Source organism: Coptis chinensis, chromosome 7 (genome assembly GCF_015680905.1).
Source record: "Coptis chinensis isolate HL-2020 chromosome 7, ASM1568090v1, whole genome shotgun sequence".
In the NCBI taxonomy this organism is placed as follows: Eukaryota; Viridiplantae; Streptophyta; class Magnoliopsida; order Ranunculales; family Ranunculaceae; genus Coptis; species Coptis chinensis.
The window spans coordinates 81,432,079-81,504,167 of record NC_141462.1 but is presented as its reverse complement, the minus strand read 5'-3'; the positions used below and the strand labels follow the sequence as shown (position 1 = coordinate 81,504,167).

The 72,089-nt window shown below is 36.3% G+C and overlaps 5 protein-coding genes and 2 long non-coding RNA genes across 19 annotated transcripts in view; 2 read left to right on the top strand and 5 right to left on the bottom strand.

Annotated features, from left to right (window-relative positions):
• Positions 1-2,247, bottom strand: part of LOC147489288 (vesicle-associated membrane protein 727-like) — a 4,011-nt gene extending 1,764 nt beyond the window's left edge. The window contains exons 1-5 of one of the 2 annotated variants that reach the window (XM_086570696.1): positions 2,119-2,138; positions 1,850-1,972; positions 1,471-1,744; positions 1,194-1,389; positions 983-1,103 (exon numbers count right to left, since the gene is read on the bottom strand). In XM_086570696.1, coding sequence (XP_086426822.1) covers positions 983-1,103; positions 1,194-1,389; positions 1,471-1,660 — 507 coding nt within the window. In that variant the 5' untranslated portion in view covers positions 1,661-1,744; positions 1,850-1,972; positions 2,119-2,138. Of the gene's footprint in view, positions 1-982; positions 1,104-1,193; positions 1,390-1,470; positions 1,745-1,849; positions 1,973-2,118 lie in introns of both variants that reach the window. The other variant, XM_086570695.1, reaches the window with a different exon arrangement.
• A 102-nt stretch (positions 2,248-2,349) lies between these two features.
• On the top strand, positions 2,350-3,236 carry LOC147489287 (uncharacterized). The gene is made up of 2 exons (XM_086570697.1): positions 2,350-2,816; positions 3,093-3,236. Exons 1-2 carry the CDS (start codon positions 2,466-2,468, stop codon positions 3,174-3,176), a joined length of 435 nt encoding a protein of 144 aa, XP_086426823.1. The 5' UTR covers positions 2,350-2,465; the 3' UTR covers positions 3,177-3,236.
• Positions 3,237-6,057: 2,821 nt separating this feature from the next.
• On the bottom strand, positions 6,058-11,722 carry LOC147489286 (AMMECR1 family). The gene is made up of 5 exons (XM_086571322.1): positions 11,346-11,722; positions 10,094-10,213; positions 9,087-9,201; positions 7,808-7,901; positions 6,058-6,526 (listed from the first exon to the last, which is right to left on the bottom strand). The coding sequence occupies exons 1-5, from the start codon at positions 11,447-11,449 to the stop codon at positions 6,324-6,326; spliced, it is 636 nt and encodes a 211-aa protein (XP_086427448.1). The 5' UTR covers positions 11,450-11,722; the 3' UTR covers positions 6,058-6,323.
• Positions 11,723-37,492: 25,770 nt separating this feature from the next.
• LOC147489285 (uncharacterized) lies at positions 37,493-44,948 on the bottom strand. 2 transcript variants are annotated; one of them, XM_086573359.1, is made up of 5 exons: positions 44,825-44,948; positions 44,583-44,714; positions 38,690-38,765; positions 38,376-38,580; positions 37,493-37,619 (listed from the first exon to the last, which is right to left on the bottom strand). In XM_086573359.1, the coding sequence occupies exons 1-4, from the start codon at positions 44,915-44,917 to the stop codon at positions 38,384-38,386; spliced, it is 498 nt and encodes a 165-aa protein (XP_086429485.1). In that variant the 5' UTR covers positions 44,918-44,948; the 3' UTR covers positions 37,493-37,619; positions 38,376-38,383. The 2 variants fall into 2 exon arrangements, with proteins under 2 accessions (XP_086429485.1, XP_086429486.1); XM_086573360.1 differs by having other exon boundaries at positions 38,376-38,554.
• A 2,425-nt stretch (positions 44,949-47,373) lies between these two features.
• Positions 47,374-57,630, top strand: LOC147489284 (uncharacterized). 11 transcript variants are annotated; one of them, XR_015200905.1, is made up of 4 exons: positions 47,577-47,679; positions 48,601-48,704; positions 52,423-52,526; positions 54,219-57,630. It is a non-coding gene; the product is annotated as an uncharacterized LOC147489284 (long non-coding RNA). The 11 variants fall into 11 exon arrangements; XR_015200904.1 differs by having other exon boundaries at positions 47,579-47,679; positions 48,455-48,704; XR_015200899.1 differs by having other exon boundaries at positions 47,593-47,679; positions 48,184-48,704.
• Positions 57,631-61,400: 3,770 nt separating this feature from the next.
• On the bottom strand, positions 61,401-64,811 carry LOC147489283 (uncharacterized). Its single transcript, XR_015202448.1, has 3 exons — positions 64,638-64,811; positions 63,601-63,684; positions 61,401-62,492 (listed from the first exon to the last, which is right to left on the bottom strand). It is a non-coding gene; the product is annotated as an uncharacterized LOC147489283 (long non-coding RNA).
• A 4,649-nt stretch (positions 64,812-69,460) lies between these two features.
• Positions 69,461-70,365, bottom strand: LOC147489282 (protein IQ-domain 26-like; the record flags this gene model as incomplete). The annotated part of the gene is made up of 3 exons (XM_086574606.1): positions 70,290-70,365; positions 69,884-69,999; positions 69,461-69,649 (listed from the first exon to the last, which is right to left on the bottom strand). Coding segments are annotated over exons 1-3 (381 nt in total), but the record flags the coding sequence as incomplete, so codon positions are not given.
• Between the last annotated feature and the right edge of the window lie 1,724 nt (positions 70,366-72,089).

Below are 72,089 nucleotides of genomic sequence, written 5' to 3'. Positions count from 1 at the left end.
AGGATACCATGTGAACAACCTTTTCGATATGGAAAATACATGCAGTAATATACTGAAAGTTTGAAACAAGTTCTATATTATGAAAATAAAACAGCAACAAAGAAGTCTCCAAGCACGGAAAAAGAGTAGACAGCAAGAGAATCCAAAAAAACCAAAAAAAGTTCAAATAAAAGGTAAGTAACATAGACAGTTCATGTTGTTAAAAAAATCCGTGCCGGACATACAAACACATAGACACTCGTGTCTGATACATGTTATGCATACAATTACAATATAGGGTTTCTTCTATACCCTAAAAGACTAAGAAAATAATCTATGAACATAGTTCCAACTCCATGGTATGCCACTTTCATAGTTATTTATTTGTAAGGAGGCACTTTGTAAGGTCTTGAACCCAAGAATTTCTTGTGTAACAACAGAATAGTAATAGTTTTGTCGGTGTATCCGTGTCACAGTGACTTTAAAAAAAGGTCAAGGAGGAAGTCAGTAACACTTTTTTTTTGTAAGTATACCCAATATGGGTAATCCTAATAGAGTAAGAATTTTGTCAGAAGCTCAAAGTGCACTCATAGTTCAGCACTCAAATGTATGCAAACAAAACAGGATAAAGAATATTGAGTTTTCTAAATTACTAGATCAGAACATCATTCTAACTAAGAAAATAAGACCAAGCCCTACTTAACATAGAGAATCAACTAAACAGAGAAATATCATCCAACAACCTAGTGTTGGCAAAGATCGCTGTCTCTTTTTATTATTCAATTAATTAAAACCGTTCAAGGAAAAGTTGCATGTCGTTGGGCATCACATTGTTAGGGAATAAAGTGCAAGTGACAAAAATGTACAAATGTTTAGGGGTATCATGTTTTTGTGCATGTGACCTAAACTGATGAAACAAAGAGATCAAAATGAAATGGACAGAAAAGCAAATTATCAGTAATAGAGGATAACGGAGATAAACATCAAGTATAAAATGACAGACCTTCTCAATGTTGTCCATCATTATGCCTTTAACCTCCGTTATTTGTGCCTTCAATTTGGATAGCTTACTCATCTCTTCTGGATGATTTGTGCAATATTCCATGTGTTCCTTAAGTTTAGGCCTGTCTCAGAAAATGAATTCTACAAGCTTTAAAGACTTGGATAGCCAATTCCAAGAAGTCGGAGAAAACTTCACAGAAAGTTACACCTACCCAAATTCCCTATCAAGATTGTATGCAATACTAAATCTGTCCTCAAATAAATCTTCATCTTCTTCGTCTGCGAGAGGGTGAGGACCCTCACTACCAATACTTGCCCCATAACGCTGCTTAAAATCATCTTTAACTCTATCAAGAAACACAAAAGGAACACTCCTCCCAACTGCTTCATCCACCACAACAAGAAAAACTGCAATACGAGGGAACTGTTTTAATTAATAACGACGTGGCTAAAAGATAAACCACAGTGAAGTCAAAATTTGGAGCCTACCAAACCCACTATCAATGAGAAAGTTGAATGTATGGCCATCACATGAGTAAGTGTACTTGTTGCTATTAGACGGCAGCTTCTGTAAGCATTGGACTGCAATAGTACTGAAATTCCCCGAAAATGATGTGTGCTCCGCCAACACAACATTCCCCCTCGCAACAAAACTGTATATTAAGCCTTTTTGGCTCATGGTTCAGCCTCTCAGATACCAATTCCAATAGAGATCCAAAAAGAAGATCAACACTTTCCTACTAGACTGCAACTTTACAGAAATCTGTATTTATTGAAGATGAAATTCATTCATAACTTGTAACCATGGTAATTCTAAGAGAAATACTAAAAATAAATACAATCGCATTCAGTCATAAACTACACAAACATGTATGACAACAGGTGCTCCCCAACAACTATTCGCAGGTGGAACAAAATATATACTAAAAGCATCTACTTCCTAATTTGTAGAAATGGCGAGAGCGTTTTGCTTTTCATACAGGGCCCACCCCTACAAAGGTAAAATAATACATAACTGGATCTCCACTTGCAAAAAAACTAGATTGATTTCAACTAATTTTGTCACATACCAGACTAACTAGTCTATCTAATTAAATAAATTTCAATAAAGCAAAAGAAAATTAAAAGTTTACAAACCTGAAAACCCCTACGAAGTACGAACAAATGTTTATTACTTCGTGGGGAAGGTTTTTATAACATTATAATTTTGCGTTTACTTTATTACGAAAATATCCAAAATATTCATCGATATTACGAAAACAACCTCGAGTACCCACACGACACGCGTCGATGTCGATGCTCAGGTGATACAATTTGTATTTACCTCGTATTTCTATTTCGAAAAAGGATATATACATATATACCGAAATAGAAGTTGTTTAGTTCTGATACAACTCAAATTATGATTCTTCGATTATTATAAATAAATACGTGATCATGTATATTTCCTTGCGAAATCAGAGTTTAGAAGATTGACATTAGTCATGCTGAACGAGAATGAAAAAAGTGTGTTGGAGAAGTGCGAGGCAATTAAAGCACAGCAACTAGCACAACTTAAGTTACAGCAGGAAAGATTTCAAGTTCATTCGCCACCACGACAACCAATAAATTTTAAAGTAGTGACAATGGAAGAACAACCAGAAGAAGCAGGGAAGAAGACGATGGATTTTGAATCTAGTATTGACTACGACAAGTTAACGTCGTTTGCGAGAAAAGATAACTCGTTTTTTACACCATGGAATGGGGATACTACTGAAGATAAGCCTGAAACAACAGATAATCCTTTGAAGAATCCTCCTTTGAAATCTAATCCCCATTCTTTCTTTGTTAATGAGGTACGTAACACATTAACACACTCTCCTAATTAGATATATGATTGACTTGCATGCATGCATGCATGCATATATGTTAGCAAGATAATTATTTTGTGTTGCAATAAGTTGAGCATGGTATAGACCAAAGACCATGGAGTACGTCACATTAAATCAGGGGGAAAAAAATTGATGATGACAAAATCGAATTAAAGGTGCATGTTAGCTAGCAGTAATGTACGTCTGCGAAAAAAAACAGAGCTGTATTTTCTAACTTTAAGTGAATTTGATATATTGTAGGTCTTGGACATGAAGCCACCCAAATATCCGAAGGCAATGACCGGATTTCAGGGCGACAGCAAGTTGGAGCATGCAAAGACTTGAGGATGGTAGACAAACCATATGATTAGGATTTTCAGCGGCCATTCTTGCTATTTATTGTTCTTTTTTATGTGATCGGTGCACAATGACACATTAATTTGTGGGAGCTACTGATAATTTCATTAGTAGTTTACACGTACTGTTTACAGAATTGTTAAAATTCGTAGTTGGATTCTATTGACCCTTGTTACAAGATCAAAATTTTGGGTTATTTTTCATGATTGATATCAAGAAGAAAAATATATATATAATTACCACTAACAATTCCTATATAAATATGTTGAATCATTGAACAATGGTTATCACACGATATTCCTCATCAATTCCACGATGTAACTTATTAGAATATGTTAGTATTAGTATATGTCCAATATGGAAAGTCTCATGTTTCTATAAGTGTGGACATCCATATCTAGTAGTTGCTATTATCATATTTTAGGTTAATTAGTATAACTATGTAACTCTGGATAGAGAACAAACTCTCTCTCTCAGACCCAAGAACTCTCTAATCCTAATCAATCTCTAGTCTTTTCTGTTCTTATTCTTGGTTTCTCTAATATATCAATGTTACAACTCTCCTAGCATCACCACTAACATAGAATTTAATTAACATGGTATCAGAGCGAGGTTCAGTGGTATGCTAGGAAATGAATCCCTCACCAAGAAACAAAATCAAGTTTATTTAAGTTTTTCAGTATAGTATTCAAGTCAAGTTTCAAGAAGAAGAAAGATTTCTCACAAGAAGAAGTTTTTATATCTCAATTCAAGTTTCAATTTTTTTCTTTGGCGAGTTTACTGTTCACGGTATTGTTCACCATCAAGACCACGCGGTATTATTCACCTGCATCGCTCACGGTACTATTCATCGCCATGTTAAAGTAAGTTTTAAAGATTCCGTTAGTGTTTAAAGTTTGTTTGAAGAATGTTAGGAGAGATCCCAAGTTTCTCAATATTGGTTTCTTAGTATTGTTTCACTTCTCGCAATCTATGTCTTCCTATTATAGTTATATCTCTTTGTCTTAGTATTGATAAGAGGGGTACAATCTCTCAGTATCCCGGAGTCTTTGGCCTTAATGAGACAAAAATTAAATTGCTAAAAACAATAGACGCTCATGCCTCCACACATAAGTTTTTCATAGATTTTTGAAGTATCAAGCCTTTGGAAGGTAGTTTGCACTCTCATCCGATTGGAGGGTATTATTGTTTGTATGCCATTATGGATGTTTGGGTTTCTAGCTTCCGCCATCGTTGGTATTGATGCCGCCTTCATCTCAAAAAAACTAAATTGTTTTTAGAACATGATCAAGTTGTTTGTTGGAAGTATTATAGGGGCACATGACCTCTATCTCACGAGGAATTATTTTTTCCATCTTCCACTTTCCTCGGTTATACAAATGATCATAAAAAGGCAAATCTATAACCCACCTTTCATCCTCTATAGTGAGTATTGTTTGATGCATGTTACATTTAGAATTTTTTTGTGAATTGGAGTATGAGGTATAGTTTTTGAAGTGGGCATTGGTTGGTTGTATAAGTTGGTATTTAGTTTTCTCATTTCAAGTTCAAGTTCGGAATAGACAAGCCTTTGTATGTTTCAAAAATAAACCGACTTGTATATTCCAACTCGAGAGGGGGAATAGGGAGATATGAAGACATTCAAGAGTATATGAAGGAAGGAGAATATGGAGACGATGAGGAAGAGTACTCATGTCTCTATAAACTAAATAACGAAATCTCCAAAAATCAAGCCTTGATTGAACTCTTCATGACAAGGCATATCCACTATTCATCTTCAAGATTCGTAATAATTAATGGCATCAAAGTCTCAACCGCATTATGTTTTCGTAGCAAATATATAAAGCCTCAACTACAAGTATGTTTCAGAGTACTCATAATAGTATTTTGTTAACATTAACAATGACATTGATAGTAGCGAAAAAGAAGAAAATCACATCAAGTCGTCGTTATTGTTTTCATTTTATATTATGAAATGAAAATCATAACAAAATAATGGAGTAAGTAGTAGCCAAAAATACTAAACCGGTGTTATGATTTCAAATTTAGATGTGGTACACCTTCAAGATTCAAAACTAGGTCATTGCCTACACCGAAAAGCGGTTTCACCTCGACGCCTCAACAATTGTTCGAAATTCTTCAACTAAAGACAGTTTATGCAAAAGGAGGAGCAATTATATTATCTTTTGTTTTTGTAATCCAAGTTATAATTTGCATAGTTTAATTGAAATGAATTAACTATAATTGAATTAACCTTAATGAATAACAAACGGGGGGAGTATTAGAATATGTTAATATTAGTATATGTCCAATATGGAAAGTCCCATATTTCTATAAGTGTGGACATCCATATCTAGTAGTTGCTATTATCATATTTTAGGTTAATTAGTATAAGTATGTAACCCTGGATAGATAACAAACTCTCTCTCTCAGACCCAAAAACTCTCTAACCCTAATCAATCTCTAGTCTTCTCTTTTTATTCTTGGTTTCTCTAATATATCAATGTTTCAACTCTCCTAACGCATCACCACTAACATAGAATTTAACATAACTATCTAAGTCCTTCAAGTTATTTTCCGGAATCAGTACAAAAACATGGTATATTACTTGGTCTTGGGCTTGGGGGCAATCATTGAAAGGAGAGCAAGTTCGAAACGATGTGGCCTTTAAAGGTAGGCCTTCTCTTCTGGGACATTAACCACGCCGCACGGCTATCTCCGTTGCGTTGCATACTTGCATGCTTAAATAGTTAAATCCTTCTTCTTATAGCCAAAAGCGATACTAATATGCACCTGACAGAAACAAAAAGCCATATTTCTAAACACAAAAAAAAACATTACGTAAAAAAATAAGAATAAGAAGAAGATGGAGGTTGTGAAGATCCTCTTCCTTGAGGGCAAATTTACATGCTTCAAGTCTGACACACATGCAACATTGCCAAATGAAGATGCATAGTTTGAATATCTGTGGAGTACAAGATAAGTTATTCCTTTTTCTCTTCAATCCAAATGAACTTGAAGAAAATTGGAAACAGAATATTTGAGCAAAGGGATGGAATACAGCTAAATTTTTTCCCAGCCCATGTTCTTACAAATCAAATCAGTTCTGTCTTCAATTAGAACTGTTTGGAACAATCAACGCTTAATCTTGACCCCATTAACAGTAGGGGCCTCCTCTCTAGTCACCTCGACATAAGAGGAGTACTCGCTATAGTTCATAGTGTATACTGAACTTTGGTAACGAGTTAGGCGGATCTGCTTCCGAAGCGACTCGGTGATGGTCCCATTAAAACCAGCTTTTCGCATCAGTGAGTCAATTGCCTCAGTCCTGGTCCAACCTGAAACCAGATATCGAGACACAGATGTTATGACACTTCTTCCAAATCCCTGGTGCAAATGAATCTCAATCCTTCATCTAGGATGTCCTCGTACTGCATCAGGATAAGTGAGATGGAGTGGAAGAGGGTGACACAACAGGGTAGTTCATCTGGTTACACATTTAGTATCATCTCTTTGCATAAAAACAATTTCTTATTCAGTTTAAAGATGAAGCTATAAAAGAAAATTCTGAATACTCAACTTAGCGATGAAAAATATATTGTTGTACAAAACTAAACTGAAATAGCCAAAACGGAACACTAGAATATGCAAGGTCTCTACAATGCCCAAGAATGATGTTATGCAGTAAGCAAATCTTCGTGCTCCAAGTACCAAGAATCATCTCGTATGAATACATTTCTTATTCTGGTAAAAATAAATAAAGCCCAACACAAATATTCGGTAGATAACTTAGTTAACCCCATTAAAGAATGCTGTTGTACAGTAAGCATGTGTTAATGTTACTAAGTAATGGGTTCATGCTACTAAGCTATGGATCACGCCTTTAATTTGAGTCCTGGTCTAAGAACTAACATCTGAAGCGTTAGCGACTGATCAAGAAGCGAGGAAGGGAGCCGACTAAGCACTTTATAACTATCCCAAATAAAGAAGGAAATGAATAGTAGTAGAACTAACCAAATTAAACGACTTTGATCCATGTGGAAAGAAAGGAATCTATGTGGAACTGCTTTTTGCAAGGACCAAGACTCTGTGCTCTTAAAGTCTTACTCTGCTTAGTAAGAATGAATAAAGCAATCCAAAGAACAGTAAATAAGCCCCTAAAAAAAGTAATCCATTTCTCTCTTTTTCTTCTCACTCTCTCACACAGTTTTAATGGTCATGAAGTCCTGGGGAGATGCAGTAGTATTCATAAGGTTGAGACTTGAAATAAACTTAAAATAAGAGGAGGAGTGCATTATAACCAACAGTCACATATATTAGAGACCACATTTTATCAAAGAAAGCTGCATCTATCCTAAATGTTTCTGTTCAAAATCTTTAAAGTAAAAATGTCATGACTACTGATGTTCAACTCTACTTTTAGTTATTTTTTTGTATTGGCAAGCCTGTTTCAAATAAGATCAGCTCATTGATGCTGGCGGGGTTCGACCCCCAGACCTCTGGCATCATCACCCAAAGATTTTACCAGTTTTGCTAGTTGGCAGCTGCTACTTCAGTTATTATTGGAGGAAGCACATGAAGGCTATGATGGCAACGGAAACAGGAAAGTACATACAGACCTTCATGTTCCGCCACCTCAGGCAAGTATGTAGCGCTTCTCCTCACGTTATAATCAGGGTCAGTAAATTCAATTATCATGCCATGCTTTCCAACCTACAACAATATTCATACAATGTCAGATTGGAAAGTCACACAAAAAATATATAAACCAGACCGGTTAAACAAATCTTCATGGTCAGATGAGACACGGGCAAAAGACAGACTCCAAGACACATCACACAGAGTAAAAGAAGAAATAGGGTGAGAATCCCAAAATGGCCTCTCTATGTCATACACGCGGTGCATGCTCAGAGCCATCGATTGACTCATGATGCGCATGATCACAATAATCAAGCATAGTTGTCCATGTTTTCCAATTTATTTTGTTCTTTGGGCAGTGTGACTCTGGTGGTCGAGACCATTCAACCCAAGGTCTCTATTAGTATGGTATGCGTCCTCATTTCTTGTACTAGCGTGTCCATATGCCATATAGCAGGTCGTCATATACGGCCTATTGTACTTTCTAATTCAATTATTAATATCCTTACCACTTTAAGGTGAAAAGCATATATCCTTGAAAAGTTAAAATAAAAACTATCATTGGTGCATATGGCTTTGTCTTCTCATACGTAAATGTCCATGCATACAGCCTGTTATCATTTCTAGTAATGATATCCTGTGAAATGAAAGGAAAATTTATATTTGTATTCACAAATAAGAAGCAGGGCTCTTCATTTAGGCCAACTTTTGTCTAATAAAATCGATCGAGGAGACCTGTCTTGTGCAGTCAAGAGTGTGGGTGCCTGAACAAGGTGTAAGAGCTGCGCCTGAACGAGACACATGCTCATACACATCCGCAAACACAATCAAAACAGAAAAAGTATCGTGTATTGAATAAACTAAACAAATGTATCTTCCTTTTAGTCCAGTTTTCATAAAGTAAAAAGATGTGTGCATGCATGCAGCCATGCATAAATACAGTGGAAATACACTCATACACAGACAAGACAAGTCCATAAATGAATAAACTCTTATGTTCTGTAGTAAGCATATAGGGATATAATGTATATGGACTTACTGTTTATACAGAGAAAATTTTCTAACCAAATAAGAAAAACCCTTATAGTGACACCTCACATAGTCACATGTTTTGTTTCAAAAATAAAACAAAACAAATCAAATCAAATGAGTTAACCAGGAGACGACGGGTAGGCACACTCCCTAAGGTGTTAATTGGATTTGCATACTTGCTGTAGAAGATGTTAAAACTTAAAAGTGATTGAAGGGAAAGTGGCTAACCTCCCAGTCAAAAGCATGTTGAGCAATTTCATAATCAGTGAGAATGGATACTGTACATTCCAAATACGGTAATTCTTTGGGTTGTATGGGGGGGAAGCGACGGTCCCTCAGAGCACTGCAGACAGACAAATCAAAAGATGTTGTTATGAAGTGAAGCAAATACAACGTCCTCTTGAAAAAAAAAAAAAAAACAAACAAACAAACAAGATGACCATGACAAGGACATTAGTGAGATGGTTCCAATTGGCTGACAAATTGTCAAATTCTATTCTTGGTCCTGTTCGATTATTGGCATAAGGAATCTCACTGTGATATTTGGGTGATTACCCAATATGGTACATGTGCAAATCGGGTCTAGCCTGTGTGCTCTATTGTGTCCCCTTGTCCATAAAAAGTTTGTACTTTTTGCACATGCACGCTTCAGCTAAGTCTACTTGTTATAGTGATCAACCATATTGTCCATGTGTTAATGAGCATGGAAGGATGGTGAGGGATGGCTTGATGACTGGTCACATCCAGCATTCCATAACGGCTTTTGCTTGTCTCTGGGATATCTTTCTGGTAGTTACCTACCTTCACTTTATAGAGCTTGTAAGCAATTGTTGCACCCCCAACGATAACTCTCCACTCTATGGAAATGTAGTTCATTTCGAGAACTAACAAACAGTAATTTCAAACCCAAACAACGTCTACAAAAGTATTGTATTGCTTTTTTTTTTATATAATTACAAAAGTATGGTATTGCTAAAACCTTTACTCAAATATTCGAGACAGAATCCTTCCTGAATACTTTGATTTGATCAAATATAAGTGTTCACATTTCTTATTATAATGGTCCCTTCAGTTTTCCGGGGCAGGCACTCTGCACTTGTTTTACTCCTACTTAAACTGTATAAATTATTGGTTGTACGCCAACATGTCTAACTAGATACAACTAAAACATATAGATGAGAGATCTATAGAGAACGAGAGAGAGAGAGCACTCAATCACTTCAAATGTAACTAACCTTGTTAGAGCATAGTCTTTAAATCCGTTAATTAAGGCACGTGCTTCTAAAGTTCCAATGCATCCACGTAAACGAGGCTCCCCGCCATTTACCACTTTCTTCCATGTGACAAACAATGGACTGAAATAGAGAAACAAATTTCCTCAGGAGGATGAGATTACTCAACAAGGTATAAAAAACCAACACATGTCACAAGTTCATTTTAACAAAAGGATGCACCCTACCCCCCCTACTACAAAAACCAAACCCGACATAAAGGCAATTATTGAACACTTTAGTAAACAATAGTAGGAACCTCCACTTTATATAAATTTGTAGTCTCCTTACCAAAAATCCACCTAAAGAAAAATTATAACCAACCTTACAAGATACATAAGTAAATGTTCTTTCCAGATAATTTTGTAACAGAATTTAGATCATATTAACAAGACATCCTTCACACATTGATGACCTGCAAGACATCCTTCAGGTTTAGCTTTAATAACTGCCAAAACAACCTACATTCTACAGAAATTAAAGATAAGATACCTTTTTTGTAGCCACTTTATCATCTTCTTTCCTTACTTCCATCTCTTTTTTCTAGACTATCCAGTTTTAAATCTTTACAAGTTTTCACTTCTTGTTTCATGATGGCGTCTATTGAATTTTCTCATGAATCATGTGACACTACAGACTATTTATGCCATTTGGAGAGAACAGAAGAACCACATCTAAAGTGGAGCTACCACACGTGAAGAAGTCATTTCTAGCATCAAAGAGGATCTTAAACTCCAAATGAGAGAGGGGCATTGAGGACATGCAGAGAAGAAAAAATTTAATAGGAAGAATTAATCTTCAAGTATCATTGAAATAGAAGAAGCCAAAACAATGCAGCTGGGAAGGCCCAGGAACAGACAGAGCTTGAGATTGGATACCACAGCAGTTTATCTGTAGACTTTCAAGCAGTTGTCACTGGACTGAACATAGTTATTTGAACTGGGATAAAGGCACCAACTAGTTTTGGGGATTGATTTCAAGTTGGCTATAGACTTCCTACTGGGGATAACCAAGAGTTGATGGAGTATGAAATTTTCTACAACAATATCAAGAAAATAACATGCCCATTAAGATGAGATTTAGTCATGCAGATTTTAGTACAAACCCCATCCCACTCCCTCAAAATCTATGGGAACCAAGATCAGACCAAGAAACTGAAATATACAAAACAATTGATTTACCGTTAGTGTATTAAAAAAGGATAGAGAACACTTACTGATGACCATCATCAAAAGCAGGTGGAGGAGGTTGTTGAGTGTTATAGTGAGCAATAAGTGTATCATAGCAATAAACCACCATTTCTTGATTTGCAGATACCATTTTCAAGAGCAAAAAAATGGGTATTCAAACAGCTGATTTCCAAGATCAATCAAATAAAGTTTGTTGAATCAATAATGAATAAGGACAACAATGGTAAGTCTTTTTTCTTTTTACAGCTTTCGTGTTTATTCTTTCTCTCTTTAAAACGATTATTGTTTTGAAAAAGGAGATGGAGATATACTGCACCCAGATGGTAAATTCTTGATTCCGTGCTTTTCAAGGAAAATTGACACGCCATGGCTTGCGTGGGTGAAGTTTTTCATGGGGAGACGTGGTGCAAGTTTAACCGAATGTGCAGAATATCACAGAAGAATCTTTTCTTTCCAATGCAATTAATCCGAGTGTAAAAGACCCTCTTGTCTGAAATGGGTGGAAATGTTACGTCATTTGTCGAATAACTTTATTTTTGGCGGACCCTTGCACACCTGTTGGAATATCTATGGCTGTGTTTGTTTAGTAGCAAATTGGGATGGCAAATTTTATTTTTCCACAAGATGTACCATTTACCAGTGTTTGACTGTTTGGGTGTATTTGCCTGCAAATTAAATTTTTCTACTGGAAATAGGAAAATAGAATTTATCTCCCCTAAACTCTTTTGCCAATAATAAAATGACCCAAATTTGCCACTCTCTCTCTCACACACACACAGATTGGTGGTGGTGTAGGTTAATTATTTCTGCAATCACAATTTAATTATCAGGTATGGAATCCAATAACCCCAAAGTATCAATTGATTCCACTAATGAATTTCATGTTTAATTGATTACATGAATCAATTTCATGTTTTTTATCCATATTTTGTTCCATTTTAAAGATCAATTTGAAGCTGTTAATCTAGCTATTCATATTTATTGAATTTGAAGTTGATAATTTAGTTATTTATGTTTAATTAATTATTTAGATAGTGATTTGTTGTTTGATGGAGTACAAAGTCAAAACGCTAGCTATGATGGAGTATTCATTGAAGGAGCTTTGGTCGAGAGGTGTATCATCTGTGATGATTTGCAAGTAATGGCAGCGTCCATGTCTAGTTTCATGTTGTAGACTTATATAGTGTTGTTCATATTTAATTGTTGTAAATTACTTACTTTACGAAAATAGGCATTGTTGACCGGAAATTTAAAGTCAAGTTTATACTTGGGAAATAAACTAATGAGTTTCTGTATACCGAAACAACGAGTGATTTCATTGATCGGCTCTTCAGTGATGTTGGTGGTGTGTGCTCTCAGCAGGTGGTGGTAGTGTGCCAGTGTGGTGAGTGTGTTTGAGTGTGTGCGCAGGTGGTGGTGGTGGTGTGTTTGTTGCTTTGCTTTGGTTTGGTTTGGTTTTCTTTCGTTTTGGTTTTGATTTTACTAAAAATAGTGTCTGTTGAACAAGGGTTGTGGATTTTGTTGAACTATTTCGTTGACGGACATGATAATATGCTTGACTATTGTTTAAATGGACATGGTATGATATGAACTATTTTGTTGATGGACAAATGAATATGAGACTATTTCGTTGATAATAACTAGATAGAGTATTCAAACTTTAGCATTTTCGTTCTTAAAAGTATTGATATTGTTGTTAGAAGTAACGAACAGTTTGTGTTTAATTCTTAGAAGTTGGGTTTAGGTGGTTGGATTTAATTCTTAGAAGTTGGGTTTAGGTGGTTGGATTTAGGTGGTCTGGTCTATGGTGGTTGGGTTTAGGTGGTGGTGCAGTGTGATGTGTTGTTGCCTGGCGGTCTTTCGCCTTATGCTATGCCGATGTCTTTGTGCTATCGCTGGCGGCAAGTGCTAATGTGTTTCTTGTTGTTATTACTCTTGTTGTGTTGTTATGTTGATGTCTTTATTTATTCTTCTTCGGTAAGTGATGTTGATGTTGTGTTGTGTTGTGCTGGTGTACCTATGCAGTAGGGGTTTGAATAGAGTTCTTAAGAATAGATTATCACTAGATTTTGGACCAGGGCATATGCCCGGGATCTATTAAATTTTTTGTGTGCTGAAAAGGCTTTGCAAAATGTCTCACTCAAATTTTTGAATCATAATATATTATTATTGAAAATAAACCGAAATAAGTTAATGGGCAGCGATTATGGTGCATAAGTACTTAGAAACTAATGGATCAAATTGAGATAGCCTCTTCATTTTGTGGTTTAAAATATTAATCCGTAATTTTCAAATGGAATTATCTTAAACTCAATCTAGTTTGTATATAATAGTTTTCTTAGATTTATGGTGATTTAACGGTAAATCATCACCGCTCGGCTTACGTTCTAATGTGTACAAATCATTAAAATATCTATCAAATCACTAAAATAGATTAATTATTTTCATATCCTCAAAGAATACACTACTCCCACTAAAAAAATCTCTTTCAAGAAAATGCGTTCACCAAGAATACTCCCCCCCAAGTATTTTCTCTTTTTCTAGGTGATTGTTTGTATACATGCAAAATATACTTATTCAATTCCAACATGAATAACAGAGAAGATCATGTCGTTCTATGTCTTTCGTCAATATAAACATGTCAAAGTGTTAACGTAAGATTATGTGGATAAAATGAGTAATGACCATTAATTTTTAAATAACATTTCCTTTCCAAACTTGAAGCTTCTAATATACACCTTGAACTTACAATAAAATACTCAAATATTCCATCTTATTCCACCTTTTTATTTATTTCTTATAATAGATTTATCTATTCTCAATGTTTCTGCAAACACATTGCAAAACAAAGTTCAGATGAAGAAATAGTACCACAAAGTTCTTCCAATATTACATTAATGTTGAAAGAGTTAAGTTTGATGGTATCAATAAAGTGTTACAAAAATAAGTATAACAATAATTCACACAAACACTCTTCACTCTTTTGGACCAAAGAATTATCATCCATCAATTATCAGTAGAACACTCGTAAGAATTTTTAAGCTTTGATATATTTTACTCCAAAATTATTAAAATTCCTATAGTCAAAAAATGTTTAGGTGGCTCTCTATGCAGCCAAAGTTTGTTGTGTATCGAATAAAAGTTGTTGAGCTATTGCAAGTTCAACTACTGTAGTTCCATCGCTTTGAAATGCTCATCACAATACAAATTCAATAATAATTTTCTTATGCAATACCAAGAGTAGCTCATATATATAAGACATCATATTATTATACAATTCAACTTGGCAAGATCCTACTCCATTTATGAAGTTAGAGAGGTGGTGAAACATACTTGGCAGGATCATACTCCATGATATGAACATTCTATAAGCATCCCGACCCATATCTTTTACCACTATCACATCTTCTTGCACTCAGAATGAGCACAAATTTTGAAAATTTATTTTTAGCACTATCCCATTTTCCTGTACACAGGGAAAAAAAAGAACAAAACTTAGGAAACCAAAGACAGCCGCCTCGATCAGTTAATTTAATCACCGCTCCTGAATTAAGTGATTTCACTCACCGTATATTGTATTTGTTATAAAAGTCAGTTCCAATTTCTATTCCAGGAGCTGAAATGAAATGTAAGAAGGTTGTATATATTAAGTTCAAAGAAAGTCAATGTATTATTGTTTATAAATAAAATTAGTTAAGTATATATACTTAAGGTTTTGCTTACCATTTGGGCCATAAAGGAAACCGTTCCAAGTGCCAAATACAATTTTGCTTTTGAGTTCATTTGTATTTCCCAATGATATCCGAATACAAAATCTAAATTGTTATAGTCAGCAAATTCCAGGTATATGAAAGGGTTATGCAAATAACATTTTGAGTGTTCTAATTTGGTATATTTCACGTAATCCTTAGAGAATGTGAGGAACCGTCAGAAGCTGATTTTACACCCTATAATAAGTTATTAACTGAAGAATATGTAGTGTTTTTTAGGCCACGTTAATGATATATTCGAAATAAGTTGGTGCTTTATCATAGACACTAAAAGTGTATGATGATTTGTAATAGGAAATTAGCTTCTACAAATCACCTATTTTTTAAGCAATTATTTTTATTATGCAAATAACAATTTGAGTGTCCTAATTCGGTATATCTTACATAATCCTTAGAGAATGTAGGGAACCTTACACCCTATAATAAGTTATTAATTGAAGAATATATAATATTTTTGAGGCCGTGTTAATGATATATTTGAAATAAGTTGGTGCTTTATCATAGACACTAAAAGTGTATGATTGTAATAGGAAATTAGCTTCTACAAATCACCTATTTTTTAGCAAATTTTTTTATTTGATCAAATATATAAGAATTGGAACACTAAAAATGTTTCACTCTTATCAACTATATCAGAATTGAAAATACACTCAAACTCTCAAAATATAAAAATTAGAAATACACTTAAACTCTCCAAAGAGGTTCCATGTACATGGGATTGTAGGCTATTAGAAAACACTATATTTCATATTAGAGTGCCACATAGGAAAGAGAAAATACTAACTCTCATATTAGAGTGCCACATAGGAGAGAGAAAATCTTCCATTGAAGGTCTCTACTTTAGTATATAGATAGTAGATAACTAGCAATGAGGCTTGGGATCGAGAAATAGCACGAATTCGAGAGATGGGAAAGTATATAAATATAAATTTTCCAACGCCCAATGACATTTTATGTATTTGGCTAACAATGGTTATTATGGTCCATTGTATTTCAACTTTATTTTATGGTTGTTCGAGAAAATATACTATGGATACTATTAATGTTGAGTTGTATAATTGTATTTTCTTAAAAAAAATTAATTGTGTATTTTTATTTTATTTTTTGCTTTTTTTTTATACATCATTGAATTTGAAAACCCAAAAAAAATATTTCCAAAAAGTTCAAATATCATTTGCCACGGGAAAAAAACCATGTAAACAAACACTGACAAAACTGGCAAATCCCATATTTTCCCACTATAAATTTTTGCAAACAAACACTGACAAACTGAAATTTTCCCACTACAAATTAGCCTGGCAAATCTCTAGTGGGAAAATACTAATAAATCTAATATTTTTCCACTAGAGGTTTGTCACTAAACAAACACAACCTATAAGTATTTCTAAATACTAGTGTGTGTGTGTGTGTGCAAAGTGGAGGAGATGAACAAAGTGTGTTCTCTCCACTTTAGTGCATTGTAGATAGTCTCACATTGGTTATCCACCACTAGCAAGTGAAGTATAAGAGACATTCCTCTACCATAAGGGCGTGCCCTAAGGGTACAAATGTTTTTGTGTTAGGAGGGAGGACTCACCCAAAGCCACACGCGCGCACGCGCCCGCACCGGGTCGGGGTACAAATGCTTTTGTGTTAGGAGGGAGGACTCACCAAAGCCACACATGCGCCCCGCCCGCCCGCATTGGGTCGGGGTACAAATGCTTTTGTGTTAGGAGGGAGGACTCACCCAAAGCCACACACGCGCCCCGCCCGCACCGGGTCAGGCTCAGGCTTATTGTTGTCTAGTGGGTAGTGGATTAACCAAAAGCCTAAACTTTGCTTTTGCTGCAAGTTTCGGTTTCAGTGTCCTAGTGTGAGTTGGTCTCTTGACCGACCATGTCCTTGTTCTAGTTGGACTGCTGTGACCGACCTACCTCTATAAATAAAGGGGTTGTGTGTCCATAGAAAATACAGTTCATAAGAAACCCATCTCAGAGAAACAGAAACCATAACTTGCCCTATTCTTCTTCTTTTCTTCCTGTAGCCGCCCGAGAGAGTTATATTGTTGTTCTAGAGGGTAGTTTGTTCTAGTGCAAAGTCAGACTGCTATTAACCATTGAATCCTGTGAGGAAGACGTCACTGCTGCCTTTTTGCACCACTGGAAGGGGCGAAATATTTCCTTAAGGACAACCTAATCCGCGCCTTGGTTGTTACTTGTTACTTCTGTCTTTGTCTCTTTATTGTTTTCTTTATTCACATATAACAATCTTAAGGAAAGAATCAAGATATCTACACCAGCAAACACGCCGAACAAATAAACTAATTCTGGAGTCTTAGAAGTTACTTCGACTATGAGAGATGTTGCACCTCTATTGAATGCTCGCAACTTACCCAATGTGTCAAAGATTGAATCCTTCAACAGTTCACACTTCAAGCGATGGAGAGAAAGGGTGTTCACAGCCCTAGATGTACTCAACTATGCAAAATATCTCATTGATACAGCACCCATGGAGGGTTCTAATGATTTCGAAAGAAATCAAGCTATTTGGCTCAATGGGAATAAGGTATGTTGTCATGCTATTTTGAGTACCTTGTCCAATGAAATTTTTGATATTTATTGTTCAAATAAGAATGCACATGATATATGGGAGAGTTTGAACAAAAAATACATAATAAAGGATGCTGGTACTCAGAAATATGCTATTGGGACTTTTCTAAAGTTCCAGATGAGAGGATAGAGATGTAACGTTTCAAATCCATGATTTTCATGTGCTGATTAATGATTTGAAAACTGAAGGTATTAATTTACCCAAAACCTTTGTTGCTAGATGATAAAAGTAAAAATGATAGTTTACTCACGAATAAATGATGAATATTCTTATGCAAGTAAAACTAAAACTTTACGAAGACTAATTAATTTATCAAAGATTTCTACTCTTGAATCTATCGAAATAGAGTGGAGTAAAAGATTCGTTCCACTCCTAGTTCTTTAGCATCCAAAGTTTTCTATGACTATCGGTCTATCCAAAGTTAATGAGAGTATGGTGTGTAATTTTACTACGATGTGAATTCAAATAACAAGATATGCTAATTCAAACTACGGAATTTCTAAATTGACTATATGATAAGGAATTAGGGGGGATTGATTCCACTTTAACTCGACTTAATCAACTAACAAAGATTCGTTGTGATCCAAATTTCAATATTTTCGCATATCAAAATGGTATTTCTAATCCCTAATTATACATAGTAATCTCTACCAATTAATAACTATCATGTGAAGCAACCAAACCCATTCTCATGGTGAACTAATTACTTTCTAGAATTGAATATATTATCACGACGATTTCTAAGTTAACAAAGAGCAAGCTTCATCAAAGCTTCTTCAACCCCCTCTAATGGAGGTTTAGCCTAGAATCATTATGATATCATTTCCCAATGAAATTAAACAAGACATCAATAAAAGATTGTAAATTTACTTATTTCAATTCAAATGGAAATCTAATTATGCAAGAATCGATTGAAACTAACAATGATAATAATTAAATCTAGGAATCGAAACTACAATGATTAATGAAATGAAACTATATTATCAAGAACTAAATTACTTTATTAATCTAATGAATAAATAAAAATTGATTCAAAATACTAAATTAAAACAAGGTATGAAACTAATTATTTTATTACTCTAACAAGGAATAACAATGATTCAATAACCTAGATTAAAACAAGGTATGAAAACTAGTTAATGGAAATCAAAACTCAAAACTAGATCTAGAATCCTATCTCTAATGGCTACTTCCTCCCTAACCTAATTGATGCTTCAGAGTTAAGTCTTGTGTGTGAAAAATGGAGGAGACCAGATCCACATTTTCGTGCATGGGCTGAGGAGCCATGTTTTGGGCTAGAAAATTGAGCCCAAAGCCCAATTTCTTCAGTCCACAGAGCCCTTTTCAGCTGTCTTTGACTTCAATAGACTTTTCGTCCACTTTTGCTCTTCTGATTGGGTTAAGATTTGGACCATTGGAAAGCTCTTTCCGAGCTGGTCGTTGTGACATAAGGTAGGCCCAATTCCGAGGCCTGAGTCCAAAGATACGGTCTTCATAAATTCTGCTAACTTTTGTGTGTTGTTTCTGTCCGCGTTGACTTTGACTTTTAAGCTTTTGACCGGGCTTTACAAAGGCTTTTTCTCCTTGAATATTGGCTTTTAATCACAGAACTTCTTAGTAACCAACCCTTGCTCCTTTATCTCGCCAAAGTGGCACATTTCTGCACATAATTGACTTCAATGCCTGAAATACATAAAAGCACGTAATCAACATTAACTCTTATTTATTACTCGCATAATTGGTCTAAAAGTATTATTGTTAAGGGGTTAAACTACAGTTTTGGGCTCTTATCACTGGATGTTTGATTGAGAAACTCCCTGAGTCTTGGAAACACTATAAAAATAGTATGAAACATAAGCGCAAGCAGATGACTCTTGAGGATGTGATCATTCACATTCACATTCACATAGAGAAAAAGAACAAGACTCGGGATGATGTGTTGTCTAAAGAATTCCATTCTAAAGCCAATATCATTGAAGTTAATCCCAACAAATCTAACAAAACCTCTAAAAAGCAGAAGTACAACAAAAATAATAATTTCAAGGTCAAAGACACTTCTTTTAAAAGGAGTGGTACTGGCAATGGAAATTGTTATATTTGTGGTAAACCTGGACATAGGGTTTTTCAGTGCAGGCACAAGAAAAACACTAATGATCCTCCCAATGCTAATATAGTTGAGGGAGATGATATTATTGCTGCTGTGGTGTCATAAGTGTTCATGGCCACTGGGAAAAAGAATTGGGTACTAGATTCTGGTGCCACCCGCCACGTTTGTGATGATGTTGAAGCCTTCTCAGACTACATACTAGTGAAAGATGAAAAGGTCTATATGGGTGACTCAAGGTCTATTCCTATTAAGGGAACAAGCAAGATTCTTCTGAAGTTAACTTCAGAGAAAACCTTTCACTTAGTAATGTACTTCATGTTCCTGAGATTCGTCAGAATCTGATTTATGTGTCTTTATTGGGAAAAGCTGGCGTCAAGGTGACTTTTGAGAGTGACAAATTCGTTTTGACAAAGAATGAGGGTTTTGTTGGGAAAAGTTATTGTAATAATAGTGGTCTTTTCATGTTGAATGTACATGACAACATTATTATTAATAAGAATGAATCTGCTTCTGCTTATTTTCTTGACTCTTTTAATATATGGCATGGTAGACTAGGACATGTGAATGTTCAGTATATGAAAAAGATGAAAGCATGTAGTTTATTGTTTGATATTTTTTATTTTTCTAATGATAAATGTGAGATATGTGCTGAGACTAAAGCCACAAAGAAACCCTGTATAATTGTTTATAGAGATAAAACTAGATTACTAACTCTTATTCATACGGATTTGGGTGAATTCAAAAGTACTATGTGTAGAGGGGGGAAGTTTTATTATATTACATTCATAGATAACTTCTCTAGGTACTCCATGGTATATTTACTTAGAGACAATCATGAGGTAGGTGAAATGTTTCTCAAGTACAAAGCTGAAGTTGAAAACCAGCTTAACTGTAAAATTAAAAGACTTTGGTCTGACAGGGGTGGAGAATATGAGTCTAACCCTTTTTAGGACTTTTGTGATAAGAATGACATTATTCACGAGACTACTCCACCATACTCTTCTGAGTCTAATGGAGTAGCCGAACGGAAAAACAGAACACTAAAAGAGATTATGAATGCTATGCTTGTAAGTTCTGGAGCTTCCCTGAACTTGTGGGGGGTGGGGAAGTAATCCTATCTACTTGTCATATACATAATAAGATACCCAACAAGAAAACAGAGAATAGGACACCATATGAATTATGGAAAATGTCATGTACCTAACCTGAAATACTTAAAAATGTGGGGGTGTCTTGCAAATGTTCTAGTAAACGAACCTAAAAAGAGAAAATTGGGACCTAGAACTATTGATTATATGTTCATTGGTTATGCTCATAATAGTGCTGCATATAGATTTTTAATAGTAAAATCTGATAATAACCTTGTCGATGCTAACACTATTATAGAGAGTAAAAATGCTGATTTCTTTGAGAATTTGTTTCCTTTGAAAATTGGCATTGAGAGGTTGGTTGCTCCTAGTGAACAACAATCAACAGATCCTGAAATTTCTGAACAAGAAATTCGGAAGAGTAAAAGAGATAGAAAATCCACCAATTTTGGTGATGACTTTTACACGTTTCTTCTTGATGATGATCCTGTGACGTATAATGAGGCAATCAGTTCTCGAGATGCACCTTTCTGGAAAGATGCTATAAACTCATAACTAGATTCTATTATATCTAATCACACATGGGAGATAGTTGATCTACCTCTTGGGGCGAAATCTTATACGTTACAAGTGGATCTTCAAAAAGAAACTTAAGCTAGATGGTTCCATTGAGAAATACAAGGCTAGACTAGTAGTTAAGGGATTCTCCCATAAAAAAGGCATTGACTATTTTGATACTTATGCTCATGTAACTAGGATTTCTTCTATAAGAGTTCTAATGGCTCTCGCTACTATTCATAATTTATTTATTCATCAAATGGATGTAAAAACTGTATTTTGAATGGTGATCTTGGTGAAGAAATATATATGATGCAGCCTGAGGGTACTATAGTACTAAGGGAATGAGCAAAAAGTATGCAAATTAGTTAAGTCTTTATATGGGTTGAAACAAGTGTCAAAACAATGACATGAAAAGTTTGACAGTGTCATGATGTCCAATGGATATCATATAAATGATGCTGATAAATGTATTTACTTTAAATCTTTTGATGTATATACATATGTGATTATCTGTCTATATGTGGATGACATGTTAATCATGAGTCCTAGCCTTGATGTTGTGAGAAACACCAAGATGTTCTTATCCTCCCAATTTGAAATGAAGGATTTGGGAGAAGCTGATGTGATTATTGGAATCAAAATTATCAGAAACAGTGATGGTTATTCGCTTTCACAATAGCATTATGTTGAGAAGTTTTTGAAGAAGTTTAACTTTTGTGATAGTAAGCCTGTGTCGACACCTTGTGAGGCAACTAGTGAACTTCAGAAAAATGATCAACATAATGTCCTTCAGTCTAGATATGCCCAAATTATTGGTAGTCTCATATACTTGATGAATTGCACTAGACCTGCCATTGCTTATGCAGTTAGCAGGTTGAGCAGATACACTCATTGTCCTAGCAAGGAACATTGGAGTGTGTTAGAGAGACTAGCCAAGTACTTGAGAGGAACAATGAATTACGACATACGTTTTAGACAAACTCCACGTGTGATAGAGGGCTATTGTGATGCAAACTGGATATCTAATTCTCATGATATCAAGTCCACTAGTGGTTATATTTTCACCCTTGGTGGAGGTGCAGTCGCTTGGAAATCTTCTAAGCATACCTTGATAGCTTGTTCAACCATGGAGTCCGAGCTTATTACTTTAGATAAAGCAAGTGCTAAGGCTAAGTGACTTAGAAACCTCTTGGCAGATCTTCCTATTGGTACAAAACCGCCTCCAGCTGTACTTATGCATTGTGACTGTCAGGCCGCGATAGCAAAGACAAAGAGCAAATTGTATAATGGGAAAAACAAGCATATTCGTCTGAGACTACAATCTATAAAGCAGCTGCTGGAATCTGGAGTTGTGGCTCTAGATTATGTGAGGTCAGAGTTAAATTTGGTTGATCCTCTGACAAAACCGCTTCACAGGAGACAAGTGGTTGAAACATCGAGGGGGATGAGACTTTTGCCTTAGATAGAGGCGACACTGAGTGACGGCAACCCCACCTGATTGGAGATCCCATGAAGTAGATTCAAAGGGAAAAACAAGTCATATTGTCGCTCTGGTATGCTATCGTCTTTCTTTGAGACGTCCCACCCTATGATGAGATAGCATTTTTTGTATACTTTGTATAACTTGAATTGCAATAAGAAAAGATGAGTTATTTTACTTTTATTGGAATCCATAGTCCATTATTTTTTTTATGAGATAGTGTATTTTAATTGCAATGTATACTTGATGGATATCCACCTACGTGAATGTAGAACTTAGTCGGTTCTTATGAGTATTCGGGCAAGTACTCTAGAGCATTCATGGAATACAGGCAGCGCAGGGGCCAAAAAACGCAACACCGCAGAACAGGCATATAATGAAAGAGCAGTGTGGGTGCATATGATCTATTTTACTACAAGGGAATGTTGGTTCAAAGATTTTTTAATCCACCACTTTCACACATTATAAGACATGTTACCCTATGACTGGTTCAAGCCCGTAAATCACCAGTATCTTATGCATTGTTTTTTTTTATTCCCTCTGGCATTTCGTTAACCCATTTATTTTGTAATATCTTATTCCAAAATAGTGGAGGACTATTAGTATTTTGAAATAGTGGGGGATTGTTGGAATCTCTGAGTATTTATAAATACTAGTGTGTGTGTGCAAAGTGGAGAAATGAACAAAGTGTGTTCTCTCTACTTTAGTGCATTGTAGATAGTCCCACATTGGTTATTCACCACTAGCAAGTGAAGTATAAGAGACATTCCTCTACCATAAAGGCGTGCCCTTAGGGTACAAATGTTTTTGTGTTAAGGAGGGAAGACTCACCCAAAACCACACTCGCGCGCGCCTGCTCGCACTGCGCTGAGCTGAGTCGGGTCGGGTTGGGCTTGGGCTTACTGTTGTCTAATGGGTAGTGGATTAACCAAAAGCCTAAACTTGTTTTTGCTTTTGTTGCAAGTTTCAGTTTCAGTGTTCTAGTGTGAGTTGGTCTCTTGACTGACCATGTCCTTGTTCTAGTTGGACTTCTGTGACCGACCTACCTCTATAAATAAAGGGGTTGTCGCCCATAGAAGATCTGATTCATAAGAAACCCATCTCGCAGAAAACGTAAACCATAACCCTATTCCTTTTCTTTTTCTTTTTTCTTTTTCTTCTTTTCTCAGAGCCATGAGAGATAGTTATATTGTTGTTCTGGGTAGTCCGTTACTAGTGCAAAAGTCGATCACTGTTAACCAATCAAATCTCGTAAAAAGACGCCATTGTTGCCTTTCTGCACTACTAGAAGGGACAAAATCTTTCTTTAAGGACAGCCTAATCCGCGCCTTGGTTGTTACCTGTTACTTCTGTCCTTGTCTCTTTATTGTTTTCTTTATGTGCGACACTAGCACTACACGACTATTTTCTGCGGTGGTTTGCATTGAAACTGATCTCCATCTCTCTCTCTTTTTTCTTTTATTTTAACTTCCCAGATTGCTAGAATTTGGTTATGTTTTATATTGAGGTTTTGAGAGTGGATAGCTGAGCTTTTTTAATTTACCGTGATTTCTGTTTACTTATCTTATGCAGTGCTTGTAAACAAGTCGTTGTAGTCTTGGAATGAGTGAATGACTAGATGACAACAGTAGATTAGCTTAAAGTCTTAAAGTATTAAACACTACCGTTTAGCTGGACCCAATTATCAGTCTGACATTGACATTCGGATTGATACGGAGCGAATGGTTAGTTTTAAGTACGATTAGTATGTATAGTTCAACCAAGTCCCAACGTTTAGGAGTGTTGACCACCAATATACAGGCCGATCTCACTCCAATTGGTAACCCAGATGGAGTTGGTGCCCAATTGTGTTGAGTTTTTTATTTTCGCTAAACCCAATAGTGTTGAGTTAGAGACACTAGCGGTGTTACTGCCAGTCCAGACTTGATGGGCCAACCACTCATCTCGGTTTTCAGTAAACCATACACGGTAAGAATAAAAATGTAAAATTTGTATGAGAAATTGGAAAAGCCAAAAATAATTAAAATATTAAATAGTGTACAGTGTGTGATTGTGTATCATGTCAAGATTATTTTGTCAGGGTTATTTTAAGTATACAACAAATTCAAAATTTACAAATATGTGTGTAAAATTTTGTTATTTTTTGTAATATTCTATAAATATTTGCAATTTAAAATTTAAAAAATCAAAATACATACATAAAAAACAGCTATCCATCATCATAAAAATCAGAAAAAAACCGTTTATTTGTTTAGAAAATCTTTAACCAGTTGGGAGACTTTTTACTTTTTATTGAACAAATCGATATATTTGAGGTATAGATGGATATTCATTTGCTATCAACTTTAAAATCAAAGACCCATTTGGTGAGTCTTTTCCTAGACATCCTAAAGTGATTGGTTCTTGTAATGGAATCGTTTGTATAGTTCGGTGGAAGGACGTATGCTTGTTGAATCCGTATACGAGAGAGTATAAGATTGTGAGGTTTGAAAATGAGTTTGATTTGGATTATGAAACAATTTATGGATTTGGTATGATTACACTAATGAAGACTATAAGTTAGTGCAGTATGTCAATTCAGACAATTATAATTCGGAAGTCCGTGTTTATTCGCTAAATGATGCTTCATGTGTGGAAATTTCAAATGTTCCATATATAGTTGTGAATCAAAGAGAATCAGGGATTTTTCTAAATGGTGCTATTCATTGGCTAGCAAATACCATAAATAAATACCATCAAACTCTGATCTCGTTTGATGTCAAGGAAAATGTATTTCGAGAGTTTTCTAGTCCTGTGGATGGTTATGATTTTATGACTATAACTGATTTTATGACTGGGGGGGGGGGGGTGTTGGGAGGTGAACTTTGTATGCTTTGCAAAGTCTATTGTACTGATATTAACTTATGGGTGATGAAGAATTATGGTGTTAGTAACTCGTGGGTTAAACTTTTTGCCATGAAAACAAACGTTATGAAGTCCATTAAGGATTATAGGATATACCTTTCGTCTAACAATAAACCGATTCCGAGGCCATTATGTTTTGCCAGGAATGGTAAAGTTCTACTCAGGGACGACAATGATATGGTTGTTTATAACCCAAAGGATAAAACAACTAGGAATCTGGAATTTCAGTTTATATCAAATTGTTCTGATATGGACATTGTGATTCATTTTGCGAGCCTTGTACTCTTGAGCTCTGGTACGTATGTGGGGACTATTGTTGGTGTTGAAGAGGAAGAGCCAGGAGACAAAAAGTTGAGAGAAAGGTTCGAGAAGGGTCGCCGTTAATATCTTTTCAATTCAAAGGTGCGTTTGTATTAAAGTTTTCTTGTTATCGTGCACTTTATTGACACACTCGAATGAGGTTTACGTTTATATTAACTTGAAAAATGGTCTTTCGTAAGGATAATATCCATGATGAGACTACCCTCACAAATTTTAAGGTCCATGTTAGAGTTTCAAAAATTAGGCCATAAAAGTTGGTAGACGACAGAAATTGAAAAAAAAAACTTGGACAGAAGCCCTCAAGGAAGACAACACAGATATAAATGGTACATGGGAAAGTTTGGGTGTTTGTCACATGTAGACTGAATTTCTTTAGTTTACTAGTGTTGATTAGAAAAAAGAAAAGGGAGAAGAAAAAAAAAACTTGGACACCAAGCCCTCAAGGAATACAACATAGATATAAATGGTACATGGGAAAGTTTGGGTGTTTGTCATATGTAGACTGAATTTCTTTAGGTTACAAGTGTTGATTAGGTATTTGTTTGTACCATTTTATGGTAGGCCATCTCGTCCTACTAGTACTATCTTGTCGATATACTTTTTATGGAACATCAATATTTATTGTAGGAACTTGAGTAACATTGGGTGCATACTGTAAAGGCATGCTTGACAAGCTTTTGAAATTATTTTTAGTTCCGTCAAGTATATGTTAATCTTAGTTGAAGGCATCTGGGATAATTGGTTGCGGTGTTGGGTCCTCCTAATCGATCTGCAAATCTATTCCTATCTCCTTGTTGTAGATTGATTGCTCCTTATTATGCTTGCTAGGTCTCATGACTCGCATTCACTATAGGTCTTGTAGTATTGTGTATAGGTTCTTTAAAATATGAGTTCATCCTAGTTGAAATCTGGGTGAAATTGTTTTGGTGTTGGATCCTGCCAAAGGACCTGTGAATCTGTTCCTCTTTCCTTTGTGGAGATTGATGCTCATTGTTATGCTTCCTTGGTCTCATACTCACTATAGGTATTGTCGCATTGCGATTATGAATTATTGCACGTGAGTAGCATTCTGTCAATCCAGTTAAAATTGTTAATGTGTGATGCAAGCATTTAGGCTACTTCTAAGCTCTGCATCCCGCCTTACTGTGGTTTCACTTGTTCGTCCGAGTGGTATCTAGAGGCTTCACAATGCTGGTTTTATTTTGGATTCCCGGCGATTACATCAATCTCTAAATAAGCCCATGTTGCCTTTGATTGTGCACCATTGTCCATTTGGGGTTGGTGTTGAAAATTCCGAAGCTTTTTCGCTCGTGTGTGTGTGTGTGCCTCCCCCCGTGCATAACCCTGTACAAAGAAAATTGTGATTTGGACTTAGACTTATGCTATTAATTTTGTTCTGTGGTCAGAGTTTGTACACTGCCTGAATGCAATTGTTGCTTCTCGTAATCTTCCTTTTATGTCGTTTGAAATTCCCATCCACTAGTTTCTGTTCATGACACAGCTTCTAGGTATTTGGATTACAAATGTATTGATCAAACTAATATGATAGTATCTTTGGATAAACCGCAGTGATAAATTTTTGTTGTCAAATCTTTTTCAGGGCTCGATAGATTAGTACTTGGAAGTCATTACTTTTATGTTTATGTTTATGCTTATGGGCTCAACCTTGGTGTGCTCTGTTTTGAACACATGAAAAATATTAACTCCTTAATAAGTGTTGGCGGTCATTTTCTATGACATATTTTGCTGAGATTCCTGTTGGAATCTCTAATGAATATTTCAAAATATTTGTGTGTTGTTTAGTCCCACATTGGTGAATCACCACTAGCAAGTGAGGTATATGAGGTGATCCTCTAACATAAGGGCGTGCCCTTAGGGTACAAAGGCTTTTGTGTTAGGAGGGAGGACTCACCCAAAGCCACACCCACGCGCGCCCGCACTGTGTCGGGCTTGGGCTTTTTGTCTAGTGGGTAGTGAATTACCAATTGCCTAATCTTTTTGATCAAGTTTCGGCTCTCAAAGCTTGAGAGTTCTACTTCAACTTGGTTTTGTGAAACCGACTTGGAGAGGTGTCCTTCTCCCTATGATAACCGATCACACCTCTATAAAACACCGCTGTGTTCATAGAGAGATCAATCATAGAACACGAGAGTGAGAGACGATAGAGAGAGAACTTCGTGTATACCGTGGTCGTCTTCGCTTTGCCTCTAGATTGAGAGTCGGAGTCGTCTTCGGTTGTCTCTATACATCATGAAAACGTAACTTCGTGGATACCGTCCATTTACCTTCATCACACCCTACCACGCGAATCGAGAAACGATAAGTCTTTATTCTTCTTCTTTCTCTTCTTCTTCGGCCCCGCCGAGAGAGTTATATATTGCTTTCTGTAGAGGGTAGTTTGTTCTAGCAGTGAAAGTCGACTAGCCGTTAACCATTGAATCTGTGAGGAAGACGCCACCGTTGCCTTTCTTCGCACTATTGGAAGGGGCTTAAATCTTTCCTTAAAACGGACCTAATCCGCGCTTGGTTATTACCATTATTCTCGCTTGTCTTCTATTGTTTTCTTTTATCTGCATACAACAATTCCTTCGTGCTTTCCATTACCCAAATTCTTTGTTATTTGGCTCTTATTCTTCTAATGATCAAACGGGTTTACTTTTACTTTTGGAAAATGGTTTGGTGAAAAAATATTCAGGATATGTGTACTAGCTAATATAACAAATAACGGAATATACAGTTTCATATCTTGGTGGAGTGCCAGCTCACCAATACTATTATCATACAAAAGCTTAACTTAAAAGTTTAGTTGAGGCTCTATCCCTGCACAACAACATCGTTATGTCGATTGCACTAGAAATTAAACCAGAATCTTTGTTTACAAGGTGTTGTAATTTTGTTGTGCTGGTTGTGAGATTCTATTTATTAACTAGGGTCAGATTTCAGACATCATTCTTGGCTCCTTGACTGACTTGCATATATTTTGGCCACGATGGTAATTTTTCCATCTTATTTAATAGAAGTTTAACGTTGGTGTAGATGGGAGCTCTCAAGTCTTTGTCTGCATCTTTATTTCAATTCCTAAATATTTTTAGTATCTTTTTTTGCTCAAATGTTGTTAAAGTATATTGTATTTGGTCATGGTTGTGAGTTTTCGTCTGAGTCAAAATGGTGGTATTTGACAAATGTAGGTTCCTGGTATAGCTAACTTACTGATGAAGCCATTATCTCATGGAGCTAATTCCATTGCAGCTGGATGGGTTCTATAATGGTGTGGACAATATAAAGATGTTTCCCAGGCTACTTGCGTCTCAGACTCTCGCGAGTAATGGTTCCATTATTAACATAGGTCTTACCGACCTTTAGGATTGATGTAGAGAAACTCTCATGTATTGATTCTGTCTGAAGCAATATTTTGTTCAATTGTTCATTTAGTTGAATATATCGACCATTGAATTGGTTTTCTAGAACTTGGGGAAGAGGTCATTAGTATGTTTGCTTTATCCATGTTTGGGACACAGTAGCAGTTGCTAAGTTGCTTAACTAATTTGGTTTTTTATCACAAGGTATTGTCAAATTGTTTAGAAGTCTATGGATGAATTGGCGAACAAACTCTCTTTATGATAGGTTGAGTTGCGAGTTTGCGACAGACTGACAGGTTCTTCTATATATGTTGGTAAGAAGAAGAAAGGAGACCATGCCTTTTGAGTTTTGCCAAACCCGGCCGTATGCTTTTTCTTAATAGGTATTGCCGTATTGATATACAATTTTCAGTGATCTGGAAAGGAAAAAGAAATGAAATGTTTTTAACTTATCAAACTCTCATTATGATTATGGATGGTGATGCGTCTTTTCAAACTAGTACAGTTTCCAATAACATTTCCGGCTACAGGCAGATAAAATAAAAACAAAGCAAAGACAAAGAAAGGCCTAAAACGATTGGATCCCGTGTACATATCATCACAGACATGCTTTACTTCAATTTTGCTTGTTATTCAATGAAAGATAAAAGGGTTCATGCTTAGGTTGAGTTTCTCAGGTAACTCAAATTGTGATAGAAATTGAGTTGTAGTTATCTCATTGTCAGTCACAGCAGTCTCACGACCCTGATCAGATTGGTCATATTTCGTTTCCTTGTTATAATCATCAGAAGTTGTAGTTGTCGAAAACAAATTTACATGATAACTAGGCATATCTATCCTTGTAGTATTATGAGAAGACATAGCTAAAGAGAGAGTGGCCACTCTTTCGTGTACATTTTTAAGGGCAAAACGAGCTAAAGCCATGTTTTTCAGTTCTCTCTATCCATTCTCAGCAGAGTAGTTCAGAATTTACTTAAAAGGTTCATAAAGTTATGAGTGAAAAATGTGAATTTAAACAGAGATAGGTTGGGTCGGTAGATTTTAGAGTCTTCTAAAAACTTCTAGCAGTTAAAAGAAACATACAACTATACAAGTGTGCTTTATCCTTTTCTTCTTGTCGTATGAGTGCTGTTGTCCACAAGACAAGTGGGGCAAGCATAATGCCACATCTATAAATCTATTATACTTTAGGTTATGTGTGTTTTTTTGTGGTTGGTGAACCAGCGCCAAGGAAATTAACAGAGAGAATGAGCTGTAAACGTGGCATGTATGGAGGATCATGCCTGCTGATAAGTATACTATTTTACAAGATCCAATGGTCAACAATACACTATTTTCCTTCTTGATCTATTTATGACTTAGTTCCTTGACTAGGATTTTTTTTGACTAACTTGGTTACTACTTTAGTTAGTTATTGATTATACTATAACTTATTGGTGGTTCGCTCATTTATCGGCGCATTGCACATTTTGTACTCAAATTGATTTTAGTTTATAGAGTTATGAATATGATAAATATTTCTTTCATTTAGAACAAATGGAAAATGAGATGAAGAATGTTCAAGTCCCTTCAATTTTGGATGTGATGATTATTGTTTTATGTAACTAGATGCAATTTTTTATTTATTTCCAATGTATTCCAATTGAGATTTATTAAGTGTCAGAGTATCATAACTTACAAATGTGTGGATACAGGGAAAGTCATGTCAGATTCGGACGAAGAGGATATCATAATAGCAACTGCAGGGGCTACTGCCACATTCGCATCTCAGTATTATCTATACCATATAAGTAAAACTTCTTGTCATGATTCAGCACTTAGTGGTGCAGCATATGTGGAGGAAGTGCTTAATGGTCACGATAAGCGTTGCCAAGAGAACTTTCGCATGGAAAAACATGTCTTCTTGCGGTTATGTGATATTCTATATACGAAAGGTCTACTTACCGACACTGATGGGGTAAGGCTTGAGGAACAACTAGCAATGTTTATGCTTACAGTTGGTCATAACGAAAGGAATCGAATCATTCAAGAACGTTTTCAACATTCTGGAGAAACAGTTAGTCGCCACTTCAACAATGTTTTGGATGCAATTGTGGCATTATCTGGAGATTTTTTCCAACCTGCTGGGTCCAGTACGCCTCCTAAAATTCTTGAAGATGATAGATTTTATCCATATTTTAAGGTATTATTTATGTACGATTGTTTTATTATTTAAATTGGTCGAGTCTGAATACGGTCTAACAATAGCTCAAAAAAATTTCACTAGGATTGTGTTGGAGCCATTGATGGAACACATATCCCCGCATTGGTTGGTTCAAAGGAGAGAGGTCCTTTTATAAATAGGAAAGGCATTGTTACGCAAAATGTTTTGGTGGCATGTTCATTTGACTTGCAGTTTCAGTATGTACTTGCTGGTTGGGAAGGTTCATACCATTCACGTATTTTGACTTCGGCATTAACAAGAGCAGACAAATTATATGTACCAGAAGGTATATTACACTTATATTTGTTTATCATTGAATCTGGATTTTCTTTCAAAGCTAACAAATAGTTTTTTTGCTTTCCTAATTAATGTAGGTAAATATTATGTTGTGGATGCCGGGTATGCCAATACACCAAGTTTTATTGCTCCATTTAAATGCACTCGCTATCACTTGAAAGAATATGGTGTCTTGGAACCTACAAATAGCAAAGAATTGTTCAATCTCGGGACATTCATCGTTGAGGAATGTTTTTGTTTATCATTGGTATCTTAAAAAGCGTTTTCCTATTTTGACCCTTGCTCCTCCATATCCATTTGAAACACAAGTGAAGATAGTCATAGCATGTTGCATTCTACACAATCACATACGAAGAGAGAAAACGTATGATTTAATTTTTAACTTGGAAGATTTTGAAGGCCAACAAGAATCTGAAGTAGTGCATAACAATGGGGGTGTGGAAAATATTAGTAGAGAAAGAATACGAGAAATGGCAGCAGAGTTTAGAAAATCAATTGCTGATGCAATGTGGAGTGACTATGAAAGTTCAAAATGATGTAGTACTTATGGAGTTTTCTTTTACTTTATTTGTTTAATATATATGAAGAATGTAATAGCAATACTTATTTTGAATGACTTATATCGCCAAGTGCTTTTGTTTGTTTAGATTTATATTTATTTGGACTTTTCTTATCATATGCATTTCATTTCATATTTATTTGAAGTATATACGTAAAATGAAGAAAGAATAACTTATTGCTAATATATTGTTCATGATAAACAAATTACGGTGTCTACCAAACACGGACAAGTTAAAATCATGATGAGAATAATTGAGGACCAAACAGCTTCCAGATTAATCATCTTTATGTAATACATCTGCAGAATTGGAACACCTAATTAGTGTTAAGCAATACAAAATCTTATGCGGCCAAACAGTGCCTTTGTGTCCATCATAGCTTGTTGCCAGTTGCCACACTAAAATATCGAATTCGATGAATATCTCGATATATTCAAAAACTGATATATATTGAAAATATCATAGATATCGATTTTTTTGTTGACTAGTTAAAATTTTGTTTTGTATATTGACTAGGGTTTGCCCGCCGCATCTGCAAGACAGATATCTGATGGAGCCTTCGGTAGCGAAGGTGTCTTTAAGTAAAAAAACATATCAACACCAAGCTAAAGGCAACGTTAAAAAACAATGGAAATTATATTTAGTTGTGGTCAGATCATGAAAAAAAAATCATATAGAATTTGACGTTGACAAAAATAAATGTATGTTGGTGTTTTTTGTACTTGGGCATAGGCAACCTGTTTTTCTTGAATATTGAATCATTTCGTAAACCTAGAGAACATAAAAAAAACACAGAAGAAAAGGAATCACATCATCTTTACATAGTTTGCCAATTCCATAATAACCTATATTTTCAGTTACTTCCTTTGATCTCATGCGAAATTCGGGGTTGAACACACCGGCGTGTTTTCATCCATGTAACTATGTAAGTATTTAACTTTAGTTCTGAGGCTCTTGGCAATTTTGACGGAGTACAGAATCACCCGAAAGCAAAGATTTACTGATTTGCCAAGGCAAAAATGGAGACAGAGTAGTCATAAAAAGACAAAGATCTAATGAATTTACAATGGCTTAGATTGGCTTCACTGCTTGACATATAAATCTCTCGAAATAGATGAAATAAAGACTATGTACGGATAAAAGTAGGAGAACTGGCGAAAATAGGAGTTCAACCATTTTTAATAGCAGTCATCATCCACTAATCAAGTCTTTGACTTTAAACAATTAACATAGTCAAGAACAGTCCTGAGATAACAATAAATGATCACTAACCAAAACAGAAAAATCCATCTTGAATCGTCGAAGAATGCCATTTTAGGCAACCGGAGAGCGAAGAACATGATCCTATGAGGTATCAATGCTGCGGTGGCATGAATTGCCACATGGCAACTCCGGGGTAGCCGATGAATGGTATCGGCTTGTTGCCGTGCTTGAGCTTGAGGAGCAAATGCGGTTGGAATGGCGAAGGGTAAGGCATGAAGCTTGGTGAGAACTCATGGCTTTAACTTGTCGCTTCCGGCTTCTCTTTCTCTGCTTTCAGCCTTTGTTTCTCATAACGAAGCTCATTTTTCTCGGACTACATAAACAAAGTGCCATCCAATTAGAAAACAGCCAAGCAAATAAGAAGATTTGGACATCGTAACATGTTACTAAAAACTGATCATGTTCAAAACATAACAAAACAAACAGGCTAATGATCACCTACAAGACTTTCCAAATGATTTGATCATTGGCAAATTTCTAAGCTATCAATCATTGGAAAAAGACTTTCCCAATCATTTGTTCATCCACAGGTACACTTCTCTATTTCAAAGGAGATTCAATTAGATAGCCAAAACAAATGGATACAAGTAGTACAGTACCAAATCATTATAAACTTGTCATTCTTTTAAATATTATATTTCAAACCAGGACGATTATTAAGTACGTCAACCTTCTAAGTTGAACTTCCACCCACTCTTTCCCAAGTTCTCATGATAAAACTTTCCCCTAGGCATCAAAACATCTTTATCAGGTTATAGGTGTGTTAGTTATAGGTGTCATAGAGATTCTATATTGACGACACCATCTTATGCAGTCATAATGATGCTGGAAGACCTTCAGGGGCAAGTACATTTCATTCTGTTGGATTTTTTTCCGTCATCACACTATTAATTATTGGCACAGAAGATATAAGGAGTAGCTTATTCACCTTGATGATGATGAGATCAAATAGTATCTTGGCTGCAACCGAGGAGCTATAACAGCAAATAAAACTCCAAGAGGAGACTTTGCTGATGGGAACTCATCCATGACCTCAAGGAGACTTCTCTGACTTGCAACTATCCAATGTACATATTCATCCTGCACAAAGAACGGTAAGTTAGCTTCAATGTGTAAAAAGTAAACTATCTCACCAATTGGTTGTCAAGTATCAAAATGCAAACCTTCCCAGCAGGAGATGCAAGATTTCTTAATCGATCAGCTTCACTTGAATCGGATGCATGGGCAGCTAGAGCCAAGAGAGCGGATTTGAACAAAAAAGATTGTTATTACAAGTAAAGAATCTCTACAATAAAATTTTTTAGAAATAAATATGAAAAGGTAGCATGAAAACGAAAAAAGAAAAATAACCTTTGTAGGAGAATTGAAAAGATCAGCATATCAGCATATCGGATCAGTGATGTTCTCAAAGTGCAAGGAGATGGGAAGGGAGGAGCCAAGGAGCTTCCAGCATGTGGTCTTCCATCTTCATTACCAACATGGATTGAAAAGTAAGTATCGGGCGAGTAGCCTAGCAAACTTTTGGCTCCTCCACATACTCAATACTATTTTCAGCATAAACACCAACATGGTCTCTGTTTCATACCCACGAGAATATAGGGGTGAAAACATTATCCAATTCAGCACTCTTACTATCGTCTTTTGTCTTTCCTGAAATGGGGACTTATAAAAACCAAAACAAAATAAACCATGCAACTGCCCTAATGAACACGAGGGAACTATTCCTTAGCCTTTTAATAAAGAATACCTTGTGTTTGCTGCACAAAGCAATATACGGCAAAAGCAAATAAACCATGCAACTGCCAAAAGTGTTACTTGTCATCCGCCAAAATGATGAACCCAACCAACTTTTAAAAAAAATATGGAAACAACCCCATTTGCTCAAACACTTTGTAAGTCCATTTCACCCTAAAACAATCGAAACCCTACTCTCCTACTCAAACTACATAACTCCAAATCTTTCCCCATTAATAAAAACCAAACGAAGTTTAACAAATGCATGTATTAAAGTACTCCAAGTTTAAAAAATACCAAAAAATCCAAAGGAACTAACACTTTACATTATGCCGCCGCTGTATTTAGATACAATCAACTTGCAATATAGTAGCCGAATTTTGTCTGACCTTGTAGTGCTGCCGAATTTGCTGAATATCCTTCTTGTGCAGTGCTGAATATCCTTGTAGTCTTTGCTTCCAATCTCAGTCAAGGCGCACGCTTGAACTGGGAGAGAAACAGTTACAGCTGCCATTCAAAGAGACATCACAACAATCAAACACTTGAACCACATCTTAATAATATATAGTAGCCGAACCACCGGAAAATAATTCTATGTGACTATAGCATTTTTTTTGTCAGCCCACCGAAACAAAAAAATTATAAAATTCTGTTTACGATCCAAAGAATTGTTATAAAGTAAAAACTATAAATATTGTACAGTAAAATACAAACCATAAAGCGATATATTGTGTTTGCAGGTGAACCAAGTGAAATTAGAAAATGGTCTTCATAACAATGTAAAGTCTGTTATCTTTTGTTCACTGCCTACGTGTATTCTAAATGGTCAGTATATTCTTAACTGCAAACCTTGGCCACCATTTGTATGTTTAGAAATAATCCTGAGAAGATGTTGGCTCTGTTTTCAAAAATATTCCGAGTTTTTTTTAAGACAAAGACCTTGCAAATAAAACAAGTTTTGAAGGGGGCAAACGGAATGCTGCTATAAAGAAGAAATCATAAACGGAATGTCATAATCTAGCAGTCCCATATAGACATTCATCATATAGTTAGTAAAATGTTTTGTAATTGTAAAAACAAAGTAAAAAGGACATAAATCAAATGTCATAATCCAGCGTTCCCAGAGACATTGGATACTTATGGAAAATAAAATAATAAAGGTTTTCCTAAAACAGATTTTGGTATTAAACAAGTTTTTGTAAGCAAAAAAAAAAGTAGCAAAATGAAAACAACATAAAAAATAATTGCCATAATCCAAATAAGTTCCCAAAAAACATTTATCACTTTAAAACTTCGAAAAAAAAAATGAAAGGTTTTTCTGTTATTGTAAGAAAACAATATAAGTCGATATCTATTGGGACTTGAATTTGAAAGGAAACAAATCACTTGGTATCCAAAACCAAGCCAATATCTTGAGAATATTGACCCTAATTTATGTTTGAGTACAAAACATGCTTTTTACTTTAGAAAACATTCATTGAGAACTCCGTAATCTCAAAAAGCGTGTTTTTACGTGTATTTACCTCAAATTGTACAACTTCGAACTTCGAGTAATCTGAAATCTAATAATGTAGTTTGGTAAAACACTTGCACCTTTGAAAATTAACAACTCGATCATATTATTACTCATAATTAATTATTACCAATAGTAAATTATACTTTGAAATGGACTACATAATAGAAAGTTATAATGAAGAAGGAAAAACTATAAGGTCCTAAAGCGGTGTATTTGTTGTGAGTCAAATTTAAATAAGTACACACCTTGTCGTTGGGCATCTTCCCAATATTTAATAACCAACACGAACCCGACCTTTTTCAATTTAATTTCACACATTCACATTCTCCTACTCCGTTTTTAATCGAGAGACGATGATTTTTTATATCGCTTAATCTAAGTTCAATCAATGGTAATACTGACCTTGTAGTGCTTTGAATATCCTTGTAGTCAACAGTTAACATCACAATCATCAAAGGAAGGGCTACTAAGGCAAGTCTCCAACAAAAGTAAATTGAGAATGCAAGTCCTGACATAAACACAGATGTGTGCATTAAAAATATAGGCACCTGCAAGACAAGAAGATCAGATGCTCCATTAGCTTTATTTAATGGGGGAATGTCCTTAAATTATATCATATAGTGAAGTGACTAAAATTACTTATTCATTGTTAATTCCATCATATTGTTATACTGACGTGGATTACGCTGCCAGCCCGTAGAACATGATTGATAAAAAAAAAACAATTAATAGTGTGCAACTATTATCTCGATATATATAAATCTATAACATAAATGAGGGCTCCAAGTACTTTAACTTTTTCTCTTAGGAAGTGTATGTTAATACTGTTTTGTTGCAATCTTTGAATAGCATCCAAAGGTCCCTCTACTTCTTATCATCACAGAGAAGGACTTTTGCTATTATTATTTGCATCAAAAGTAGCATACTGAAGAATCCTTGTTGGCTCTTCACTAAAAAAAACATTCTAGTGGGCACAATTTGCTAAAACTTTCCAGCGAGTTGAGTGTTTGGGTTCGGCTTGGTTGAATCTTATCGATTATCTTGTTGAATAACTTCTCAAGCATAGAAACATTACCATATGAAGAAAGAAAACTTTTTTTTTCTAAGTTATGAGGAAAGAAAGAAAACAATTTCTAATGGACACTATATATAATGGTTAACCATGAACTTAGATTTTAAAAATCTTACACATTCTCTTTATACTCATATGTTGTCTCATTGTGTCGTATTATTGTAATGGACAGACATAGAACAAATTAAATAAATATAATGATGTTGTAGATGAGGATGATTAATAATAGCACCTTTTCACTTAGAACCTCTTGTATGAGTTAAGTATCCTTGGATATACTGTTGATGATCTCTGAAGTAGTAGTTTCTTGTGAATCGAAAAACGCAACCTCTTGTCTAAGCACGGCTTCCAAATACTTGTAACGAATCCGAAGCACTTGTCTTTCACTTGTCCTACTCCAACAATATCCTTCTGCAAATAATGATCATTGCCATTGACTGGGGAAAACAGAAGTACCTTACCTTGGTATATGAGCAACGAATTCATTGACACATATCCATGGAAAGTATAAATTGGAGTAATAATATAACAATGCAAATAGAGTACCTTTAGGAGCATCCGTTTCAAAGTAGCGGTAATTAAAATGTAACGTCGGTCCAAAAAGATTATTCGGATGCAAAACCTGAAAAGTAGATATAAAATGCATATCAGTTGATGCATTTGTTATAATAAAAATCTAGAGCAAAAGTGTCATTAAGTAACTAAACATATCAACACCAAGCTAAAGCCAACGTTCAAAAACAATGGAAATTATATTTAGTTGCGGTCAGATCATAAAAAAAAAATCATATAGAATTTGACGTTGACAAAAATAAATGTAGGTTGGTGGTTTTTGTATTTGGGCATAGCCTACCTGTTTTTCTTTAATATTGAATCCTGTCAAATCAACTAAGTGGGAAAAGGGAAATTACACTTTTGTTGTTGAAGAGGTTTATAGCAAAACTTCTGGGTATACCACATTTGCGATTTGACTTTCTGCATTTGGAGGTAGAAGAATGCTGATCCAGTCCGCCGAAGTGCATCTTGAGAGGGCCACATACAATTGACCATGACTGAAAACTTCCGTGCGGAGGTCAATACCAACATACTTCACTGATTGTCCTTGAGACTTATTAATAGTCATTGAATAGGCCAATCGAACTGGAAATTGTCTTCTCGTCATATGGAAAGGAAAATCGGAAGACGACGGTGACAAAAGATATCCTTGGAATAAAAGCTTCATTGCCCCTTTTTTTCATCGGTTAAAATTCGGAAAAAGAACGTGTGGTTTGCATTGTACCACTACCAATCGGGTTCCATTGCATAGTCCATCTCTGGGGAGCAATATTTCGCAAACAACATTATAGGACTACCAACTTTCGTGTTCAGGCGAAATGGTGGCGACCCGGTTGGATCAAGTGTGTTTAGGTACTCATTTGGGTATTGATTAATATTGGTTGGATTATTTGCTTCGCATCCTCCATCTTGTCGCAGCTAGAAAGATAGTAGTTTCTCCCAGGAACATATTCAAAGCTGTTGCATTAATTTCATTGACATCATCATTGCGTGCGAAAGAATTATGCGCTTCGGTTAAATATCCCAGGGTGACCGTGGCGGCATGATTCGGATGAGGGTATGTAGCGAAATTAGTTCTCGAAGATCGCACATTGTGAATTGTCGATGGCGTTCCACCGTCTCACTTGGATCACTTCAATCTAAACGAAAGGAAGACATAAAAGATTAATGGATATAAGTTTGAAACAAAGGAGGAGAAAGCGAATACATAAGTGGTTACCTCCATCAAGAAATTTCGAAACCTATATTTGCGAGTTCCCATGTTCTAATCTCATGTTTTGTACCAAAGTTAGAACCGAATATGATTCCGGAGGAAAGAACACGCAAAGAAGCACGCACAATTTGTTCACACACCCCTTTGGGTATAATGGAAGGCATTGGCGAAAGTCACCACCAAGAACAACCGTAATTCCACCGAAAGGCTTATTATTGTTGCAAGTATCCCGAAGCGTCCGATCAACTGCCTCAACACAGAACTTGTTTTGCATTGGGACCTCATCCCAAATAATAAGTTTAGTTTTCCTGAATAAGTGGGCATGCGGTGAATTCTTATTGAACCCACAAACCGAGGTATCAAGAATGTCCAGTGGGATGCAAAAGGTTGAGTGAGCAACCGACCGCCCGAATAATAACGCAGCGGCTATTCGGATGAAGCCACCATAATAACAATATGTCCCTCAATCCGACATGTAGCAGCAATGGTGTTATAGACAAAAGTCTTGCCTGTCCCTGCTGCCCCATTCAAAAAGAAGAGTGTCCCTTGATTTCGGTAAACAGAATCCAGAACTGCTTTATATGCCGAGTGTTGCTCAACATTTAAATGAACTCTGTTGCCATGTGCTTTTTCAGTTTGTGGATCATATTGAAATTGTCGTTGGTCCCATATAAGTCGGTTACCAACGACTGAGTTCCAATTGGTGGTTGATAGTGGCATAGGAGGAAAATTAATGAGCAGTTTACCTGACTCTATGAGAATCTCATTTAGAAGAAATAAACCATAATCTTGGACTGAGCCCGGTAGGTTCTGGAATGTTGAAGATGGTGCGAAGTTTGTGTGAGAGGTCATCACAGATACTCTCCCAAAAATCATGCCACAATGTTTGGGGATATAGAGGATTGCATTCTGCGAGAATAACACAGAATAGTCGACGAAGATGATAACCAGTTTGCATGGTTGAGGCCTCTTGCGCATTAATCGCACCCATTCACTATCATCCTCAAGAAGTCCGCATGCAATACATGCTTCTTTGAAAGTTGGATGTAAATCAGTACCAGTCCTTTTCAGATCATTAAAGGACTGTGGCCCTTTCACGACGGTTAGAAGCAAGCGTAAGTAAAATCTTTCACCAGAATTAGGACTCGCGAAATACATTCTACCAATAGCAAACCCCTGTGCCCTGAATTTCCAAATTTGGTGTTGCTTTATCCAAACGTAGTGTTCGCACTTGTTGATATGTGAGCCCCTTGCACGCGAATCACGGCGCAACAATCAAAAAATGCAGTAAGAGTTGACCGTTGCCTCGCTGCCCTAGCCCGTATATCATGCATGGACTCATTAGCATTATACGCAACACGATGCATTCCAGGGAGATGAAGGGCTAATCTCACAACTATTGGAATTTCCTCGTGCAGAGAAATTCCTAACAATCTCACAGCAGCTTCAGGTGGCCCAATATATCTCGCATCCAAATATTGCTTGATCTCATCCAATTCATTCAACACAATTGTTGTCCTATCATTACCTTTAAATATGTACTTGTGAATGTATTTCACACAAGTAAGCCCTGCACAAACTTCAACATTAATATGGCAGTCAAACATCTTAGAAAGGTAAGGATTGTAAGGAACAACATTTCTATTATCAACCAATGTTCTCTAACAAAATAAGACTTCCCATTGTCACGACGACGGTAGAGAGCATATCCATTTGTATCCATAGTTGTACAATCTGTGAAAGCTCGGGGATAGTGATATTTACATTGACGATTAACCATGCAAGGAGAGTTTGGATTGTTAAGCCCACATGGGCCATGAACCATACATCTTAGTACAGTACGAAATAATTCAGGCTCAGTGTCAGGATCAGGAAATTCCGCATATACAATGCGATCGACTTGTGCGAGGCACTTTCGGATCTTGTCACGAATGTCAAAGATATATAAGTGCATGCATATGTATGTGCGTAACCAACGGAACTCAATGGTGTAAACATGAGCAACTGCCATACCAAGGACGCCACACTTCTTTATTACTTCCATCAAAGCTCTTCGTTTCAATTCAAATGCACAACCAACCACCTCGAGGCGATCATAAGCGGTTTGGTTTGTAAACAATGCTTCAAGAATTTCCGTCCAATCGGGGTTTTGCGGTCATTGTGAGGAATATGTCCGGATGGTGGTTGTAACGATAAATTGCCATGGAGTCTTGAAAAATTTCAAACATATGCCTAGGGCTGCCGTCTGACAGATGATGGTAGTACGACTTCGCCTTCCAATCTGATTTGGATCGACAAAGCATCGGTGACACATCGATGATACCTTGATATAGTTTTGCACGAAGCTTGTCTTGTTGTTGCCTATAGTAAGCATTTTTGTTTTGCTCGGTTGATGCCCATCCGTCCACCACAAACTCCTCAAACAACTTTCTCCCTCGCAAAATAGCTGAGTACTCTGTGGTGCGCGCAAACAGTAGATAAGAATAAAAATTCATCTGTGTTAGGCGATCATTAGTGGTGGTAGCGGTTGAAGAGTCCCAACGCCGCAATTCAGGTGTCCATCCAAGCTCCCCATGGGGAAACAATAGGACATAATGTAATGGTAAGTAAGCTGGATGACACTCACTAATTTGCATGAATTCTTGCCCTCCTTTAAGATAAATAACAATGTCTCTCATACTTGCTCGCTCATCACCATCACCGGTAAAATGACAAAGAACCTCATCTGCTGTTGGTAAGTTGTAACCGACGAATCGCCTCGTGAAGCGATTGTAATGTAAATAAGCAGGTATATTGAAGTCCTCACCATGCTCGGAAAGAAGCTAATCTAAGAACATCATATGCGTGGCGATATGTATCGTAAAAAGCGGTTATATTGGAGCATAGTAACTTGAATGATTTTCAAGACATCCGTGTTGAGCTTAGGATTACGAAGTTGACGGACAGCTAGTGCAAAGACTGGATCATAGATATAAAGTTGAGAATAAGTAGCTTGATATCTCGCGTCGAATTAAAGCTCTGTCGCGATGTCGCGAGCTCACCGTGAATAGTGAAAGGCCTTGGACCCCGCCCAAAGAAATAAGTGTTCTTGTACTCCAAGACTTGTAAATGCAAAAGCTTGATTATATTGTCGCATATATCTCCTCGAAATGACTTTGACTTCCGATCATTCCCATCGTGATAAGGCTTTAAGGGCGGGAGGCGTGGTTGCAAAGGAGGACGCTTTATCTTTCCTTGTAAACAACATCTCCCAAAAAGAGGGCGTGGCAATGATGACTTTGATAATCGTTCATCCATCCAATGAAGTGCCTTACAAAATGGACATTGAACGTCCATTTTCCCCAAGTAGTGTCTTCCTTGTTCAATCTGGCGGTTAGGATTAAGAGTCGTGTGCACATCCCCATTGTAGTCGAAATTTCTTCATCGTCATCTTCACTCATGGTATCAGCACGTTCAGAGAACGGTTGTGCAGTATGCTGGAATGACTGCGGTCTACGCAAGAATGAAGTATTAAAAGGATTTAGACTGAGGTGTAAACAATTTATTATTATTGCAAACATTTATGTGAAGAAATTACCTAGCATTTTGTTCAGCTGATATTGACTCAGAACCCAAACTTGGTAAATGTGGTATTGCGTCAATAAAGCTTGATGTAGACGAAATGAGGTTACACGCATTGCAAGGGAGCTTATATGGGTAAGAAAATATTGAAAGTTTGGTACTGAAAAGTAGAAAATATGAAGAGAAAGTTGTAAAGAGCTTTGTGGTGCTATACCTTGCATTTTGGTAAGACGACGTTGATGCAAATGACTCATTTCTGAAAGTTGGAATTGCATTATTTGGTAACGCACCACCAGAGTTAAGAATACATGTGTTGTAGACAGATAATAAGGGTGAGGTGTGAATTGGATTGGAAGGAAAACCAATAAAGTGAAATACGAGACTCACCTGTTGCTTACAGGTGCTTAGTCTTTGAATCAACATGAGTACATTCTTCTGGCAGTGTAAATAACCTAATAGGATTAAGAGCAGAGAGAGACGTTCGAAGAGATTCCGTAGAATTGAGTCGTTTAGTTGATGTGGTATGAGGTGTGATTGGACTATGCTGAGGTGGAAGTCTGACAGTCTGAGGTGGAGTTCCTGGAATTGGAGGGTGGACATACACCACAAAACCAGACAATCGATGGGCCATTGCTTGATGCCCATTCTGTTTATTCAATTTTTCCCTTTCCCTTTGAGCACGCTGTGCAATAATTCTATTTGTTAGGCGAATGTCTTTGATAGGAGAAAGGGATGGTTGTACCTGATTGGGCAAATTGTCCGCAATTGGCCGAATTGAGATAAGTTGGTGTAATTGGATAAGAGCATAGAGGATACGAAATAGAAATAGAAATTGAAAATAGAGATAAACATAAACATAAACCAAATTTCCAAAGATAAAATCTATATTCTATATAACAAATTAGGAAACTCATCTCTATTTCAATTTCAATATGCAAAGAAACGAAGATAAAGATATGGCAATATTTGTATCGGTGAAGTCCCATATGTAAAGAAAGACCCGAAGATAAGGTATACAAGTGACATAGCAAATAGGTAAAGAATAAGAAAATAGAAAAAGAGGATAATTGGGTAGATAATGAGAGGGAAACATTGTAGGAGTATTAGTACCTGAAAACTATGAGGTTGGTGGAGGGTAAGCCTATCTTGTGGAGGGACAGAGACACGTTTTTTCTTGTTAAGAGGATCAAGAGAATGGTCCAGTGGGCGCTTTCTATTTTGTAGGTTTGGTCGGTCTGGCCTCTATATAAAGAACGAAGAGAAAGTTAGAGAAGGAGAAAATATAAAAGCAAACTTGATGTGCAATGTCAACAGTAAGTATAATAAATTACATAAGACCGCAATTCAATTACCTGAAAGCCACGAGGTGGTTGAAGGTTGAGTCTATCTTGGAGAGGGATAAAAGTGTTTTTCGGCCGGTTCGAAGGATCAAGAGAAGGGTCCATTAGGCGTTTTCCCTTGTCTAGGGTTGGTCGATTTGGATGCTATATACATAACCCAAAGAAACATATAAATCATGAGACCAAGAAGAAATAAGTACCATGTGGATTAACGAACCAATGTAATAGAAACAACAAGAATACACGGAAGCCGGGAGGTGGTTGAAGGTTCAACCTATCATTGCGAGGAATCGAATATTTAATTTTTTGTTCAAGGATCCTTAAATGGGTCCATTGGCCGTTTTCCCTTGTCCACCATCAAGTTCAATCCTTCATAGAAATTGTATACTCAAAATTTAAAAACGGAGAAAAAAGAAGGAATGGTTATTAGCTATAAGAAACTATAAGAAACATTGATTTTTGATAGTGCAATCCTTAGAAGATGTAGTAAGATGCCACAGAAAGAATACATGTCCAGCAAGGATGCATGTCTACGTAACATAGCTATAATTACATTATGTGAAAGCTAGAATGAGGATAATTTTTCATATAATGCATGAGTATAAAAAAAAATTGAATAATTTTCATATAATGCATGAGTATAAAAAAAAAATTGAATAATAAATGTATGTTGTTGTGTTTTTATAATGATTGAAACTACAAATACATTGAATAATAAATGTACGCCATTGTGATTTTCGGTTATTATTTTTGTTATTTACTATAGAAACTACAAATACATGTTGCCTAAAGTCCTCAACATAGAACGTTCTTATGTTATCTACTATAGAAACTACAAAAAAATTGGGAACAACGTTTATACTACGATATACAATATCAATCAAAATCATCCTTAACAGAAATATAGGATTGGTTGGGCATTAAACTATTATGCTTATAATAATAACATTTGCATAGGCAAGTGTTATAAACGTGAAACTCATTACCATCAAATCAATAAAATAAAAAACACACCTGAAACTGATTCCTCACTGACACCGTCTTTCCAAACTCCTTAGTATTATAAGCGTAAGTACTACTCGAACCCATATCATAAAACACGACAATATAGATCAGTAAGAACATATTGAACGCCGAAACTCATTACCATCAAATTAAGTAAAATAAAAAACATACCTGAAACTGATTCCTCGCAGACACCGTCTTTCCAAACTCCTTAGTATTATAAGCGTAAGTACTACTTGAACCCATATCATAAAACACGACAATATAGATCAATAAGAACATATTGAACACCCAAATTAAGCAAAGTATATTGAAAACGCCTAATTAACAAGCTAGGATATACACGCAATACATGTAAAGATGAGTCAACTTGCAATCATAGGTAGACATACAGAGAAATATGTCAAATGATTTTGCCAATCACACCACGCACTAACCGGACAAGTGTAAGACTTAAGTTGTAATCGACCAAACCGATAAGTGAATCTGTGCTCGTGGGGAAGGTTTTTTAATCCGAGACGGCCTATAGCCCCAAAGTGATGCAGTCTTGAAAAATAAGTACCGTGCTCTTGACACTTTGACACATCCTCATTCATATAGCTACTGAGAACAATTACTCTACCGTTAGGTGTTGGTGACATCTTCTTTGCCCTCATGTCTATTCATATAGTTACGAGAACAATTACTACCGTTTCGTGTTGGTGACATCTTTGACCAGAGTCGAAAGGCAGAATTTTTTCTTACCTTTAGTCTTTGAATGTCGTTGTTGCTTTCAATCTCGAATTTGATCTCGATGAAGGCGACTTTGCTTTCAATCTCGGTAATTTGGAGTGTTCCACAAACACAAAAAACAATTGGAGTGATGAGGGGTTTGTTTGGAGAAAAGAAAAGGAGGAAGCGTGGGTTATCGCAATACTATGGGCGATGCGTGGCAAGTAAAGAGACATACCACTTAATAGCCTTAGATCCCGCCATGTCATAAGCAGGGTGAAACTGTGAGAATGTGTTTGTGACCGTAGGATGGATGGAGACCCTTCCCTAATTTGTTATATAGATATATCAGAAATATTGTCAATATATCAATCAAAATCAACAATATTCGGTCAAAATCAACAATTTAAATCGTATATATCGGTTGATATATATTATTATATCAGAAATTATAAAATATATTGAAAAAAAACATATTCAATATTTGATTGAGATATATAAGATATTTCCATCTCCAAAAAACAAGATATATCGGCAATATCTCGGATATCTTGGCAATATTTTAGGCCTTAGTTGCCATTACCATCTGCTGGGATTTATTCTGCTGTTGTCTTCATGCCAGGGTTTTGAAATGATTGAAATGAATTATATCAAGACGTTTTTTACATATGATACCCTCGACTCGAGCAAGGGTATTTGGCTTGTTGCCAAAGACCCAAAGTGCCAAAGCATTGTCCCGGGAAGCCTAGCCACACGGCTCAAGTTATATACTTGGTCGAGCAAAAAATGTGCCAAGTAATTATATTCACCGGTCAGAGTGCTGATAGAGTCCTGGTCAGTCAAAAGTCAACACATGACCATTATTACAACCCATTAAAAAACATTTTTTTATTGTACCTGTAACCTGTTACTCTGCCAATGTATCAAAATTATCAACAATTCCACAAAATGCCGAGTTGTAAAACTTAGAAATTTTGATATGCCATGGCATTTTGTATTTTTTGTTAAACCTTAAACCCTCAACATTCACTGTATGAAAAAAGGAAGATCGAGGCAGTGGCGCAAGTCCCGCAACAAATGGCGAATCTTCCACATGAGATCATCTACGAGATTCTGTCAAGGCTCCCTGCAAACTCACTCTTGAAGTTCAGGTGTGTTTGCAAGCCCTGGTGCACTTTAACACACGATCCTACTTTTACCAAAATGCATTTTGCACGAACACTGGAAAGACACGACGTTAGTATATTAGGCTTATTAGCTACTACTGTCAAATATTATTTCAAGGAGATGGAGAGTCTAATAAAAACAGTAGATGGACAGGGAAATTAAATTAGTACTCAAATTTCTAAGGGGTTTTCTAATTGTTCCAAGACTCACATTTATGGTGTAGATGGAAATTCATTTGCTATTAACTTTAAAATCAAAGATCCATATGGTGAGTCTTTTCCTAGATATCCTAAAGTGATTGGTTATTGTGATGGAATCGTTTGTATAGTTCGGTGGAAGGATGTGTGCTTGTTGAATCCGTATTCGAGAGAGTATAAGATTGTGAGGTTTGAAAATGAATTTGGTTTTCACGGCAATATTTCTTATGGATTTGGTTATGATCACATTGATGAGGACTACAAATTGGTGTGTTTTAAAAATTCCCACAGTTATGATTCGGAAGTCAGTGTTTATACATCATGGAAAAAGTATTTCAAGAGTTTTCTAGTCCTCTGGATAGGAATGAATATATGACTGTGGGGGTGTTGGGAGGAGAACTTGTCTGCTAAGCAAAGGCTATTGTACTGACACATGGTGATGAAGAATTATGGTGTACGTTGTAAGGAATTTATATTTTCTTTCCTTCCCCTAAATATGGTCATTATAGGAAATCAAATATTTTAGGATATATGCTAAATATTGGTTTCTATCTTGTACAAGATTGTGCAATATCCTTTGCCTTGATGGACGGCTGAAATAAAGGAAATCATAATTGGTAGAATTGGTCCTCTCTCCACCTATAAATAAAAGCTTTTGTTCATCACAAAAACTTCACTTCACAAAATTCAACACATTAAGATTTGTAGGCAAGGAGAGAGAAACATATCTATTCTCTGGCGATTAAAGCATTTAATCAATAACAACATCAGACAGCAGGATCGACAAACTCTCTACATCAGGATGTCTGGAGGTAACATTTAAATTGTTTTTTGATTAATCCTACATGTGATTATTATGTAGTTCACGATCTTAGGATTCATGTTAAGAAATATCTAACATGTGGTATCAGGAGCCAGGTTTTAGAACACATGATAGTCTATTAGTTAGGATTACTCTGTTTTGCAGCAATTTATTGATCAAACTATTATGGTATGCATAAATGGTTTATGTTTAGTTTATTCCGCAATTTTAATTAATGCACGACCGTTTGATCGTGAGAAATTTTATCGTTCGACTTCATGTTTTGTTACTTACTGTTATCACGTTTTTAATAGCACATGCATATTAAAGTCTTCCATTTATTTACTTCGGGCCTAACAAAATATGTTCTTTAACAGTAAGTATTGGTCACATTATCACATGATCAATTTACACATGTTCTGTTCGTACCTATTAATTGAGGAAGGAGATGACATGACGTCATCACCCATTCAGATGGGCTTTAAGGTTTATTTACTTCGGGCTAAAATTTTTTTACAAGTTACTGGTCACATTATCAATTTTTTTTTTATGTTTGTGAATACGATAAAATTTCTTTTTTTTTTTTTTTTTTTTATAGTTAGGTTTCACCACAGTGACCCTAACTATTAAACACTGAATTTTGGCTCTAATAGTACCATCATGATGTTTAAACTACATATTGTTCAAACGCATGAAGTTTTTAATCGCCCACAAAGATTATATTTCAACGTCCCAAACAATAATTAAGGAGTGTTTTGTTCGCACGTAGACCAAAGATATCCACAGATCTTAATTAGGAGAAACATCACTCAATTTTTTATCACCTTGAATATGACGACCTTACATGGTATAATATATAGAAATTATGGTGACTACCCACAGGAGCACCTAAATTTTATGTCGATATATTCATTCACGTGTTGTTTTAATTCAAAGCCTTATTGTATCTCTATTTGCAGTTATCATACATACCAATCTAAATTCGCATGCTACCTCTGTCACTAAGCTCAATGGAACCAACTTTTTAGAATGGAAAGAACAAGTTGAGTTCACATTGGGGGTACTTGAACTAGATATGACTCTTCTTAATGATAAGCCACCTCCACTTACAGTCGAAAGTACCGCTGAGGAAAAGAATCTCCTTAATACTTTGGATGACAGACTAAGCATTATGTTTTTGCGAATGACTATTGCTACCAACATCAAAACATCCCTTCCTAAATCTGAGAATGCTAAGGACTACATGCGCAGTCCATTCAAGATAGGTTTAAGGCTATGAGACAAATCCCTTTGTTGGGAAACTAATGGCAGATCTTACAACCATGAAGTTTGATAGCACTCGCTCAATGCATGAGCATGTCATTGAGATGACCAACCTTGCAGCAAAACTAAAGAATTTGGGACTATCAGTGGATGAGGCTTTTCTCGTCTAATTTATCCTGAATGGTTTACCTCCTCAGTACGGGCCTTTCCAAATTCATTATAACACTATTACGGACAAGTGGACAATGAATGAATTGGCTAACAAACTAGTTCAAGAGGAGGCCAGGCTGAATCAACAAGGTATTAAAGTAGCTCATCTCGTTCACGGAACTGGACACAAAGCTGGGAGAAATCATAATTCAGGCCATAAAAGGGCACCACCCAGATCTAATGAGGCTAGTCAAAACCCCAAGAAGACAAAGAAAGAAGACATGCAAATTTTGCAAGAAACCTGGACACTTTCAGGCTGACTGCACTAAACGCAAAGAATGGTTCGAAAAGAAAGGTAACCCCATGGGTTTCATAAGTTATTTTGAATCAAATCTTACTTATGTTTCTTCTGATACTTGGTGGATTGACACCGGTGCTAATGTTCATGTTTCCAACTCAATACAAGGATTCCTTACGATCCAAACCACAAACCCAAGCGAGAACTTCTTCTTCATGGGAAATAAAGACAAAGCTCCAGTTGAAGCTATTGGAACCTTTCGTCTTGTTTTAGATAGCGGTTATCAGTTAAACTTATGTCAAACTCTTTATGTTCCGTCTATTTCCCGTAATTTGGTTTCAGTAAGTGCACTTGATAAAGTTGGTTATTCGTTTGAAGTAGGAAATAGTATTTTCAGCTTATTCAAAAATTCTAGTCGAATTGGTTTTGGAATTTTGATTGAAGGTCTATACAAGTTTCATCTTGATAATCAAATTGTTGAAACCCATCTTACCCTGCATTCTAAGGAAACAAAATGAGAGTCATCTTCAAATGACTCTTATTTCTTGTGGCATAAAAGACTGGGTCACATATTCAGTGAAAGAATCAAACGATTAGTAAAAGATGGTGTCCTTTCGAAGCTAAATTTTACTAATATTAAAGTATGTGTGGATTGTATTAAAGGAAAAACAACAAAACACACAAAGAAAGGAGCCACAAGAAGTACCTAGCTTCTTGAAATAATTCATACAAATATTTGCGGACCTTTTGACGTTCCAACCTTTGGGAGAGAAAAATATTTCATTACCTTTATTGATGATTACTCACGTTACTGTTATCTATACTTGTTGCACGACAAATCTCAGTCTGTAGATGTTGTACAAGTGTTCATTACTGAAGTCGAACGACAACTAGACAGAAAAGTGAAAATCATAAGGTCTGATAGAGGTGGTGAGTTTTATGGAAGGTATGACGAAACAGGACAACATCTTGGACCTTTTGCAAAACTACTCCAAAAGCTTGGAATTGTTGCCCAATACACAACGCCTGGTTCTCCATGGCAGAATGGTGTAGCTGAAAGGTGAAATCGTACGTATATGGAAATGGTTAGATCCATGATGAGTTATGGTAACTTACTTATATCTTTGTGGATGGATGCTTTACGCACAGCTGTTTATATCTTGAACAGGGTCCCCTAGTAAGATAGTTCCAAAAACACCTTTTGAACTATAGAAATGATGGAAACCTAGTTTAAGACATCTCCAAGTATGGGGTTGTCCAGCTGAGGCTAGAATCTACAATCCACATGAAAAGAAATTGGACTTTAAAACGATTAGTGGTTACTTTATAGGTTACCCAAAAAAGTCCAAAGGATTTAGGTTCTACTGTCCTAACCATAGTACGAGAATTGTTGAAACCAATAATGCCAAATTCTTTGAGAATGGCGAAATTAGTAGGAGTAATAAAACTCAAGATGTGATCATTCAGAAAATAAGGGTACCTATTATTTTTCCCTCTATTCCGAAAGATATTGGAAACCCTCCTGTTGTTGAACCTTTTCACAATGAGGAAAACCCAATAAATGATCAACAACTCCATAATGATATTATCGCCAACCAACACATGGATGAAGCACCAGAGGAACCAGCATTAAGAAGGTCTCAAAGAGTAGAGATCCGCTATTTCCAATGATTACATGCTTTACCAAGTTGAATCTGAAGAATGGACAATTAAAGACCTGGTTTCTTATTCACAAGCCATTAAGGATGTTAATTCTAGTAAATGGATTGATGCCATGAAAGATGAACTGAAATCTATGGATGAAAATAAAGTATGGAAAGTTGTTCAATTGCCTCCAGGACACAAACCAGTTGGCAGTTAATGGGTCTTCAAGACCAAACGCAACTGTAAAGGCAATATTGAACTATATAAAGCTAGACTTGTTGTCAAAGGTTTCAATCTGAAAGAAGGCATTGATTATACTGAGACATTTTCCCCTTGTAGGCATTGATTATACTGAGACATTTTCCCCTTGTAGGCAAGGAGAGAGAAACAGATCTATTCTCTGGCGATTAAAGCATTCAATCAATAACAACATCAGCCAGCAGGATCGACAAGCTCTCTACATCAGGATGTCTGGAGGTAACATTTAAATTGTTTTTTGATTAATCCTACGTGTGATTATTATGTAGTTCACGATCTTAGGATTCATGTTAAGAAATATCTAACATAAGTGACTCGTGGGTTAAACGATTTTCCAAGAAAGCAAAAGTTATGATGCCTGTTAAGGATTACAGGCCAGTTTATTTGCGTTACAATGAACCGAGTCGGAGGCCATTATGTTTTTCCAAGAATGGAGAAGTTCTACTTAGGGATGGCAATAATATGTTTGCTTATAACTCAAAGGATAAAACAACTAGGAATCTGGAATATCAGTTTATATCAGATTGTTCTGAAATGGACATTGTGAATCATTTTGCGAGCCTTGTTCCCTTGAGCTCTGGTACTTATGTGGAGACTATCGTTGGAGTTGAAGAGGAAGAGCCAGGTAACAAAAAGTGGAGAGAAAGGTTTGAGAAGGCCTGTCTTTTGAATTTTTACATCTCAAAGGTACACTCCTATTAAATATCTGTCATGATCTTGTACTTTGTTGACATGCTCTTGAATGGGGTCTACAGTTGGATTTACTTAAAAAATTGTTTTTTGTCAAGGATAATCTCCATATTGAGAATATCACCCTGACAAAATTTACAGCCTTTTTTACAGTTTAAAACGCAGGGATTTAAAAACTTGACACGAAATTCAAATCACAAAAATTAAAGGAAGACAACATAGATTTATGAGGTACATGCGAAACGTATTTTATTGGTTGGTTGTCACATGTAGAGGATCAAGAGTGATTTCTTCACTTTATTTGTGTTTGATTTGATATTTTTGTGCTAATTTAGGGTAGGCCATCTCATCCCTACTTGTCTTATATTGTTGTATTTAGATGATAATTGTTGCAAATGAGTAACTTACCAATGCAGCCAGTGAATGTGTAGTGCAAGAATTGAGGCTGCTTTGCAGCCGTGCATCCTCAACTTGTTTTGGACATTTAAGTTGGATGTACAAGTTTCAATTGGGTTCTTGAGATTAACAGGTTGCATTTGGGTTCTTGGGGATTACATCGGTCTCCGGATAGGCCTAAGTTGCATCATGAATGTGCTGTGCACTGTTTCTCAATTAGGGTTCAATGGTGTAGATTCCGGTGTGTTTCTGCTGATTTTGTGTGTGTGTGCCGAAAGTTCTTTATATTCTGTTATACTGAAATTAGAAGCTCTTACTTCTTAGTGGGTCATTGCTCTGAACCCAAATTAAGGAGTGGTTTGTTGGAGTTGATTGTTGGGAACTATGCTGTCAAAGCTACACTAAGGCACTTATGTAAACACCTCCGGCCCCTATGTAAACACCTACTCCCCCCTTACCTCTGTCTAGTCACATCACCTTAGGCGTATTGCCTTAGCAAACACGTACAAGGTACACGGTACTTGGGTAGAGTGTCTATCTGTGACTCATTTATTTGACAATAAAGCCGGATTGGAGTTACGGATGTATTCAGTCGAGGACAATCTCTAAAATGAATCGCTCAACGTGTATTGGGAGGAACTACTGAAGTCAGAGAAATATATCTGTTTGTTTTGTAACTTGTGGATTGGCCTCGCTTGAAATCATTGCACAATGCTGTTTTGATTGTGAACAAAAAATGATCAATTTGTACACAGTTTTCTTTTACCACCAGAAGGTGCCTTTTGAGTGTATTTTTAATATCTGACTCCTTTCCACATTGACCAGGATCGACAGTGAATGCTGAGACTGCTGTTAAGAAATATTCTCATAGTTACATACTATGCATTTTTATCCCCGATCTGAGAGGCTGACGGCCAGAACTTGCGACTCATGAGGGGATGCCTTACAGAATTGCCATGTCCAGTAAGCTATTAATGTTGTGTGGTGAGAAGACTTCATTTTAGGGAAAGCTTATACCTTGTCTCAGTATAGCCTTTGGTGGAGTTGGCATGTAACTTTTGTTCAAGTCATACAATTTCTCGGTCTTGGCTGTGTAGTCAGTATAGATGACTGGTGGTTCGGAGGCTACCTTGGTGATGGTGGTCTCATTATTATAGCCTTCTACATCTGGCAATTATATTTTCAGTTGGGACTTGGATGTGTAGTGAAGCTCTGGTGATTTAGTTGTGTAGAAATTACATCAGACGTGTGCCCTGTTTGGGGACTGGTCATACTTCCCTGTAGTTCACGCCTTCACAGTTTTGAACTCAATTTTTTGATGTTCCCATATATTCGTATATACATTGTTCGAGTATTCTGGATTTTTTGCCTAGTTTTTGAACGGATGGATGGGATGTGTTAACTGAAAAAAAAAAGTATTAGAGCGCTAACAATTCTGTAATATGCTGATGGTGTTGTAACTGTTGAAATGTTTTGGCTGTCTTGCTTTAGTTCAGTAAAAGCATTTCCCTGCACAATCGGTTGCACTATAGATTTAACCTAACTCTCTGGATGAACTGTGGGTAGGCTTGTATTAGTGCATTGTGTTTGTTTATATTGTGATCAGGCGAAGCAAAGTATGAGATTTCCTAAAGTTTTGAGACATGTTAGGCAGTTTTGTGGGCATTGTTTAGCCGAAGTTAGCCAAGTTTAGTTTCAGCAACATCAATGAGTGTAATGGACCACTCCCCCCTACTAGGAGCCTCTGTAAACAACTGTGCTTGAGTTGCATATATAGTTTGGCTATGATTGCAACTGTTAGATCTCGTTTAATAGAAGAAGCCTTGGATTAGCAGGAAAAAAAATTAGAAGACGCCTTGAATTGGTGGAGATGGGAGCTCTTAAGTCTTTCTCTGCCTCTTTACTTCAAGACATTAATGGCTTCAGGATAATTTTTGCTCAAATCTTCGTGGATATATTCTACTTGGTCATGCTTGTGAATGACTGAATTTCATCTAAGCCAAGATGGTGTCGTTTGGAGAATGCAGGTTGACGCCTGATGGATTGATGTCGTAGAGGCCATATCTCACTTTTGAAGTCATGGAACTATGTTGGTGGCATTGGGTGGGTTTTTTTACCTGTATGGAGAAAATGAAATGATTGTCAGGCGACGTTTGAGGCTAGAGTACTAAAACTTGGGGAAAGGGTCATTAGTATGTATGCTTTATCCATGTTTCTTTGGGACACAGTAGCAGTTGCTTAACTAATTATTTCTTATCACAAGTTATTGGCAAATTATTTAGAAGCAGTTTACTGTGGATGAATTGGTAAACAAATTCTCTTTATGATAGGTTGAGTTGCCACAAACTGACAGGTTCTTCGATGTTGGTAAGAAGAAGAGAGGAGACCATCCCTTTTGTCAAACCCGTATGATTTGTTCAATAGGTATTAATATGCCACTTTTATTCATGATCTGGAAAGGAAAGAGATTTAAATGTTTTGAAGTTATCAAACTCTCATTGTAGATAGTGCTGCTTCTTATCAAACTAGCACAAATTTCAATTACATTAACGACTACAGGAAGATAAAAGAAAGAAGAAAATAAAATATGAGAAGCAGTCCGCACAATCCCATCTTGTGTGTCAGCAAATTGATTGCTGTACTTGGAATCCTTGTGTGGTGTTCAGACATCATTCTTGGTGTCATGACAGGCATATATATTTTGGCTATGAGGAACTGTTCCATATATTGTTTAATAGAAGTTTGACATTGGCATAGACTTGAACTCTTAATTCTATGTATCTGTTTGTCTCTTTATTTCAGTGCCTTAAAGGTATATATATATATATTTTTTGGCTCTAATTTTGGTGAAAGATATTCTTTGGTCATGTTTGTGAATGACTGAATCTCATCTGAGCAAACACGGGACTGTTTGGCATATGCAGGTTGCTGCGTCAGGTTGTAGAGGCAAATAGCTAACTTAGTAACGAAGTCATGACGATAAAGCCAAGTTGGTGGCAATGGGGCGGGTCTTTAAAGGTGTGGAGAAGAGGAGAATGTTTCTCATGCTAATTGAATCTGAGCAAGTAATGGATCCGCTATAAAGTACTGACAATTAAGGACGGATGGAGAGAAAGACTCAGTGCACTGATTGTCTGAAGCGATATTTTGTTCGTTTGATTGACTGTACCACATTGTTGCATTGGTTGTCTAAATTTTAGAAAAATGGTCATAAATATGTATGCTTATCCATGTTTGTTTGGATAGCTTAATTTGTGACAGGACTGACATGTGCTCCTATGTTGGAGAAAAGAACAGAGTCCTAAAAATTCTGAAACCAATTCAATGTGTGGTTCTTCTTTATTTGGTATTATATGCATTCCATGTAAAGAAATTTGGATATTATACATTATGGAATTCACAGTCTGAAGCATTTAGCAATAATCTATTGTGGAACATTCTCCAAACCATCGAATTTGAAGCTTTCAAATTTGGGTGGTTGGTTTTACAGTTTTTACTTCTATTTGGTTTAAATAGACCACCCGTGTCTACTCTTCAGTAATCTCACTGCTACGAGCCCTACGACTACTTTTCGAAATGTTTAGATAAATAAAAATGCAGTTACCAAAATACGCATTGAGCTAAAGAAATTCACGTAACCCTGATACATAAAACAAAAGGTATTTCAAATTTATTAGTTATAGATATACAAACTTATTACAATATGTAAGACATGTTTCTTTATACATAATACCGGTGGGGGTCTATCTAACCCTAACTTATTTTTTTTTTATAAAAAAACTTATTACAACCTCTGAACGAGGAGTATACAATAAGATTAAAACCCAATTTAATCTTCACATGTTGATACTAACGAGAGTTACAAGAAACACGTACTATTGGATGTAAAAGTGGTGCAAACGGCAAGGCGCAAATGAGCGGTACCACCCAACTGATATTGCAAGAAAGTGCGAATGATATGGTAAAGAATACGGTAAGAAGAGCAAACCCCAGTCCAATTCGTTCGAGTAATCGGGTTATATTGGGGAATTGGAATTGTAAAACAAGAGCAAACAGAGAGAATGAAAAGGCAAGCAAAAGGGAGACAGATAAAAAATTGAAAGTTAAAGGAATATGGTTTGGTTTAAGTTGATTGTGAATAGCAAGAAGAACAAGTGAATATGGGTGTGAAGAACCCACTACAATCTTCGCCCAATTTTTTATATCAGACATTACCGCTTTGTTTCCGTTGTTCAGTAGTCTGTTGGTCGTAGATATATATATATATATAGTAATGTGCAGGAGAGAAAGTGGTGGGCCCTTTTTTGATGAAGTTGATATACGAAGTTTCTTTGTACAAGACTGGGCTCCCGGGTCGCCCGGGTGTGATCTTTCCTGCGAACTTTCGCAGAAGAGCCGAGGTGTGTTAGCAGGAGCCCATTTTTGCTGCAATAATATTTGTATGCTGAGTTTGTTTCTGGACGAATGAGAATACGCCACGCTCACACGGACTCTTTTCACTACTTTTGTCAACATTTGAAATTGCCAAAATAACCCCCAAAAATCAAATTAATATACCTAATAGCTTCGTTTCCAATCTCTAATAAGGCTGTGTTTGTTTAGTGGCAAATGGGGGTGGCAAATTTTATTTTCCCACTAGATGCACCATTTGCCAGTGTTTGGGGTGCATTTAGAAGCACTGGCAAACACTATTTATCATTTGCCGGCAAACGAAATTTTCCCACCAGAAGTGGAAAAATAGAATCCACCTCTCCCCCTAAACTCTTTTGCCACTCGATATTTTCTCACTAGGGGAAGAAAAATTTGCCACCGTCTCTCACTCTCATCTTCCTTTCTCATTCACGAAGGAAACTCGATCAACACCTTTTCTCTCATATTTTTTTCTCTCTCTCTTGTAAAAAGTTTTGTGAGTGGGCAAGAAAAAGTTGCCACCGTCTCTCGCTCTCATTTTTTTTTTCCTATTATGTTGAATTTATTGATAATATATACTCAATTGTTGAAAAAGATCATTTTTTTACTCAGAAATTTATGTTACAGGAGCTTATTAGTTCTGGGCATGTGTTTTACACCTACAAGTTATTGGATTAAGTGTGTGGATGCATACTTTGAAGTAAAAGTATGTTTTTTGTGTTTCAGGTCACCAATTGCAAGCATGATTATCATCTACAATGTATCCTTGAATGGTATGCAAGTTTCTTTGCTTAGTGGTCTGTACTATATTTGAGTGTTTATAAGTACTTGACTTGAAATGCAGTTTCAGTTCTTAAAACACATTCTTGCAAACGTATGGAATACCTAAGAATAGTGTTGTCATTTTCTTATAGTAATGTTGAGGGATCAAATGGTTTTGTTTCCCTCTCGGTCACAAAGAAGCAAAGAGTGCCCAATATGCTGGCAATTACTTGTATTGAAGGATCCTACGAGGTACTTCTTTTATCTAGAAAGTGAATCTTATAACATTGCACTTGATAATATGTGTCATCCAGCTTCTGGTTTGCTCCATATATTACTTCCATGAAAATAGCGAGTGACCACAAGTGAAGATAATATTTTCAACGATATTCTTTTGGTTTAGTACATTAGTTGATGTATAAACTTCTCTTTACAGCCAAGAGCTTCTAGCGACAGTGGGGATTGAAAGAAATGCTAGAGGAAGGCGCACATCTTCGTCTTCATCTGCATTTGCCCGCATCCCTTCTAAAGACTCCGATTCTTATGATGTCGGTGATTAGAGTTGAACAGTAGCCCAATTTTCTTTTGATTGGTTTATTCTTAACTTCCTTGATTCTCTATTAACTCAGATTATCTTCTGTTGGGTATTTTCAGGTCTCATACGCAGAAGACTTCGGACTTCAATGACCATATCATGCAACATTTGATACCGCAAATTGCAACATTGAGCGGGGGCCGTCATTTTAGCGAAAAGGAGAGGCACAGATCTCCCCGATGGATCCTTTCAGCGATTTCGGACTACTTAATCTTGCGTTGAGGTTCGGTGTCTTGGTTTAATTCGATATCATTGTACATTTGTCTTTGTTTATGTATATAGTTGTCTGCATAACAAGAATCTTACGTCCATCCGAAAAATTATTATTGAAGAAAAATTAAAAGAAAAGGAAAAACTCCTGAGTTATGTGTTAAGTGGGGCTTCTTGTACATAGTAAGACTATATGGTCTCCCTGCTTGTTAAATTGTTATTGGCATCGGTATTGATTGATGATATTGTCGTTATGGATTGCACTTCTCACATTGTTGCGGTGAAGTATTGACCACACAAGGTGATCCTATCAATAAATGTGTTATACAGTTGTGCCACCATTGAAAGTGCATTCCTTTTCTTACTTTTAATCTCAACTTTCAAGGATGGTTTGTCTTTTTTTGCTAGATAGAGCTGTAGACATGGAACTGTGCTCTATTTCCAGATCCTGTTGGTAAGTTTTTGTAAAGATATTAGTTATATGTCTGGCATTTAGTAGTTTATTGTGCTTCTTGTTCTTTTTGTACCTACTTCTTACATGTAGAGCCTTTCTATTTTCTATCAACTGATATGATTGTGGTATGGTGGTCGTACGTGTGGACTGGTGGAGTGGTGTCATATCGCGAGTGGTGACCGGTTTGGTGGTCTTTGTCTTTTTATTCTTCTTGCGATGCTTGTCTTTGTCTTCTTTATTCTTTGGGTGTTATTCTTTGCTATTGGTGGGTCTTCTGGCGATCTTTGGCCGTCTTCTTCTTTGCTGGTCTTCTTGTCTTCTTTGTTCTTTGGGTGTTATTCTTCTTTATTCTTTGAGTCTTTAATTGCTGTCTTCTTTGGTCTTCTTCTTTGTCTTTGCCTTGATGAAGCTTTTTCTATCTATCCTTGTGAATTGTTTTCCTTGTGAAGCTTCTTCTGCCCTTGTGTGGACTGGTTTATGTGATATGCCAATGTAGTCGTTTGGTTTTAATGAATTGTTGCCCTCATACTTGTGGTAGCAACATGATATGCCAATGTAGTTGTTTGGCTTTAATGAATTGTTGCCTTCATAAGTCATACTTTTTGTTTTTTTATATTATATATTTCAATGAGGTTGAAAAAAAAAAAAAAAAACAAATTTCCAAAAAGTTGAAATATCATTTGTCATGGAAAAAAACCATGTAAACAAACACTGGCAAAACTGACAAATATCATATTTTCCCACTAAATTTTTTTTCAAACAAACACTGGCAAACTGAAATTTTCCCACTACAAATTAGCTTGGCAAATCTCTAGTGGGAAAAACAACTGGCAAATCTAATATTTTCCCACTAGAAATTTGCCTGTAAACAAACACACCCTAAGTTCACTCCCACAATCCTACCAAACCCATCTCTTGGTAGGATGTTTGAGGGTAATTATGTAATTTCATAATGTTAAGAGTGTGGATGTCATTTCATAAGAATTGGTGGTAGCCGTCGGATAGAATTCACAAGATCATGATATGTGTCTTAGATTATTTGAATTTAAATTTTGTATTTGCCAAAGTCACAGGGATATTTATGTAATTATATTTAGAAAAGGGCATTATAGTCTTTTAATTTGCCTTGACAAAAAACATCACGATCAAACTCAGTTGATTTGGATGTGTTGTGGTCTTGAGTGGGGGTAAACCTTTAGATGAAAGAACTGGGGGATAAAGCTAATTGGCCTAAATTCTAGGGGAGATAAAACTAATTGGCCTAAGTTCTGGAGGGAGGGGGGTAAAACTAATTGGCCTAAGTTCTGAAAATTATTAAAAATGCAAAGGACAATGAAGTCTTTTTATATGTATTGACCAAAAAGATAACAGTCAAACATAGTTGACTTGGATGTCGTGTGATTTTGGGAGGATAAACCTCTAAATAAAAGAAAAAGGGGGGAGGGGGGGGGGCATAATTGGCATAAGTTTTGAGGGGGAAAAAGCTAGAAAACTGATCAATGATGCACTAGTGCACTACACAGGTTAGAGTTCTCTCTCGCGCCTGGTATAAGAATTTCATGCTCAAGATAAACCCTTTATTAGCTTCAGATGGAAATTTATAATTAAACCCTCCTTATTACCACCATCATCGTCTTGTACATCACAATATAACTTTCTAGTTAATGGGAAACTATAAACTAATTAATAAAACGATAATTTTATTCTATATGATATATGCTATGAGATTGGGGCTATGGTTGTGCACAATCTCGAACAAATGTTTTCAGTGCAACTGTGCAAGATTAAGATTAAATAACTATTTTGAGTGATCCTATAGTTTTGTTGAAGAAAGTTCCCTTACAAAATTAATGCATTACTTGACGACGAGGATGCCCCTTTCCACCAACATGCCGGTGCTGCCAGAGATTTGTTATCTTTACTGCTACTTCATGCAATGGCTCGTTGGATGGATAGTACACCCTTCGAAGTACACTGTACGGGCCGGGAAGTAGCAGATTGAATCATCTAAGACGATGCTTTGGCAGGGTCCTCCCATTTTGATGAATTTCTGTGACCACGCACAAATATGTTGTATCCAATTTTCTTTTTCAAATCAAGATCGTGAATGGATGCACATATACCCGAATCCGAATACACCAGAAGCCTAAATGACACATTAATTTGGTTCCTGAGTATCACAAAATGCATGGACTCCTCTTCTTCTTTCCAGCACATAACCACCTGCGGCTGTCAGTCCTTCACAACTCAGCTACACTAAAGAGAAATTGTTTGACAATTCATCAATAGATAACTAAACTGCTTCTAAACATTTTATTAATAATTTGAGAAGTTGCGATAAAGAAAATTATAAACTATGCCGTCTTCCAGAAACATGGATAAGCATACATAGTTACGACCATAAGACCAAGGGACAACCAATGCAACAAGGTAATACAGCCGACGAAATGGACCGCGTATTGCGTCAGACAAAAACAACACACAAGTCTTTCTCTCCATCCATCCTAAAGGGCGGTAAGCCCTAAATCATAATGGATCCATTCCTTTCAGTTGAGCCTAATAAACACTTACCTTTTCTCCATACAGTTAAAGACCCACCCCAATGCCGCCAACTTAGCTCCATGACTTCAAGAGTTAGATATGGCCTCTAAGACATCAATCTGTCAAACTGCATTTTCCAAACAACACCTAATTGGCTCAGATGAAATTCAGTCATTCTCAAGCATAACCAGTAAAATATACCCACGAACATTTGAGCAAAAATTATCCTAAAACGATTAAGGTTTTAATGTAAAGAGGTAGAGAAAGACTTAAGAGCTCCATCTACACCAATTTAAGGCTTCTTCTACATATCCCATCCCCCCCTAATCCAGGGCTTCTTCTATTAAAAGAGGTATAACAGTTGCCATCATAGCCAAACTATATATATGAAACTTTGACTGAGCAATGCCCACAAAACTGCCTAACATGTCTCAAAACATTAAAACCATTGATGTTGTTGAAACTAAACTTGGCTAACTTCAGATGAGCAATGCCCACAAAACTGCCTAACATGTCTCAAAACTTTTAGGAAATCACATACTTCGCGTGAACCAAAGCTAGATGACAGCATAAACATGTAAAAGATTATGCCATGCAATAATACAAGCCTACCCATAGTTTATCCAAAGAGTTAAGTTTAATCTCTAGTGCAACCGATTGTGCAGGGAAACACTTTTACCGATCAAAACTTCAAAAGCAAGACAGCCAAAACATTTCAACAACTTACAAATTGCAACACCATCAGCATAATCCAGATTTACTGCAGGGCAACTTAAAACTAGACACACACAACTTATCTAACATCTAAGAAAGAAAATGGCACTCTGTTAGTTGAGAGAGAGAGAGAGAGAGAGAGAGAGAGAGATGTCTGCACTAGTGGAGGATGGAAGACCCAAAGGATTGGGAAGTATGCGGGGGTCTCCAGAAGGAGCAAAAATGGTCATAGAAAGTTCCTGCCATCTTATCACTTTTCTCCACAAAACAAGCACTGGATATATGAAAATACGGGAACACAAAATACTGGCTTTAAAACAGTGAACCACAGGGAAATACGACTAGCACAGAAATAGAATAAGCACAACTCCTAAGTGATTATGACAAGGAAATATGACCAGTGGACAAACAGAGAAACCACACGGAATAATTCAAACAAATGAACCGTAGGCCTCATTCAAGAGTTTGGCTGCATGAAAAATGAAATAGAACATAATGAGAGAAAGAATAAGAAAACACACCTTTGAGTTACGCAACACTTCTCAAACTTTTCTTTCCACTTTCTGTCAGCTTGCTCTTCTTCTTCACATCCACAGTGACAGTCTCTACATGAAGTACCAGAACACAAGGGAATAAGGCTCGCCAAATGAATAACTATGTCCATCTCAGAACAATCTGATTCTGATATAAACTGAATTTCGAGATTCCTAGTTGTTTTATCCTTTGGGTTATATATAACTATATTTCTCCCATCCCTGAGTAGAACTTCACCATACTTAACTGACATCATAATTATTTTTGGAAAGGCAAATAGCTTAATCCACGACTCACTTTGGCCATAGTTCTTCATAACCCATATCTCAATATCAATATCAAAGTGATGACTGTAAAGCAAACAAAGTTCACCTCCCCACACCCCCACAGTCATAAAAGCAGTTTCATCCACACCAACGTTGGGTCTTGAAAAGTCTCGAAATACTTTATCCCCAACATTAAGAGATACAATTGTTTTGGAAAAGTTATCTTTGGCATATCCTAACCAATGTAGAGCCCCATTTAGAAAAACCCAAGATTCTTTTCTACGCAAAAGTTGAAAGGGAATGTTTGAAATAACTGTTGTGCATGAAGCATGATTTACTGAATAAACAGCAACTTCTGAACTATATTCAGGGGAATTGACAAAACGCACTAATTTGTAGTCTTCGCCAATGTACCCGAATCCAAAAATGGCCACACCACTAACACTAAATTTATTAAGCTTCACAAACTTGTATTCTCTAGTGTATGGATTCAACAAACATACATGCCTCCCATGAACTAAACAAACTATCCCATTACATGAACCTATCACTTTGGATTTGGAAGCTTCAAAGGAGATTCACCAAATGGGACTTTGACTTTAAACGTTTTATCCAATCCATCTACACAGTAAATTTGTGTCTTGCATACGACGGTAGTAGCTAAGAGATTAACATCGTGTCTTTCAATGGAACGAGCGAGGTGTAATTTGGTAAAAATGGGATCATATGTTAAACTGCACCAGGTTTTGCAAACACACCTGAATTTCAAGAGGGATTTCGCTGGAAGTCTTGTTAAAATCTCGGTCACGATCTCGTGTGGGACATTCGCCATTGTTGATTGTTCCCCGTAGGGTGACTTTGGATCGGATCGGATTAACCTCCTTTCGGAATTTTTCCGAATTTTTTTCGGAACTTAATATGGTGGCCAAATCCGATCCAATTTTTGTTCGGATTCAAAATATATTTTCAATTTCGGAACTTTCGAAAATTTCGAAATAATTCGAAAATTTCAAAATACTTGGTAAATTTTCAAAAATCTCTTTATTTTCAATTATTTTTGGAATATCATACGCCAATGTTCATTGTAGGAAAAGAAAACTATGTCTATACCACCAATGTACCAATAACAATACACACTTGTTTACTGAGAAAACCCATTTTCATTCAAACAAGTGATCCAAGAAAAAATGAGAAAAAGAACACCGCAGACCCACCAACAAAGCATTTGCATTCTCATTTGTGGTGCGGGTATTTGTAATGTTTTAATTTTTTTTTCGTGTGTGGAAATTGAAGCATGAAATGTTTGCATGAATAATGGATTCTGGTCTTAGACTCAAAGTAGCTTTATATAACATTCCATATATTGGAATTTGGCTTTTGGATCGGTCTGGAAGTCATTGTATGACTCAATGACATTTTTTTTTTCATATCATTGTTGTTATGGCAGACGGTGTAATGATAGTAGAGTGGTCCAATTCAAGTGGGGAAGTAGCGGCTAGGTTATGTTTTTGTTTTGTTTTTGGAAGTAAAAAACTAGAAAATGAATGAACGGTCGAGATCTAATCAAGTGGATAGTGAGAGAAGTACATATTTTCGAAATAAATTGGCAATAATATTGGAAATTTTGGATTGGCTATATATCGAAACTTTCAGATCGGATCAATTTTTAGAGTTATATCCGAATCCGATCCAATTTTTTTTCGGAATTTTCAAAAATCGGAAAATCGGCCCATGAAAACTATACCCAGAGCCAGACCAATTTCGGGTCGGATTTCGGAAAAATCAGAAATTCAGCAAAAAGAGACACCCCTAGTTCCCCATTGTCAATAATTCAATATATCGATAAGCTCAATCCTTTTTTTACGTGGACCTGTGCAGTTTAATAGCCGATTAATAGGCGGTATAAACTACTTTACCGATAGGGGCAGTGTTCAGTCGGGCAGAGCGCCTAAGCCTTCTAGGTAGTGCCTAGACGGGCTAGGCGCTAGGCAGTTTTTTTTTCCTAATATATATAGTAATATACACATATACTACAAGAAATGAAGAAAATCATTTATCATAACTCAAAAAATAAATACAAACAAAGATACTTATTATAAAAATGTGTAATAGTTGAGGAATATTAACTTCATATAAAAACATACTCTTTGTTATAGTGACATATAATTTTCATTAGACTTAAGTCTTTTAAACTCATTCAAATCTTAAGCCTACACGGCCTTTATTTTTCGACATTTAATCATTAAAAAAAAAAAAAACTTGACTGGGCCGCCTAGACCCACCTAGTCGGTCCACCAATTTTTTAAACGACTAGGGCCTAGGTGAGTCGGTTGGGCACCGCCTAACGCCTAGAGACCGCCTAGACCGATTTTTAGAACAGTGGATAGGGGTGATAATTTGGCCCTTAGGCCCTCAACCGCCCCGACCCGGCCCTTAAAGTTGCATGCTTAATCCCTCAAAAGTTGGCCCTCACAAATTTGAGGGGCGGGCTAGGGCCTAGGTTCTGAAACATGAGCCTGACTCTCATTAAGCCCTCACCAGCCCTCACTTGGCCCTCATACATTTTATTGTTATTTTACACTAGTATACTGCTATGCAGTGGGGGCGTGAGAGAAGAGGGAGAGGGAGGAGTGGAGAGGGGAGAGTGAGAGATTGAGAGGGCGTGGAAAGGGAGAGGGACGAAGAGAAGAGATGAGGAATGAGGATAGATAGACAAAAACCAACCAAATCACTTTTTGTTCACATAACCCCCCCTGGCCAGAACGTTCGCTCCGCTCACTTGATTATATTTATGTATTATACTCTAATTATCTAAGTTGTATAAAAACAAAATCACTAAATTATTTTTCGATAGGGGATAAATTTGAAAAGGGTTGCCCTTGGTACTACCTAGATCTAGTCATTGCCATTCAAAATTTGAGTCTCCTCTTTGAGTACATCTCCTTCAGTCATTGTAAGTACCATTCGTTCTATTACAACACACGTGTCCACAACCTAGGTTGTATCTCCACCAGCTCGTACCACTAGACCAACACGTCATAGCGACCCAAACTCAAGTCGTCCCAAATTTCAGTTACAACCATATATGGAAGCAAATCATCTAGCGCAATCCTAGAGCTCAGTCAACACACCAATCAAGGAGACATTTACTTTGTAACTTCAGGAGTAATGATGAATCATTAAGATAGCACACAATGTGAATCTACACTTGATAATGGCTTGAAGCAAATAAGAAAAGTCAGCTCAAACATCTATAAGTAGAGAGAGATGAACTACGTAAAGCTTGATTCAAGTTTACCCCAAGAAACTTGATACGTAGGAAACTCTTGTCCCAAGAAAGAGTGCAGCCATTCCCTACCAAACAAAATATCAGGTCGTAGACCCAAAATACTAAACCTCTACATTCATGTAGTAAGAGAGACGAACAGGGCAGCATATTATTTAGCTTCTATTAGCCCGGTACATGATGCACAAACTGTAACTTCTTTCTCCTTTGTTCCACCCCTTGATCACTCCCTTCATAGTATTGTGGAAGAGGATACTCAAGGGAAAAACTATATAATAATTTCTTAATCAATACAACAGGTGAGGGCCTGTAAATCCCTAGCTTAGCTAAAAAAAAAAAAAAAAATAGGGGATAAATTAGAACATAACATAACATATGCATTTTTTGTAATTTATTGAATGATAGGTATATAAGTCATACATAAAAGCAAATCCAATCTAACAACATAGTTAAGTATGACAAATGTAGATGTTTTAAGAGTATCATCTCTTCCACCAGCTCTATATCTTTTTTTGTTTTTTTTCTAAAGGCATAATAATTAGTTTTGTATACTTAGTTAAAATTGATATACATAAAGTATGATAAAAATAAATAAAAAATCACAAAAAAATAAAATAAACTAGTAAAGTATAATTAAACCGGGCCCAACCTGGCCCTCATTTGGCCTTAAAAAATGAAGGTCGAGGGGCGGGTTAAGGGCTTGAGTTTTCATGCTTGACCCTACTCGACCCGGCCCTCAATACAAAATAGGGGCGGGCTGACCCTGCCCTCAAACCCTTAAACCTATTAATCGCCGCTTTTATGGTTTGAGGGCTCGACCCTTTTATCATCCCTATCATCGACACATGTAAAAAAAAACGGCGATTAATAGGTTTAAGGGTTTGTATATATAAAGTTATATATAGAACAAAAAACCTATAATATAGAAAACCCAACTTAAACCAACTTCCTTATTATATAGAAAGCCAAACTTAAACCAACTTCCCCGTTATATAAGTTTAGCAGAGTCATGGACATCTCTGGGTTTTTGAAATGGGTAATTTCCTGAATCAGACGTTGACTTAAAGATTAAGATAGAGTAGCCCGTTGAATGTGCAATGTGTAGAGAAGATTTATTTCACTTCCGGACGTATGTAGCCCCCACTTGATGATAGTATGAAATACCCCTAATACTCTTCCATAACATTTATATATATGAAGACATTGTATTTTATATGTACGATATTATGTAGTGTTATAACATTCGTACTTGGATAACCTGAAAATACACGTTTAACTGAACTAAATATGATCATAGTAAGACATTGTATCTTACATGTACGATATTATGTGGTGCTGTTAAATGACACGTTTAACTGAACTAAATATGATCATAATAAGACATGGGGTTTTTAGATTTTAGGCATTCTTATAATAGCGATATTAGGCTTTGATACATTTATACTTGAAAATTAGACTTTAGTCCAACTTTTGCCTTGTATTTTGCTTAATACCTAGAATACCCTTACACGTGCGTCTCACATGTTTGATGAATTTTAGGATCAAAGCCTAATATTGCTATTATAAATAGGACCAAAGCCTAAATACCCCTAATTTCATACAGACAAAAGGGATTATTAATACAAAAGGAATTAATTCTAATTTTTCCCTTTCGATTGCCCTTTTCTTGCATGAGAATTTATCAGTAGCGATATTAGGCTTTCAAGTGTAATATTTGTTGGAGTTCGTTTGGAGCAAGAGTTTGGGTCATGTGAGTTGCTTATCATTTTCCGAAACAAAGGATACTTGGCCAGAATTCTTATATGGCTGTGGTTGATGCTTACAATTTCTTATTTCTTTCTGTTTTGTAGGGAGGATTGGGCTTGTCTACATACTCTCTGCCTTTGTTGGTAGTTTGACGGCTGCACTTTTTATCAAGAACAACCCAACTGTTACTTCCTATGGTGCTCTGTTTGGATTACTTGGTGCTATGATATCTGTACTTATCCGAAACTGGAAAGTTTACTCTGATAAGGCCCTCCTAGCTCTTGAATTTCTCTGTTCACATGCTCTTGTTTTATTTGTCTAACTCTTTTTTTGCCTGTCTATGCTTGATCACAGCCTTCAGCATTGGCGGTGTGCTTTGTGCAATTGAGAACTAGTAGAATTCGTAAACCGCGGTGTGCTTTGTGCAGTTGAGAACCTACATTCATCCTCAGTGAATCCCTAATCGAAGTCTTGATGATAATGTCAGCCTTTGGGTATTGATAGACGAGCTGGTATCTGGCATGGAAGTGGAGATGAGATCGTTTGATATGATGGATCTTCACTAGATTCCGACATTGAAGTGTCGGTGTTGGTTCTTTGTGACCGTGATTTAGGCCTGCAAGTATCGATTTCCACTATATATCTTTGGGCTTTAGTAGCTTGTTTCCTCACAAGATAACCTCTTACAATAGCTTGTAGTTTAACTAGTCCTTTTAAAGGTCTATGAGCTTTTCTTGACTGAAACACAATTTAAATCAGACTAAAAATAGAGAAAATTAAAGGACACCAATCAGAACTAAACCAAAAAGCTATCTATGACAGATGCAGAATAGAGAAAATTAAACAAACCAATGAAAAGCAATCTATGACTAAATATTCATCACCAATCAAAAGTCACAAACGCCATGAAGAAAGTGAACAAGTAGAATGGAATGAGATGAACTAAACACTAAAACATCAAGAAAATAATACCAAGAATCCTCTCAATACAATTTGAATCTTCACAGCAGCCCATCTTTCTCCACCTCCACCAAACATAGTACCTCTTCCATGGCTTGTAAGTCTAACAACATCGACTGCTGCTTGTGCTGCAACAACAACAAAAGATAGTGGAAATCGATCCCTTTTATCTGCCTGAAATTAGGGGTATTTAGGCTTTGGTCCTAAAATTAATCAAACATGTGAGACGCACATGTAAGGGTATTCTAGGTATTAAGTAAAATACAAGGCAAAAGTTGAACTAAAGTCTAATTTTCAAGTATAAATGTATCAAAGCCTAATATCGCTATTATAAGTAGGACTAAAACCTAAAAACCCCATAAGACATTGTATCTCACTTGTACGACATTATGTGGATAACCTGAAAATACACACTTACCACGGTTTTTATCCCTATTTTGCTTTAGTTTTACAACATGTGGAAAGAATCCAATGATCAAAGTGACTTGGGACATATAGGATTCTGATGTACAAGGTAGGAAGAGATGTGACAAGAGAGTGGGAGATGTTAAAGGGTTTATATGTAAATTCGTATAATGAAATATCATTTTTTTAAAAACAAAACATTAATATGTGGAAGGGTATTAGAGATATTTCATACTATCATCAAGTGGGGGCCATGTCCGACAATGGAATAAATTTTATCTGCCACATTCAACGGGCTGCTTTGTCCTAATCTTTAAATCAACATCCAATCTAGGTATTCTCCGTTTTTAAATTCTATATGTTTCTTATTTGACTTGACAGTAGACTATATTGTAATGAGGCTATGATTGCAATTTGGGTGATTGTTGGATATGTTTATCCTTTTCATCATTTCACTTCAATATGCATTTAGCTATTAGTTATTTGTGGCATGTTACCTATGGGAAAGGAAAATTTTATTTGGAATTAAAATCCGATTAGTTTCCTATTAATCTCCGATATATTTCGATTACTAGGTCTAACTGATTAGCTACCGCTTAATGTTTAAACTACACAACCGTGGACTATCGTGTACAATTTTTCTTGCACCCTTTTATACTAAGAGCATCTTTAGGTGAAATACTATCCCAGCATCAAACACCAAATTTTCAATAATTGGTGTTTTTTCATCTTCAGGAGAGACACATGTTGATGAAAACACAAAAAAAACACCAAAGCAAATACCAAATCGGCCAAAATTTGGTGTTTGCTTTGGTGCTGTATCAAATCTCTCTCGCGGTTTTGGAAAAACCTCGCTGTTTTTCGAACACCGCATGGGCTTGGGCTAGACAGTGGGCTTCTATGGTGCGGTGTTTCGAACACCGCATGGGCTTGGGATTCTATGGCGCAGTTTATCCAAAACCGCGTGTGTGATATGAATAAAAATGATATAAATTAGGAACTGTGCAATTGTATCTAATAAGAATGATCCAAAATGATCCAAAACCTATAATTATGTATCTAATAAGAATGAATTGTGCAATTATTTGAGAATGAAAATGATACTAGGAATGAATTATATTTCGCTCATGTTATATATTCTTATACATCTTATATTACATAAAATTTATTTAGCTATTTTCTTACGCCTCTTACCATTCGATGACTCTCCTCTTTCTATTTGGATGTTCCGAAGCTGTTCCTCTAAGTTCCTAACCTGAGAACCAAGATCTTCTCTGTCTGCACGAAGGTTAACTACCTCAACCTGAAGTTCCTCATATCCTTGATGTTGTTGCGTGTACACCTGCTGAATATCCTCATACGCTTTTCGAGTCTCGTCATATGTACATTAGGATTGCTGATATGTTTGAGAATATGCCTCCTCTCTATCTTGGCTATAATGATACACGGCAGTCTTTATCCCATCAAACATACGAACCTTGTTCTCATATCTTTCTCGAACCTTAGCCTGAAAATCCAAGAAAATACAGTGTGAGTACATATTATATATATAATGAAGAAGATAAATAAAACAACTAAACTCACCAGGGTATACTGAACAATCTGCGGCTCTAGCTCATAAAAACGAGCATCAGGCACCTTGTCACATCCCGAATTTTGACAAAATTGGAATAACAATATTTGTTCCCGACTCTTCGATTTTCGAGGTGTGATGCACTCCCAACTTTCAAAAACCCATCATCATTTAACTATTCTAATCATTTGAAACCAATAAAAATTTAAAATAAATCAAAGTCTTCTTCTTTACAAAAAT

What these genes read in the sequence shown, in the direction of transcription:
- LOC147489287 (XM_086570697.1), top strand. Translation starts at nt 2,466, where the DNA reads ATGCTGAACGAGAATGAAAAAAGTGTGTTGGAGAAGTGCGAGGCAATT. An exon ending in ATTCTTTCTTTGTTAATGAG is followed by an intron (nt 2,817 to 3,092) that starts GTACGTAACACA and finishes GATATATTGTAG; the next exon opens with GTCTTGGACATGAAGCCACC.
- LOC147489286 (XM_086571322.1), bottom strand. Translation starts at nt 11,449, where the DNA reads ATGGTATCTGCAAATCAAGAAATGGTGGTTTATTGCTATGATACACTT. An exon ending in AAAGACTATGCTCTAACAAG is followed by an intron (nt 9,202 to 10,093) that starts GTTAGTTACATT and finishes GTCTGTCTGCAG; the next exon opens with TGCTCTGAGGGACCGTCGCT. An exon ending in AACATGCTTTTGACTGGGAG is followed by an intron (nt 7,902 to 9,086) that starts GTTAGCCACTTT and finishes ATATTGTTGTAG; the next exon opens with GTTGGAAAGCATGGCATGAT.
- LOC147489285 (XM_086573359.1), bottom strand. Translation starts at nt 44,917, where the DNA reads ATGGACCCTTCTCTTGATCCTTCGAACCGGCCGAAAAACACTTTTATC. An exon ending in AACCACCTCGTGGCTTTCAG is followed by an intron (nt 44,715 to 44,824) that starts GTAATTGAATTG and finishes TTCTTTATATAG; the next exon opens with AGGCCAGACCGACCAAACCT. An exon ending in ACCAACCTCATAGTTTTCAG is followed by an intron (nt 38,766 to 44,582) that starts GTACTAATACTC and finishes TCTACTTTTCAG; the next exon opens with GTTTTGCATCCGAATAATCT.